Raw genomic sequence first — 72,089 nt, 5'->3', positions numbered from 1 at the left:
GGCATACTGCCAGAGGAAGTCAAGGGCCCTCCCTCCAAAGGGGATTTAAACTTGGCTCAGGAAATAGAAGACCTTAAAAAAACAAGTTAGCAGCTTACTAAAGGAGAACCAAAAAAATGCTAAGGAAAATAGCAGCTTTAAAAAAGAGGTTAACTCAGTTGGAAAAAGAGGTCCAAAAAGCCAACAAGGAGAAGGAGGTTTTAAAAAGAAGAAGTAGCCAAATGGAGGAGAAGGTTCAAAAGCTGACTGAAGAAAATAATTCGTTGAAAGAGAGAATTGAGTCCAGGGAAAATAATGACTATGAGTTAAACCAAGAAGTTAGTAAACAAAACCAAAAATTAAAAAAAAAAAAAAGATGATGTGAAAGAACTCATTGGAAAAAACAGCTGACCTGGAAAATAGATCCAGGAGAAATAATTTAAAAATTATTGGGCTACCTGAAAGCCATGATCAAAAAAAGAGCCTAGACACTATCTTCCATGAAATTATCAAGGAAAACTGCTCTGATTTTATAGAATCAGAGGGCAAAATGGATATTGAAAGAATTCATCGATCACGTCCTGAAAGAAAACCACATTAGAAAAACTCCTAGGAATATTGTGGCCAAATTTCAGAGTTCCCAGATCAAGGAGAAAATACTGCAAGCAGCTAGAAAGAAACAATTTGAGTACTGTGGAAATACAATCAGGATAACACAGGATCTGTCAGCTTCAACATTAAGGGATCGAAGGGCTTGGAATGGGATATTTCAGAAGTCAAAGAAACTAGGACTGAAGCCAAGAATCACCCACCCAGCAAATCTGAGTATAATACTTCAAGGGAAAAAATGGACATTCAGTGATAGAGACAAATTTGAAGATTTCATGGTGAGGAAAAGACCAGATCTGTATTTAAAATTTTGACTTCTCAAGACAAGTATCAAGAGAAGCATAAAAATGTAAACAGGGAAAAAAAAAAAGAAAAATCATAAAAGACTCTCTGAAGCTGAACTGTTTATATTACTACATAGAAAGAAAATATTTTTAACTCTTGAATCTTTTCTCAGTATTTGGGTAGTTGGAGAGATTGTACACGCACACTCACACACATACACATAGAGAGTACAGGGTGTGTTATATCAGAAGAGATGATATCCACATACACACACACACAAAATAAATAAAATAAAATAAAAATTAAGGGGTGAGAAAGGGAGTAAGGAAACAGGGCAGGCTATAACTCATAAAAAAGATAAGAAAAATCTTATTCAATAGAGGAGATAAGGGAGAAGGGGAGGGGGGATAAAGCTACTCTCCCCACATGTGGCTGAAGGAAAGAATAACATGCTCACTAAATTTGATATGAAAATTTACATCACACCACAGGAAAGTAGGAGAGGAGGCAAAGAGTGGAATCGAAGGGAATGTTAGAAGGGAGGGCAAATGGGAGAAGGGAGTCACTAGAAATAAACACTTTTGAGAAGAGACAAGGTCAACTGTAGGGGGGAAATAGAAGGCATAGGGTAGGTCAGAGGGCAATATAATTAGTATTATACAACATGATTACTATGGAAGTCTTTTGCAAAATGACACATGTTTAGCCTGCATTAGTGGGGCTGGGGAGGGAGAGGGGAGAGAGAGAAGTTGGAATTCAAAGTAGTAGAAATGAATGTTGAGAATTTTTACTGCATATAATCGGGAAATAAGAATTACAGGGATAGGGGTATGAAAATTTATCGTGCCCTGAAAGAAAAGAAGGAAGATGGGGATAGGACAGGGGTGGGGTGTGATGGAAGGGAGGGTACATTGAGGGAAGGAGCAACCAGGATGCAAGGTATTAGGAAGTGGGGGGAGGGGGGTGATGGGGAGAATAATTGGTCAGGTTACAAAGTGAGGTAAAAGCAATTAGTATTAAAACAATAGACAATTAATTACTGAGAATAAATCAATGACATCTTTAGTTTGGAGAAAAGAATTTCAGTCTAACTTTCCAAGAGGAAGGTAACCTCTGATAAAATTTGGCATTGATGGAAAAGTCAAGGTTTTAATGGTAAATTTGATTTTATGATTGCCATTTAATCAGGAACTAGAACAGGTATAGAAAGACATGTAAGCCACTTAAGACTTGCCTAAAAGATGTTCCTTAGCCAAAGTGAAACTATAATCATATTTTAAACCGGGTTATAGTAACTTGCCATTTTTAGATAATGTGGGACTACTAAGTGACTGTTCTTCTGAGTCTAACTCCAGGTATGGGAAGCAAGAAAGGTGATCCGAGCCTCCATTACATGATGCCAGTATGCTCATGAGATGATGGTATGAACTGCATAGGTGATCTCAAGGGAAGAGTGGGAGAGCTGCTGGTCATCATGGGCTGAGGTGGGATTCTCCCGACTCAATTTCCCCAATGACACCTGGCAGACTTTAAGCCTGACTGAATACAAGTGGACAATCTATTCCTGCCTGGAATAGATATGAAGTTGGGGAGATATTGTCTCCCTACAATGTCCCTACTGTTGGTGGCAATTCCTTATAGTCAAAAGGTTTGTAAGCTTAATACCAGATCTATTCAATTATAGATATGGGTGGAGGAACATCCGAGGCTGCCTAAAATTAAGCTATTAGGCATAGGACTTTAGACCAACAACATTAAGTGAGGGTCTCTTTATTCTTAGTAATACTGAGGTGACAATTAGATCAAGAGATTGTGAAGTTAGCAACATAAATATTATCTGTGTCTCAGTTGGCTTATGTTTAAAAAAAAATTCTTTTGTGGTCCATATTGTTAATGCTTTAAAAAGACGTATCACCTGACCAAAAGTCTGAATTGCTTTATCTGTTATAAACTGTGTTAAAAAATAAATTTAAAAAACAAACAAAAAAACAAAACAAAACAAAAATACCAAACTAGACCTGTACTCTTGGTATAAATTATACCTAGTGTGGTATTATCCTCATGACAAATTGTCATAATCTCTTTGCTAATATTTTATTTAAATTTTTGCATCAATATTCATTAGAGAAATTTGTCTGTAATTTTCTTTCTCTCTTTTTGGTTCTTCCTGGTTAGGTATCAACACCATATTTGTACCATAAAAGGAATTTGGTACAACCCCTTCTATTTTCCCAAATAGTTTATACAGTAGTGTAATTGTTTTGTAAGTGTGTGGTAGAATTCATTTGTAAATCTTTTTATCTATGGAGACTTTTTCTTAGGGAGTTCATTAATGGCTTGTTCAATTTTTTTTACTAAAATGGGGCTATTTAAATATCTTATTTCCTGTTCTGCTAATTAGGGCAATTTATATATTTGTAAATATTCATCCATTTAACTAATATTGTCAGATTTATTGGCATACAATTGGGCAAAAGAGCTCCTAATTTTTCCTCTTCACTGGTATTGAACTTATCCTTTTCATTTTTTGATACTGGTAATTTGGTTTCCTTCCTTTTTTTTTTAAATCAAATTAACCAATGCTTTATCCATTTTATTAATATTTTCATCATAAAACCAGTTTTTAGTTTTATTTACCATTTCAATAGTTTTTTATTTCAATTTTATTAATCTCTTCTTTGATTTTCAAAATTTCTAATTTAGTATTTCATTGGTGATTTTTAATTTGTTCTTTTCGTAGAGTTTTTAAATGCATACCCAATTCACTGATGTTCTCTCTTTCTGTTTTATTCATGTAAACATTTAGAGATAAAATTTCCCCTAAGAACTGCTTTGTCTGCATCCCATAAATTTGTGTATGATGTCCCATTATTGTCATTTTCTTTGATGTAATCATTGATTGTTTGTATAATTTGTTGTTTGACCCATTCATTCTTTAGGATTAGATTATTTAGTTTCCAATTAATTTTTAATCTATTTTTCTATGGTCCATTGTTACATGTAATTTTTATCACATCATTATCTGAAAAGGATGCATTTAACATTTCAGCCATTCTACATTTGATTTTGAGGGTTTTATGCCCTAACACATGGTCAGTTTTTGCATAGGTGCCATATACTGATGAGAAAAAGTATATTCTTTTCTATGCCCATTCAATTTTCTCCAGAGGTCTACCATATCTAACTTTTCTAAAATTCTATTCACCTCCTTAACTATTTTCTTTTTTATTTTCTGTTTAGATTTATCTAGTTTTGAGAGGGGGAGTTTGAGGTCTCCTCTTCCCCAGTATAGTTTTGTTCTTTATTTCTTCCTGAATCTCACTTAAATTCTCTAAGAATTTTGATGCTATAGCATCTGGTGCATATATGTTTAATACTGATAATACTTCTGCCTATGGTACCTTTTAGCATGATGTGGTTTCTGTCCTTGTCTCTTTTAATTAGGTCTATTTTTCTTTTGCTTTGTCTGAGAACAAGATTGCTACCTTTACCTTTTTTCTTCCACTGATGCAGGACACATTGTGCTCAAGCCATATACATTTTCTTTGTGTGTGTTTTTCTCTGCTTCAAATGTGTTTCCTGTAAATAATACATTGTAGGATTCTGGTTTTTAACCCCTCTGCCATTCTCTTTCATTTTATGGGAGACTGCATCCCATTCACATTCACAGCTATGATTATTAGCTGGGTATTACCCTCCATCTTGTTTCCCATCATTTTATATTTTCTCTCTCTTTTCATATCCATTCTCACCATTGTTTTGTTTCTGACTCCAGTCCCCTCCCCCCCAATCTTTCTGTCCCCTCCTATTTTCCTATAGGGTAAGATATATTACTCTATCCAACTGAGTGTATGTTATTCCCTCTTCGAGGTAAAACCAATGAGAATAATATTAAAACAATGCTCACCCCCCTTCTTTCCCTTTACTGTAATAGATCTTTCATGCTTCTTCATGTGACATAATTTTTCCCACTCTTCCTCCCTCTTTGCTTTTCTCCCAGTACAATTTTTTTCACCCATTAATTATTGTTTTTATCATCATATCAAAGTCGATTTATACTCACAACCTCTGTCTAAGTATACTCCTTCTAACTGCCCTAATAGAGACATAGTTCTTAAAAGTATCATCTTCCCATGTAGGGATATAAACATTTTAGCCTTAGTTAATACTATCTTGTTGTTTTTTTTTTCTTTCTTGTTTACTTTTTTTATGCTACCCTTTAGTTTTATATTTGAATATCAAATTTTCTGTTCAACTACTGGTCTTTTCATCAAGAAAGTTAGAAATTATCCTATTTCATGAATGTCCATCTTTTCCCCTGAAAGATTATGCTCAGTTTTGCTGTGTAGCTGATTTTTGATTGTAATCTAAGCTCCTTTACCTTCCAGAATATTATAGTCCAAGCCCTCTGATCCTTTAATGTAGAAGCTGTTAAATTCTGTGTAATCCTGACTGTGGCTCATTGAAATTTAAATTATTTCTGACTTCTTGGAATATTTTCTCCTTCATGTAATACTTCTTGGATTTGACTAAAACATTCATTGGAGATTTCATTTGGGGATCTCTTCAGGGAATGATCGGTAGGTTTTTTTACTCTGTGGTTCTAGGGATTTCCTTGATAGTTTCTTGAATGATGCTCTCAAGACCCCCCCCCCCCCATTAAGCTTTCATGTAGTTCAGTAATTCTTAAAGTATCTCACTTCCATCTATTTTCAGAGTCAGTTGTTTTTCCAATAATATATTGTACATTTTCTTGTATTTTTTTCATTCTTTTGATTTTGTTCACCTGATCCTTGAAGTGTCCTAGAGTCATTAGCTTCCATTCACAGAATTTGAATTTTTATGGAATTATTTTCTTCAGCTAGCTTTTGTACCTCCTTTTACATTTTGCTAATTCACTTTTAAAGGAGTTATTTTCTTCAGTCATTTTTTTCCTCCATTTGGCCAATTCTATTTTTAAGGAGTTGTTTTCTTCAGTTTATTTTTATGTTCCTTTTCTAAGCTCTTGATTTTTTCCCCATAATTCTCTTGCATAACTCTCATTTCTTTCCCCAATTTTCTTCTACAACTCTTACTTGATTTTTAAAATCCTTTTTGAGTTCTCCCAAGAGGACTTTTTGGCCTTGGAATCAATTCAAATTCCTCTTTGAGTCTTTGCACGTAGGCGTCTTGACATTGTCCTCTTCTGAGTTTCTTTCTTGATCTTTCCTGTCACCATTGTAATTTCCTCTGATCACGGCTCTTTTTTATTTTGTGCTCATTGTTTTTTAAAGTTGAGTTCTGATTATGGGGTAGAGGAGTGTGATGACAAGCAAAGTAGGATCTTTTGCTGTTTTTGTTGTGGTATAATCAAGTGCCTCTGACTGAATCTTGCCTTTATGAACCAAAAATCTTTACTAGGAGTAAAGTACCAAACCAAGAGTTTCTTTAACTAGAAACAATAAATGTATTTGTATTGATAATTATTTTAATGTGATTAAAGCACATCTTCCCCACCCATTAATGGGCCTGGGAAGATTTGTAGGAAGGCCCACACCTTTTGTTAATGAGGCACTGGCTCAAAAAAAATGTATATATACTCTGAGAATGAGGTTTTACTTTGGGGCTTACTGATTGGAAGTGTTTGTTTGGCCAAATGAGATTCTGGGAAGCTGCTAAGGAGCCCCCTGGCTTTGAAAGCCCAGATGGTAGTGCTTCCCTCTCTGGTAACTATGGTCAGACAGTTGGATCTGTGTGTTGATCTATGATGTATGTATTGCTTATGTCAGACATTTGGAAGTATGTTGGTTGATTTTAATTTCTCTGTATTTCCTCTGAAGTTGAGCATGCTGACTCTTCCCCCTGAACTAAGTTAATGATATATATGCTAGATTAATGTGATTAATGGGCTCAAAGGTTGCCTTTCCTTTTATAAATGCAGATCTAATAAGAGACTCACCCTGTGCATGTTGGGGTGCTTACTGTTACAAGGAGGCACTATCCCAAGCTTCTTGGGCTGGGGGCCAGGGTCCTGGTCACTGACGTTATGTGCCAAGGTCTCTGATGCTGGCAGCTTGCCCAGTGTGCTGGGGTGGCCCAGCTTAGTTGTGCCTCTTGTGCCTTGAGTTCTAGGGCTATTCTGTGCTGGAGCTGAAGGCCTTGCTCTTAGCCTGTTGTTTCACTAGTCTTCTGAGGCAGAGCCTGATATGTGCTGTGGCTAGTTTGGTTAGACATTGCTTGCCCTGGACTGTGTTCCTCTTTTATCCAAGTCAGACAGACCTTTCCTGAAGTTCTTCTAAGTTATCTTGGACTGGAAAATTGTTTCCTTCCATCTTTTTGTGGATTCTGTTATGCTAAAATTCTTCTAGAGGCTTGATTTAGCATCGTTTCTGAGAGAAACTGTGAGAGCTCAGGTAACTTCTTGACTTCTCTCCACCATCTTCATTCCATCTCCCCTTTTTATTATTTCTTATGACATAGTAATCTTATAATATATTCATGCATTGTGCCACAATTTGTTTAGCCATTTCTTATATATTTTGTTTCTAAGTTTTCTTGCTACTGAAAAAAAACCTGCTATAAATACTCCTGTGTGTATGGGATATTTCTGTCTTTGACCTCCTTGAAATCCCATTGCCTAGTAATTGGATCTCTGGATTAAATGATAGAGACATTTTGAAATACTATAACTTTAAGGGCTATGAAATTCATTGTATTTATATACTGTTTTGGATATTGTTAAAATAGTTTTTAGGAAGCAACTAGAAAGTGATTTTGGACTCAAACTAGGGGTTTATATTCTAAAGAAATAAAGTCCAGAACATGAAAGATTATAGAAAGAACTTTACAAAGAAGCAAATCATAATCAACCAACCATAGGCTTTATGGCATTCTTTGTATTAGGGATACAAAGAAAAAAATCAAACAGTCCTTATTATCAAGGAACCTACTCTAAGGTGTTGGCATAATTTGTATCTCCACTGTAGTTTTGATGCCCATGGCTCACAATGTACAAACTGTGTAGGTATAGACCTCAAAACCTGGGTGATTTTTTTCTACTGATGATGGCAATGCTTGAGGCCATGATGAGTCCACACTCATCAGCACAGATGAAGATATAAAAATGTGGTAAGAAGTGTATTCTGAGTGTGAGAATTGCATGAACAAAAGCAAGGAGTGAAGAGATGATACATGAAGAAAGATAGAAAAATCTCAGATAAATTTTACTTCGTCTTATAAATGAGTCAGAGACTCATATAACTAACCTATGAATATTAATTATGGTACACTACAGTGCCCAGAACCAATCATAGCACCTTGTTATTAGTAGATATTTAATAAACACTTTAAAGTAATAAATGGTGAAATAAATCAACTATAAAATGTAGGCAATACACTTTAACAAACATTTATTAAGTACCTACTTTGTGAAAGCCACTATGAACTAAAAAATAAGTTTTTTAGAACAAAATATACTCTGAGTTCACAATGGAATAGAATACAATGGGACTTCCAGGAGCCAAGATGGCAGAGTAAACAGTAAATTGCTGCAACTCTTCCATATTCGCCTCCCAATAACCATAAAATAGTGTCCCCAAACAATTCCTAGAACAGCAGAACCAGCAAAAAGATGGGGTGGAACAAACTTTTAACCCAAGAAACTTGGAAGATCAACAGGAAAGGTCCATATCACTTAAGCAAAAGGGGAGCATATTCCAAGACAGGAAGTGTTCCAGCAAACCAACAGCAAGCCCCACTTCAGCAAACCAGTGAGAGATCCTGAGCCCTAGAGTGGTGGAGCATGCAAATGTCAATATCATGACAACCATACTCCCTAATAACCCTTAGCATAGCCAGGGGAATTGGCAGAATCCATCTCTGAGAACCATCTATGCTGCAGAATAGCCCTGGGCAAACAGACATCCTCCTGCATGACGAAAAAGTAGGACAGACTTCCACATGCTTCAGAGTAGCCCTAGAGAACTGCAGAAATACCCTACCAGGCCTCAGCACATGCTAGACACCACTACTAGGACCCCAGCTCAGTGTCAATAAGCTGCCTGACCCCTACAACTTTCAGCAGTGCGAACCACCCCTCACACACACTCTCAGCACAACAGCAGACATGAGGATCTCTGGCATCCTGAGGGCAACATCAGCACAACAAGAGGTAGACAACCAGGGCCTGAATCCCTTGACACAAGAAGCATGAGATAGTGCCCCTTCCACCCTGTAAACAGAGCTCAAATTTAAATGAAAGAAAAAAAGGCAAAAAAGGAATAAGAAATAACAACAAAAGAATCTGACTATAGAAGATTCTCATGGTGACAGAGGAGATCAAAACACAAACTCAGAAGAGAATAACAGTGCCAATTCACCTATGGGCAAAACCCTGAATATAATTGGGAAGTGGTTTCAAGCCCTAAAAGAACTCATGGAAGAGCTCAAAAAGAAGCTTTAAAAATCATACAAGGGAGGTAAAAGAAAAAATTGGGAAAATTAATGAGAGTGAATTATGAAAAGAGTCAATATCTTGGGAAATTACTTAAAAAAGTAGAACTAACCAAATGCAAAAGGAGATACAAAAATCCCCAGAAGAAAATAATTCTTTCAAGAGTACAATTGGCCAAATGGAAAAGAATGTATAAAAGCTAATTGAGGGAAACACTTTAAGAGTCAAAACTGGGTAAGTGAAAACTAAAGATTCTATGAGACATTAAGAATAAATCAAATCAAATAAAAAGAGCAAAAAAGAAAGAAAATGTAAACTACCTCATGGGTAAAAAACAACAGACCTGGAAAATAGATCCAGGAGAAGTAATATCAGAACCATTGGACTACCTGAAATTTACAATCCAAAGGAGGACTTGAACAGCATCTTTCAAGAACTTCTCAAGGAAAAGTGCCCTGATATCCTGGAACCAGAGGGCAAAATAGACATTGAAAGAATCCACCAATCACTTTAGGAAAGAGATCCCAAAATAAAAACTCCAAGGAAAATTATAGCAGAACTATAGGTCAAGGAAAAAATAGTGCAAGTGGCCAAAAAGAAACAATTCAGATATTGGGGAGTCACAATCAGGATTACACAGAACTTGGAAGCCACAACATTAAAGAATCCGGAGTCATGGAACATAATATTCCCAGAAGGTAAAGGAGATAGGACTACAACCAAGAACCACTAACCTAGCAGCCATTCAGTGAAATTGAGGGATTATAAGCTTCTATAAGAAGAAGACCAGAATTAAACCAAAAATTTGACCTCCAATAACAAGACCCAAGAGAAACATGAATAGGTAAAAAGGAAAAAAAAACAAGGAATTCAATGGAACTAAGCTATATACATGTTGACATGGGAAGATGATACCTGTAATTCTTAAAAATTGTATCATGAATAGTACTACTAGAAGGAATATATATAAAGAGAGGGTATGAGTGTAAGGTGAATTTGAGGGAATGACATAAAGATTAAGGGATAAGAAAGAAGAGTACTATTGACACAGAAGGAAGGGAAAGGTAGAATGGGGTAAATTATTTTACATGAAGAGGAATGAAAGACCTGTTGTAGAGGAGGGGAAGATGCTAGAGTGGTAAAGAGCATAGCTTGAACCTTACTCTCATCAGTATTGGCTCAAAGAGGAAATCATATACACAATCAGTTGAACATAGAAATCTGTCTTACCCAATAGGGAAGTAGGAGGGGAGAAGATCAAAAACAGGGGTGGGGAGTAGGGCCTGACAGAAGGGAGGTGAGATAAGAGGAGGTGCTAGACAGAAGCAAAACACTGATGAGGAGGGACAGAATGAAAGGAGGAAGAGGACAAGCAGAAAGAAGAATAGGGTGGAGGTTAATAAACAGGTAGTAACCATAAGTATAATGTGAATAGGATGAACTCTTCCATAAAATTGAAGCAAATAACAGAATGGATCAAAAACCAGAATCCCACAATATATTGTTTACAAGATATACACTTGAAGAAGAGAGTCCCACAGAGTAAAGGTGCAGAATCTATTATGCTTCAGGGAAGGAAAAAAGCAGGGGCAGCAATCCTGATCTCAGTCAAAGTAAAAGCAAAATTAGACCTAATTAAAAGGGATAAGGAAGGAAACTACACCTTGCTAAAACCTACCATAGACAATATCAATAATAACATACATGCATCAAATCTTATAGGATCTAAATACTTAAAGGAAAAGTTGTGAGTTATAGGAAGAAACAAACAGAAAAACTATACTAGTTAGGGACTTCTACTTTTTCCTCTCACTGCTCAATAAATCCAACCAAAAAAAAAAAAAACCAAGAAAGAAATGAAAAAGGGAAATAGAATATCAAAAACTTAGAGAAGACAGACCTTAGGCATGATTTAGACATAAAAGGTGATACCATAAGCAAATTAGAAGATCAAGAAATGGCCTTTCTTTTAGATCTATGGGGAGGGGAAAAATACATGAACAAAAAAGAGATAGAGAGAATTACAAAATGTAAAAGAGATGATTTTGATTATATTTAATTAAAAAGCTTTTATACAAACAAAACCACTACAGCCAAGGTTAGAAGGAAAGTAGAAAGATGGGAAACAATTTTTAGAGCAAGTATCTCTGATAAAATTCTCATTTCTCAAATATATAGAGAACTGAGTCAATTTTATGAAAATATGTCATTCCCCAATTGATAAATGGTGAAAAGATATGAACAAGCAGTTTTCAGATGAAATCAAAGCTATCCATAGTCACATGAAGAAGTGCTTTATATCACTGCTGCTTAGAGAAATGTAAATTAAAACAATTCTGAGGTACCTTCTCAAACCTGTTAAATTAGCTAATATAACAGAAAAGGAAAATGATAAATACCAAAGAATATGTAGAAAAATTGGTACACTAACGAATTGTTGGTGGAATTATGAACTGATCCAACCAAGAGCAATTTGAAAGTATGCTCAAAGTGCAGCCAAATTGTACATACCCTTTGATCCAACAATACCGCTACTAGGCCTTGTTCCAAAAGAGATCATCCAAAAGGGAAAATATGAAAAATATTTATAGGAACCTTTTTTGTGGTGCCAAAGTATTGGAAATTGTTGAGATGCCCATCAATTGAGGATGGGTTGAACAAACTGTGATATATGAATGTAATGGAATACTATTGTACAATTAGAAATGATGAACAGAAAGATTTCAGAAAACCGGGAAAGAGTAGTACAAATTGATTCAAATGAAATGAGCAGAATCAGGAAAACATTCTACTCAGTATCAGCAACATTGTGTGGTGATCAATTATGAATGACTCAGTTCTTTTCAGTAACACAATGATTCAAGAATAATACAAAGGTGTCATGAAGGAAAATGCTATCCATATCCAGATAAACAATTATTGGACTCTGAATGCAGATTGAAGGATACTTTTTCACTTACTCCTTTTCATATTTCTCTCCCTTTTCATTTGTTTCTTCTTTTATAACTATGACTAATATGGAAATATTTTTACATGATAGCACATTTATAAATTATATCACACTAACATTTTCAGAAGAGAGGAAGGGAGGAAGGGAGAAAGAAAAAAATTGAACTCAAAGTCTTGTAAAAATGAATGCTATGAATTTTCTTGATATGTCACTGGGGAAAATACTAATTAAAAAAATAATAGAATACAGTCCCTGACTTCAAACAGTTTATGGTCTAAGATAATGAAGAAATCACAAATGGTACAAAGTATGACTAGGTAGAAGAGGACTAGGCAAAATTCTCTAAGAAGATGAAAAATCTGAGCAAAGAGTAATTGCGTTTTTCCAGGAGGTTACAAAAAACTTCATCAAAGAGGCGGCATCTGAGTTGTAGCAAGGAAGAAATACCAATGAACAGAGTTATTTGGAGCATCAGTATGTGAAGAAGTAGGATGAGAAAAGACTGAAAAGGTAGAATCATTCTGTTGAGGACTGTGAATATTATGTATAACAAATGAAGTAAGCTATGGTTTAATCATCTCGTTAACCTTGCTATATTAATAGTTTATTGGGCAATAATCTTACTTCATTTTGGCATGGAGGTAGCCATAGCTTCTGAAATACCATGATAGTGTAGCAAGAGCTCTGGTGAATTTTCCTACGCTGAAAATGTTTGAGTATGGTTCTGGTGACAAGTGATGTCTATGGATGGAGTCTAGGTGCCACATAAAGAAGAGACTCATCATCAACATGTTGGACACTATTTGTTTAATTCTTTGACCACAGTTATTTATGAAATGGATAAAGTTATTTATAAAATGGATTTAGGAAACAAAGAGTCTCAATTTCTATGCAATCTTTTTTTTTTTTCCTGCTTCTGAAAAGACAGCAGTAGCTCAAGAGTAGAGGAGGACAAAAGAGGAAAGAAGGAAATAAGCATTTATTAAATACCTATTATGTGCCAGAAAGTATGCTAAGCACTTTACAATGATTATCCATTTGATCTTCATAACAACTATGTGAGGTAGGTGCTATTATTATTTTCATTTTACATTCGAGGAAACTGAGGAAGACAGAGATTGAAGTGACTTGCCCAGGGTCACACAGCTAGTAAGTCTGAGATTGGATTTGAATTCAGGTCTTCCTGACTCTAGGATCAACATGCTATCCACTGCGTCACTTAACTGCTTCTAAGCAGGTTTTACGAATCACACGCTTTTTAGGCTCCCTGCAAATGTCAATTAAATTTTGACACTCTAAATGTCAAAATCTCAGAACTTTTCTCACTAGGAACAACTGAACCACATTCATATGTTTCTGGACTTAGAAGGAGGGAGACGAGTTCTAGTCCAGCCTCTGATATGCCCTATCTGAGGGACTCTAGGTAAACTACTTAACTACTCAGATGTTTTCCCATATGAAAGAGGAAATATTTATAGTTTTATTTCACAGGGTTGTTGTTAGGATCAAATGATGAAGTGCATGAGTGTGTGTGTGTGTGTGTGTGTGTGTGTGTGTTAGTGTTTTTTAATTCTTAAAGCACTATGTAGACTTTGGTTATTATTATTCAGACAGCCAGCCAACAATATTTTGTTAAGTATTTACAGCTGTCTAGGTTCTAAGCACTGGAGATACAAGGACAGGCAAAAACAAACCTCTGTGCTCAAGGAGTTCAAATTCTAATGGAGGAGAAAATGTACAAACATAAACGCAATTAAAATAAAAGAGAAAAAGAGATAACAGCTTTCCCCTCTACTCACTTATCAATTTCACATCAAAATGGTGAAGGTTTGGAGGAGGAGGCTATCATCTTTCTTGTTTTTTTGTTTCATATAAATCCTGCAAGAGTGGAAGACAGTCCATCTAGAGCAACAGATTCTTATCCTTGAATGCTATGAATTGGAACAAAGAAATGTCCTACATGGCCACTGGCTTAAGAGTATGGAGGAAAAGGCCAGATAGCAGAAGAAAACATAGAAGGCAAAGAAAGGACAGCAGAGGAAGATGGTGCTGCTTCATGACGTGGCACAGTGGGGACAAGCATTTCCTATAAATCTGTTTCACCAATGTCTTCTAGTCATGCACTGTACCCTGAGATGACCCCCCCTCCCACTGCCTCATCTGTGTTGATATGTAGGGGAAAATAGCATTTCCTGATGTGGACTTGATTTTTTCCATGTATGCAGGCTCCCTTCCTGACTGGAAGGTCATCCCCTCTCTCTGGGATTCTGGTTTTGTTCTACTTTCCTGAGTTTTCCTTACCCTTCTGACATTTCGATCTGTCTAATAGGAACTGGGGTTTAATTTGTTTTCTAGTGTTGGAGGTTGTGCTTTTTCCAGCTTTGCTTTTCATGTATGCAGTCTTATCCATTAACCTGGTGAATCACAATTTTGATATGGCTAGGCCAATGGCTTGGGATTTGGGATAATCAACTCCCTGATTCACTGGTGTTCCCTGACATAGCAGAAAGAATAGCCATCACTTATTGAGAAGACTCTGAATAAGCCAGTTATTTTTTCTGGACCTCAGTTTCCTCACCTATAAAATGAGGTGGGACTAGATGCCTAGATCACAATTATATAGGATTTTCATGGTTGTCAAATTTAATCTGAAGAAAACAATTTCACTCTAAAACACATCCAACAAGTGCCTATGTAGCCTTTGCTTGACAATCTCAGTTGAGGAGGAACTCATTCTACCTCCCAAAGTGGACTGTTCCACTGAGGACATATTACTTTAATTGTTAGGAAATGTTTTTCTTCATATCAAAACATAAATCCATTTCTTTGCTATTCTGGTCTCTGCGGCAAATCAGGATCAATTGCTTCTTTATGTGAAAATCTGTTCTGAAGAAAGTTACTGTTATACACCTAAGATGTTTTTATCTCTGGCTAAACACCACTAATTCCTTGAATTTAACTACACATGGCATGACTTCTGGAGGTCCTTCACCATCCTGGACTGCTTCTTATGGATGGTCTCTATTTTATTAATGTTCTTCCTAAAATAAAATACTTGGGATAGCACATAATACTCCAGATATTAGCTGACCTGGACAGAGGTCAGCAGAATTTTCATGTTCTCATTTCTGAACACAAATGTTTTTAACATGCGTTAAGTTTCCATTAGCTTTCTTAGCTATCATGTATCAGCTAGATGTCCAGCACAAAGTTCAAATGGATGAGGGATGCCCTGTAGATGATAAGGCCCTCCAAATGACCCTGTTTGCAGAAGACATTGTATTGATTCCTTCAAGTGCTTTCAAGGTACTACACTGTTTCCTAAATGAGATTCACAGCCACTCCAGTATGACTTAATAGTCCCCACAGGAAAGAAAAAGAAGTGGACAAATAGTTCACATTTATAGAGTGCTTAAAGGTTTGCCAAGTGCTTTATTATCAATGAAATCAGGAGACACACATAAGTTGAAGAAAAATGGAAAGCTAGCTTAGAGGTTCTCCTTGGAGAATGGAATAACAGTCATTGGAATTGGTTCCACCATGTGCCCAAGAGGGACAAGAAATATCAATTCAATGGTATTCTTTAGAAGCTCAAGAGGAGTATTTGTAACAGGAACATTACGAAGAAAGTTGTAGTTTATGTGCCGACGTGTGTAGCTGTGGATGAAACAGAAAATCTGTATGAACAGCACAAGATTGCCCAAACCAATGTCAACATATTCCTCAACACTCAATGACTTCGGTGCACAGGAATATGTGAAGGAGGACAGTAAACACACACACACAATGTAAATGCCCATACTATTATATATATATATGTATATATTTTGTATGTGTGTATATGCATACATTATATACATACATATACACATATTTATGTGTGTGTGCATGTGTGTATGTGTGTGCACTTTAGAAAATACAATTTGGGATTAGGAATTAGGAGAAGCTAAAAACCTATAAATTACTTAAAAGACTTATAACATGGATACTGAAATTTTTTTTAAGAAGAGAGTTGAAAATCTTTTGAGATAAGCAAAGAATCCTTCACTAAAAAATAAAATGTCTTAATAGATGAAAACTGATTAGAGGAAGAGTAAAATAGTGGTTGAAACTGGACTTGAAGAAAGTTTTAGATTAGATCTGAGTGATTTGAGCAGGTCTCATCCTCTTTGAACTTCAGGTTCCTCATAAACAAAAATAAGAATAACAGTATTTACCTCAATCAATCAAGGATGTATCACGTGTCCACTAGGTGCTAGCATGATGTTAGGTGCTGGGAGTACAAAGAGAAAGAAAAACAGTCCTTGTTTTGAACTTTATAGGATAGTTGTAAAGATCCAGTGAGACTATGCTTTGTTAAGGCGTCATACTCATAGTTTTTTTCTTGATCTGTGATTTTATTAGTATACTGAACTGCTTGGTAAGAAAACTCCCTCTACCAATGTGGTTAGACAATAATGATTCAATTTATCATTTCAGAAAGTTACCTGGAGTATCAAGATATTAAGTGACAGGTAGCATTTTTGTGTCAGATATAAGATTTGTACCTAAGTAGTTTTGCTTCTGGATAGATGTCAGCTCTTTCCACTGTGCTACCTTTAATTATTTAACTATGTATTAACTACTACTATTTTTATATTTAATGTTCCTTAGTCTATTGCACAGAGGCAAGTAGATGGCTCAGTAAATAGAGCACTTGACCTAGAGCCAGGAAGACCTGAGTTCAAATCAGGCCTCAGGCATTTAGCTGATTGACCCTGGGCAAGCACTGGAGAAGGAAGTGGAAAACCACTCCAGTATTTTTTCCATGAGGACACAAAGAGTCAGACATGAATGAAAAACAGCAAAGCTTATGTAAATACCTACATGTCTTTGTAGATAAAATAATTATTTTTACCTGAATAAAAATATTGTGCTTTAAAGTCATCTTCTGTAAGTTCTCTAAAAGTGATCTTCAGAACAACTCTAGTAGCAGGTGGGACAATGGGGATGAGATTTTCCTTATGCTGTCCTCATGGGATTTTGATTTCTTTTTCTAGGTTTCTATTTTTTGAAAGTTTTTCAATCTAAGTAGCCTAAAGAATTTTTTTTTAGGATTGGGTATGGTGATAGCTATCAAGATGGTTGTTCCTGAATTTTTATCAATCAATATTTTATCTGGGTAATTGAGGGAAACAAATGTATGTAGTGGTTTCAATGTATTTTATCTTTGAGCTCTCAAAGAATATTCTAAGGTCTGTACTTGTAGCACAGGGATTTGGTGTCTGTTGATTTCTGAAAGAGTGAATTGCTTATGTGTCATTGTAGCCACTACATTGTGTTTCGTTAGGTTTTGGTAGGTGTTAAATTGTCAGTAATATATTTCACAATTTCTGTGAAATTTCTGTTGTTTCTCTGAATACTCCACCCTCATCAATAAGATTGTATTCCTTAAAGATATCTTGCATATAATTGTGAGTATGGAGGACTTTGTTCTGAATTACCATCATGAACCCCTTTGTTTCTATAAACAAATCTATATAACTCTGAGTTTTGATAATGTTAATATAGATATACTCTTATGACACGTAGCTAACCTGCTATTATTATTTTATTTTTAATGTTCTACAGACTTATTCACAGGTAAATAAAATTATTACTTTTGTGGTTGAATAAGGGTATTAGGACAGGTTTGTAGGCTTAATGAAATCATTGTATCATGACCACCACGATAAACATCATAATTATTAATTGACATGAGAGTCATTTGAGAATTATCTCTATATACACTCAGGTGCCTATCATCTCTATATTTCTACATCAAGCATCTACTATGTTCAAGGAATCGTGTTAGGCATTGGGAAGACAAAGACAAAGTTGGCACAGTACTTCCCTTTGTGAGGTTCAAATTAGCAGAAAACATAAAAATAAGAATCATATTTGTAATTGCAAGTATAATGACAACAGTTACAAAAGTATTAATTTAAAAGCTGTTGGCTCTTAAAAATAGAAAATATATTTTCCTAGAAAAATGTAACTGATATAAAACAACAATCAAAACAAAGAGATCAAATGAACCGAGATACTACCTCAGTCAGAAAACATTTATTCTCTTTGCCAAAGAGACAGAAACAACAGACAAGGGCAGTATTTGTTAAAATACAAGCTAGTTTTTTTTAACAGTACTAAAGAAAGGAATAATAAAATGGTAATTTCAGGAAAAAAAAACAAACAAACCTGGGAAGACTTATACTAGCTGATGAAAAGTGCAGTAAGCAGAACCAGGAGAACAATGTATACAGTAATAGCAATAATGTAAATACGATCAATTTTGAAAGAACTAGGAACCCTGATTAATGCAAAGGGTAGTTATAATTCCAAAGGACTCATGATGAAATAAATTCTAGATGTAGGGCTAATGAACTCAGAATGTATATTGAGGTATATTCTTCTCCCCTCCCTTTCCCTTCCTCCTCTCTCCTCCTCTCCCCTCCCCTCTCCTCTCCTCCCTTCCCTTCCCTCTCATCTCTCACTCTCTCCCCCTTCCTCCCTCCCTTCCCTTCCTCTCCCTTCTTCTATCTTTTTTTCTTTCTTTTGAACATGACTACTATGAGAATTTGTTTTGCCTGATTAGACATGTTTTTAATAGTGTTTTTATTGCCTTTTCAAGGGGTGCAAAACTTCAGGGGAAAGTGAAAGAATTTAGTAGTGGAAATTAAAATGAAATTAATTTTTAAATAAAAAGTAGTATAGAGGAGAATCATAGGAGTTCATCCATTTTCATCATTATTCATATAAAAAAAGAGAAAAATGACTACCCAAGAAAGATTGGAATGAATCTTTCTTGGGTAGTCATTTTTATCTTTTTTCTTTGATATCAAACTAAATCAGGTAATATGAAAAGTATTCATATTTGTTACTACAAAGAGAACAAAAAGAAGTAAAATAAAATATCTGCCAAAATTTCTGATCTATAAAATGGCAATGGAATCACCACATTTGGATTATTACTCCACCAAGACTCAATGTGGACTATGCAGAAGTGAAAATGGTACTTAAACTGAGATCAGGAAAAGTAACTAAATCAAATATTTAGAAGGGACATCAGATCTAGCAGTAAAACATTTTTAAGGTACTCAAGGATTAAATTTTCAAGATATCTCAAGGAAAATAGGTAAAAAAAATGGAAAATCTTATAGATGACATCATTATCTCAAAAGGGCATCTTAGAAGGTATCAGTACCTATTTACCAATATCTACTTTCTCATTTCCAGAATTCTTTTTTTTAACGCATGTGGTCAGTGCTTGTGTCAAGGCCACTACAGTTGACAAACCTGGGAGGCAAGTGCTATTATTATCCCTATTTTAAACATGAGGAAACTTAAGCAAACAGGTTAAATGATTTACCTAGGGCCATGTACCTACTAAGTGTCTCAGGTGAGATTTGAATTCAGGTCCTCCTGACTCTTAGGCATAATGCTCTGTGATGATTTGGGGTTTTGAGCTTGACCTTGAAGGTATGATTTAGGTAGATAGGAGATTATTTATGATTCTCTTTTTTTTTTAGATTTGCTCTACTTTTTACTCTGAGTTAAGGCATGCCCTAAAAAATCCAGCATTTAAGAATGAGGGAAAATAATTTTTTTTTCATCTAGAGCAGCCTTGTACTCTTTTGAAGACGCTAATCAGAAATCTAACTTCATTAAATGCACAACCCTTACAAATTGTGGGTCAGTCTACCACTTCCTAGGACATAAGGACTCATCATATAGAATACGAATTACACTAGAATTTCAGGATAAATCTCATATCACCAAAATATTACATGTACTAAAAAAAGTTTGAGAATCAAAGGAGATATAGACTGCTTTGAAAATATCAAGTATTTTTTTTCTTTCCTCTAAAGAAGTAGATAACTCATTATGTTTAAATGGAAAGGTATAACAGACTCTAAAACTACTTGCAGTTTTAGGTAGGGCTTTCCAAGGTTAATGAACTTAGAAAGTCTCCTTGTGGCATCATGAAACCACCTTAATATCACAGTGTTGAAAATTTCATCATTAAATTTTTATTCTTTTTCTTTCTGTATCACAATTCCCTTCTGAATGCAAGTTCCTTTGGGAGTACCACATGCAATCATTCATACCTTAGCATGAATGACTGTATCTGATCACTTTCCTGCTGACGTGATCCCTCAAACTTTGGCATTCACATGCCCAGTGAAATAGAAAAGGGTTCATCCTGAAGATGTTATTAAAGCAGTAACAATAACCGATTGTATGATAGACTCATCACTGAAACTCTTTAGTGTCTCTTTGTCTAATAGATCTTAACTTGGGAGCAAAATAAAACAAAATAAAACTCAACTTCCCCAGAGAAACATGATAAAAAAGAACCAAAAAAAAAAGTGTTCCTATGTAGACACATGCCACACTGACCTGCTCTACCAGGAAGATGTTGTCTCTGACTCATTTCTCCATCCTTCCAAAACAAACTATACTGAAATGATAATAGACTGGGCCACCTCCAAAACAACAACAAACAACAAAAACCCAAACCAATCAACAAACAAATCAGAACAGCCAAATGTCCTGGCTCTGCTTGCAGGCATTGCCAGAATGAAAGAGGTAGAATTTGCTGTAACTGCTGATTTCCTCCTCACAGCTAAGCTGCTTTTGTTTCCTTAGTGTAATGATACTTGGTGACTGAACCTGAGTAAAGAATACTAAGAGACAGAGAAAGAGAAAGGATAGTTGAATATCAGTGCTTCATGGATGAGTTTTGCCTATTTAACAGATTTTCCTTGTTCTGGCTCTGCTCTGACCAATTTTCTGAGGAAATCTCTAATCCATAAAAGGTAGACAGTGAAAGGCAACTGGGGATTCCCTTTTCTTCTTCCTCCTCACCTCTTCACTTAGAATGAAGATATAGAATTAAAGACATAGATGGGACTTTAGAGGTCATCTAGTCCAACCCTTTTCTTTAACAAATGAGGAAACAGCTCAGGGAGTTTCACTGACTTACCAAGGTCACATAGCTAGTTAATGGCAAAGCTGGGACCAGAACTCAGGCTTCTTAATTTCCAGATCTGTCCTTTTCTCTGTTACAACTTACTGTTCTTCAACCTGATCACAGTCAAAGTTTCTTACATTTGATAAAAAAATTTATTGTTGCCGCTAGACTTTAATTTTATACCTATGATAATTAGAAAATTATATTAGTTACCTCTAGCTACTGCATGTCAGGATTATTTTTATTTTTTGGTGTTCATATCATCATCCCTACCATGATATATTTTATTTAATCAGAGAGAAATGGACAGATGTGGCCTTTATTTGATTTAGGCAATTGTTTGTCATTTGATTTTTATTAAAGAAACCCAAGTACTCAGGGTTTCAATTTCTATCCTCTCTACTTTAAACCTTTGAAATATTTTTTTCCCTCCTTTGAAGTCATACATGACTCTGCCTCAAAGATATCAACTTAATTGATTAGTTATGTCATGAAAAAATCAAAAGATTTTCTCACAATATTAACTGGAGTTTTTCTTAATGAATGTAATCAAACACTTGTGTTGGCATCCTAGACAAAGACAATGCCTTGAGAAAACTTTAAGGAGAGTTCACACAAGAAGTCCCCTAAGTAAATCTGTGGATCCATCTCTATACTTAAACCATTACTAATTCCTGGTAAAAATTCTGACTGGCTATTACTCCCATTTCTGGCAAAATATACTTTCTCCATGACATTTCTGATTTTAATCAGGACACATTTGAAAGGGGAGAATAGGGATTGTAGCAGCAGCATTCCTCTTCTTCTCATTCCTCTTTGTTCCACTTTTTGAAGCAAGAATCCTAACTGGGTTTTTATCTTGCAAGTTTTCCCTCCAATCCAGGTGCCAATGGAATAGCCTGTCTACTTTATGTCCATGAAGTGATGGAAAGAGAAAAATGAGAAGAAAGGAATATCCCATTGAGCACAGTTCTGGACATTCAAAGGTATTCACATCCATGTGTCTTTCAACCACACCTGGTGCGAACCCCATGTGAAGCAACATCTTCAAATATGAACAACAATACATACCAGATGACTTAAGGAAATTCAAAGCAATCAGCTTAAAACAAACAAAAAAAAAATCAACGATTTATTCTGGGCTTCGTAGGTACTAGCAAAACTCTTATCACTGAAAATTCATTTTTTCAAGGAATTAAAGTATTTAATATATTTTTAAATTTATATTTCATTAAAAATCAGGGGTTTTTTTACATATGAGCAATTGATTTGTGCTTTGTGCTATCAAAATTCAGAGTAGAAATCAAATGAAACAGTGTAGAGATATGTAAGTAGTCTAAAAAGTCAAAGTGCCTCCTCATGGTCCAATGAGCACTAATCAATGTAGACTCTGCATGCGCATAGTTTCAAATGATTCTATCACTGAGAATACAAATTGAAATTTCTGGGGCAATTTAAGATTTATAAAGTGGTATTTGCATGGAGTATTTCATCTGATGTTCATAGGAGTCTAACATTTTTATGCCCATTTTATAGATAAGCAAACAGGTCCATAGAACTTACGTGACATGACTAATGTCACGTAGGTTGGACTTGAACTCATATCCCTCTTAAATCCTATGTCAGCATCCATTCTCCTATACCACATTGTTGTTAAACATTATTTGTCCAAATTACAATTTATTTAGAGTGGGAATGGGGAACCTCTGGCCTCAAGGCCATATGTGGCCTTCTAGGTCTTTGGGTGCAGATTTTTGACTGAGTCCAAGTTTTTACAGAACAAATCTTTTATTAAGGGCATTTGTTCTATGAAGTTTGCATTCAGTCAAAGCATCACACCCAAGGACTTAGAGGGCCAAATGTGGTCTCATGGCTGCAGGTTTCCCATCCCTGATTTAGAGAATTAGAACTAGATGAGGTAGTAAAATCCCAAACAGCCTTGCTCCCAGTCATCATCCAGCCACCACATATTGCATTCCAGCTGATGCTGAAGGTCTTCAGGGAAGAGCACACCTTGGCTTCATTTGCAGAAACTAAGAAGTCAGATCACATGATGTCCCAGCTGTGGGCATTCCAGCAGCAGCAATTTCATGAACACTGGCCTAGGGAAATAATGTGAGTTTTCTTTCCACAGATGATCCCATAAACTTACTAATTTCTTTGCATTATTCACTCTAGTTGCTTTTCTTAGCTAAATACTATGCAATCTATGTCTTCCCTAGGCTTACACAAGAGACCTTGAGTATGAACTACCAGGCTCATCTATAAAACCTCTCTTCAAATACCCCCTCTATTAAAACCCCATTCTAGCAGCTTAGGGGTGGTCATGTATTTTGGATGAGCTCTGGGCAGCACACTATGCAGCCAACATTCTAATCTGGTATTGTTAAAGAGCCATGGTCAGGAAGGGAAAAAAATAAAAGGAATGTGCACTTTTTCTTAAAAAGAAATGTGACTAATTATCTATATTTAGACAAGGGAATATCCAATTTTGTGATTTTGTTGACTAATCAAGTGCATCAGAGACATTCCTGCACTGATTTCCCAAAGGTGTTTGGGACTCGGAGGGGGGGGTGGCGGTGGGTGGCATAAGAATGCATAGAACATTCATGAAAATAATTATTACTCAAATTTCTTAAAGGGAAAGAATGACCAGTGGCATTCAGAGTTCTTTGCCAGCATCCTCTGCATTGGGGATCCATCCGAGTGAAATAGGAACATCCCTTTGGGCAGCCATGGGTTTCTGATGCATGAATGATGCAATAATGAATGAACACTGGAGTCATTCTTAATTCTCTTTCATTGTTTCTGATGAATAATTTGATGCTCTTTGACCTTCAACATGGTTGAAATACCTGATTTACTAATAATTTATTGCTTGAAGCCTCTTTGGGGGTGAGTAACATTCAATATTGTTATAGATAAGGTAGCTAATATGTAATATACAGTAGCTGTAGATAAGCTTTAAACTTTCAACCCTTTGTTCTGGCTGTAAAATGTCAGTTGGACCCATTTTGGTGCTTTTTATTACTGCATCAAAACCATGCTGTGAATTTGTGGCTGCCATAAATGCTTAATGTAAGAGCTCATTGTGCAATAAAGTGTCAGAACACTGTTTTTAAACACGTTTTTAAAGCAACATTTTACAGCTTACATTTTTTCCCACTGCGTCCTATAAAAAGTACAGATTTTCAATGTCACATTCATAATAAGTGCATAATCATTCCTGGGAAAGCAGAGCCTATTGCGACTTAAATGGCTTCTTCTCTAGTCCGTCTAGCTCTTCGATTTTTTCCTTAGCAGAGTATGTTTGCATAGCTACCTTTCTGGAACAGAAGTGAGGTTGGGAGAGGCAATGCCTACCTCAGGTAAAGACAACTGATTTGGAGTTGAATTTGAAATTTTTCACTCTTTAATTTAATCTTTAAAAATGAGGAAATGTACAAAGGCAAATAAAAGATGCCGCTCCTCTATATTTCTTCCTTTACGTTGCTCAGGACATTATAAAATAGCTATATCACAGAGTTTTCTTCTGAAAACACCTATCCGCTTTCAAATTCAGGCAATATCTTTTTTCTAGCCTTGTTTGAACTTGGCTTTTATTTTGCTGAAATTTTTTTTCTTCTTTTCAAGCTTGGTTCCATCTATTTCTCTCAGCTCTCAGCTATCAATTTTTGTTGTTTAGTCATTTCAGTTGTGCCCAACTTCTTGTGACCCCATTTGGGGTTTTCTTGGCAGAGATACAGGAGTAGTTTGCCATTTCCTTCTCCTGCTCATTTTACAGATGATGAAACTGAGGCCAATAGGGTTAAGTGATTTGCCCAGGATCACATAGCTAGTGACTATCTGAGACCAGATTTGAACTCAGGAAGATGAGTATTCCCGACACCAGGCCAGACACTCTATCTATGATGCCACCTAGCTCCCCGGTGCTACCAATGCTTCCACAAAAACTGGGGCAGAATGAGATTTTATTTATATCTCCCCCTCTAGGTCTGCCTCCTCCTACACACATACAGACACACATATTTTCCCTTTAACTGGCAGTCATACTGCAAGGACTTCCGGATTGTAATGAGCAAATTTCTTATTGAATACATTACATACACATGTATTGATGAAAAATTTACAATCTCTCAATTTGTAAACTACTATAACATTTCTCTCAATGTTCTATTTTACTAGGAAAATCATGATATTGCACATCCCTGGAAACAATTGTCCTTTCTAGTTCCTCTTCCTACTTAGTCTACAACTAGATATAGTCAGGCAATTTGCTTGTTGTTACTTACTCATACCCGAATTTTCATGGACTGGCCCATAACCTTCTTCTGTCCTTAACGTCAGAAAGGATATTTCTTTGAGAAGATTCAATAAGTACACCTCCATTTGTTCAACCGCTACTAACATATGTCACAACTTGTTCCTGACCTACCTTTTAAACTATATACATCATTTCTCTTTACATGCCAGCTAAATTCTAGCTAAATCAATTTTCATATGGTTCCTCATGTACAATACCATTTCCCATCTCCATGCCTTTCTACTGGCTGACTGTCTTTCCAGGAATATATTACCTTTCCAAATCTAAAGCCCCTTTTTCCTTCAAAAATACCACCTTCTACGTAAAGTCTTGCCCAGCTGCAATTGCCTTCTCCCCAAAGAACACCTCATTTTCATTTTTTACTTATTTATTTATAAAATTATCTCATCGTTTTCCCTTTGTGCCCCTGAGGCTCCCTGAGGTAGTCTTCATTGTTTTGTTTTGTTTTTTTATCCCCAAATTTAGTAACAAGTTAATTGAGCTTTTCAAAGTCAACAAGTGGCCTTGTGGAATGGAATGAGTCACCAGATTACCTCCTTAGAACCACAATTTTGCCCAGCTGAGTATGTTTTCCCATATATAATTACTTTCATTTAAAGATCATTCTTTTGCAGCAAGTGCCATCAAGGAATCCATCTCTACCTTCCCAAGCCTCTTAAAACATGGAAATGAGCTGGTGATTTATTCTTCCTCAGAGGAATGCATTTATAAGACTGTTTTTAAGGTCCAAGAATACAGCCAATTCCAAAATGCCAAGGAGATGTAAAGAAAACACAGACAAGATAATAAGACTTAACCAAAAAAGAGTCACTTTAACACTACACCCAAGGTTTTTTTCTTTTTCTTTTTTTATGAGCAAATGGCAGGATCAGTTTAATATGTATGAAGCTGGCAAAATACTTGAGAGCTGCTGAGGTAGCATTTGAATTTTTTAAGTGTTTCCTTGTCAGCTAAGGCAGGGCCATCATAATCAAACTGTTTTCTAAAAAGTTCTCTTGCTGCAAAAGCATAAAAGGTTTTCGTTTTGTTACTACCCACCTACTGACTCCTTGTCACCTGAAGCCCTATCTGTTGTGAGACAGTCAGAATATTCTGAAAAACACAGATGTGTATGAAACCTCAACCAAAATAAGGACTAGAAAGGAGAAGCAGAAAATTGAACTCCCGTCTATAACCTGGTTTTTCAAAATACCACCCTGATTTCTGTTAAGGCAACAAGTAACAATGCTGGGCTGTTATTTAGAATCAGAGAACCCGGGCTTAAATCCTAGTTGTGCCACTTAGTATTTAGGCAATCTTGGGAAAGTTAAACTTACTTTGCGGATCTCCTTTCTTCAGCTGGAAAATTAAGGGGATTGGATTAGATTACCTTAAAGATTGTTTCTGTCTCTCAACCAGTGATCCTTCATAAATTGATGCTAATTTTCCTCACAGAATGGAGGTGCTAAATTTTTTCTATTTTAACAATTATATTATATACTAGATTGACTGTGCAAAGTAATAAACTATTACCTCGGTAATCAAGAATGAATACTGGATTCACCCTGAATTCTCTCACACTAGTTTTGCTGTATAATTGGATATCATTTGACCCTGACATGGTTGAAGTGTTAGAATTACTAACAATTTATTTTCTGAAACATCCTTGGGGTGGGTATAATATTCAATATACTTACGTATAGTGTAGAAAAAATAAAATGAACTTCCCTTAGTAACATAAGCACAAAAGTCTTCTGAGATTAAGAGCTAATTAAAGAGATCATATTAATGAGAAAGAAAGAGCCAGGTCTAAAATCTCCAACTTTTTACTTTGATATAGTTGTGCATAGGACAATATGTTTAACTATCTTACCTAAATTCTCGAAGGTGCAAAAAAGTACATCTAAAATACTAAGGGAAAATTTGAACTCCCTCCCCCACCCCAATGAGAAAAAATGGCAACATATAGATAGCACTGAATGGGAGAAACAATTTCTCTGGGAAGCGTCCTTGGAGAACTTGGAAGTCTCAGTACGATAAATGCTAATATCACAACACTAATGATATTCTAGACACTTTCAGGTATAAGTAGATGAGGACTCTTTCTACCATCCCCTTGAGTGTTGAACAAAGATTCAATCTAGAGTGTTCAAGAATTTTTTTCCTATAATGATTACAATGGTTTAATTATATTCCATGATCTCCTATGAAAGTACTTTTTAGTCACTTTGTAAAGTCCCAACTTTTAGGCACTTTGGGAATATAAAAGACATTATGAATTATATGATCACATACTGATCTAAGGAAGGAATTAGGACAGAGAAGTAACTTTTGCTTTAATTTGGACTCATATCCATATATATATATCACCTTTGTCCCTACCATTTTCTCATCTGCAAAAGAAAATATTAGTACCTATTACTTTCCCAAGATGATATCAGGAAAAATGAAATATTCCTGAAGAAGACACTTTGACTTCTCCAAGGAAAATGTTAATTATTAATGTTTCAAATGAGCTTTTTTTTTTTTCAAAATCACTAAGTGCCATAAAAATGTAAGGTATTATTTTTATATCTAGATCTAAGTCCTGTATGAAGTAGCTGCTTCATAATTGCTCATTGCATGAATGAATACATTTCAAAGTCATAGATTATTATATGTGCTGTCTATTGACTCCATAATTGTAAGGAGAGATACTAGGATGTATATCTGGTACGTGTAGAACAATGTCTCTGCTACATTTATTTTTTTCAGGCTGGAAACAGTACTGATGGCATCCTGAAACCCTAGATACTAAATGATTCATCCAGTGTCCACCATGATGTATTTCATACTTTGGCAAGGCAGAACAATTGTGGATTTTTTAGTCCCACATATTGATTTTATAAAAATAATTTTACCACTAGATGGATAATAAAAATAGCAATAATATCCTGAATTGATATAATACCTTTAATTCAAAAAGCTTGAAGCTTTCAAAGGCAATGAACAATTGTGGGAATTAGTTTTAGCCCTCAAAGGGTTGGAATTTTCCATACTTTATGAAAAAATAAATATTTTAGCTATTTCATAACTGAAACAAGTTATGCCTTTCCATACCATGTGCCACTAAGCACTGGCATTGCTATATTCTACCAAAATAGAAAAGAAGATTACAGAAGGAAAACACACACACACACACACAAACACACACACACACACACATGCATGTATGCACACACATAGTATTTTAATGTAGTAAATGGAATGTAGGTTTGCCTTCAGTCTATCGACTTCTGCTGTTTTATTTAAGGAGATAGGCAGTCCTAATTAGTGCTTAAATAAATTTTGAATTCTGCTCAAATGTCATGAATTAGAACACTTATTGTGTTCTCAAAACAAATTATATTCACCTGCAGCACTGCAAGATCTGAATCCTTGAATTCCAGTCTTTGGATTCCAGTGCTTGGATTCCCTGGATTATGACACTTGGTCAAAAGTTGATCATATTTTGTGGCTTTATACTTTGGGATGCTTAAATAAACATCTTTTGATGTAAAGACTTTTCCCGTTGGTATTAATATGCAGGGGCTATGGTACTTTACAATGCTCTTTTGCTTTCTTAAAAAGTGTATTTGGCACTTGGTACAAGTGTTGGAGCACCACTGCAATGTAAATGGAACAGCTAGAGTTGTGTTTTGATTAAACATCTTCGAGGTGATAGTTGCTGGATACCATAAACTAAATGAATTATCAGGACCTTTGTGAAGCAAGGTATAAATAATTTCTCTCAAGCACTCTGTCTTATTCCATTAGTACAGCGTGGTTTCTCTTGGATTTGATTTGCTCTCAACCAATCAGGAACTCCTGAGCTCAGTATTCCAATCAGCTGTAATTCAGCCAACATTATGACAGTTTAAGAATCATCTTTACAGCTTAATATGCCAATGGCTCACTACCACACATCAATTAAAACCTGAGTCCTAATCTGCTGATGGACCCATTCAAGTCAATTGCTAGACACCAGTATAGGAAGCAGAGCAGGTGGCTATATTCTTAATTAAATGAAGAGCATCTTCCCTGAGGGGCTGGGATCAATTAGGTCAGCTTATCTTTTAGAACTTTAGCCACATAGTTTTTTCCTTCCTTCTTTTTTTCCTTCCTTTCTTTCCTTCCTTCTTTTCCTTCCTTCCTTCCTTCCTTCCTTCCTTCCTTCCTTCCTTCCTTCCTTCCTTCCTTCCTTCCTTCCTTCCTTCCTTCCTTCTTTCTTTTTTCCTTCTCTCTTTCCTTTCTTACTCCTTCTCTCCATTCCTCCTTTCCTTCCTTTCTCCCTTGCTCCTTCCCTCTCTCCCTCTCTCATTCTTTCTTTCTCTCTTTAGTGGAGGCCGGATTAGTCTCTGATTGTAGGGGCAGTTTCAGCTACAGTTTGTCGAGTGCTTTGGAAGAGCCCAGTATTCCAGGGATCCTATGTATTTTTCTTTTTACTTTTCTTAGGAAAGAAAAAAATGGGGTAAAAGGAGGTGGAGCTATCCAGCGTGTCCTGTTTGTCCCTTCCACTGTGCTTGATAGTCTTAAAACAGATAATTCTGCATTGTGAAAATACAGAGCCCCAGAGCTTCCCAGTTCTGGTGGAAGATACGTTATTAGATGGCAGTACATCAGAAGAGCTAGAGAAGCAACATTCAAAACTCAAGCTGTAACAACTCATGGATCCTCAACCTAATAAATCTACTGTTGGAATTTGAATGACAGACTTGAACATTTTGCCATGGGCATAACCTTTCTAATAGAAGTAAATGGCTCCAAAAGGAAAAGAAAGGAAAAGCCTTGAGTTAATGCTTAAGACCTCTCAGTTGGTTCAGCTTTTGGAACAGTCATTCTTCTGGCTCTTTCCCCTCCTGGGTTACATAGCAAGGATTCATAGGATGGAGGGCAAATCACCTTTGAAAGCAAGGCAGAGGTTTTCTTATTGATCAGAGTAGCAGATGGGATTAGTTGAGGTTGTTTGCTTGGCAAGACTTCTCTGGGTCAATTTCATCTCGGTATTCTCAATTAGAAACTGAAATAGAGTAGCAAAAATGGATAGAAAGAGAACTTGGGTATGTGGGTAGACTAACCACCTTATCATTTTTCTCCCTTAAAAAGCTATTTTGGAGAGATCCTGTCAAGCCTCATAGGCTTAGAGAGTACATGCTTTAAAAATAAAAAATAACATTAGGGGAGAAGGAAAATCACACAGATGCTTGATTAAAAGCTTTATATTACTAATGGAGCCAAACTAAAGTTTAACTGACCCTCTTCATTTAAACTAGTCAAGCTTTGCCAAGGAGAACAAGAAGAATCCATACATGAAGATTTACCTCAATGATCAAATCTTTCATGCCATATGCCACTATTTTTTTTTTTTTGGTAGAATATGGCTGATTTAGGGCCAATCCCCTGGTAGGTTAGATTTGATATTGAAATGAAATGAGACACTCATAGCCCATCTGACCATTAATAGTAGATTTCTTTAGCTATACATACACACACATATTCAGTCAGGACACTAGGTTGATTTAGCAGAGAGCAGCTTTTTGGTGTTGATCACGCTGTCGGTCTAAAAGTATCAGAGAGGGAACTGCAACTTTTGGTAGGCTTTGGTATTCATGTGTCTGGAAATCCAGACACATGCTTGAGTCTTAGTCCCAGGAACCAGTCAACTCTTATTGACAATTTCAATATCTCTTAAGGAAAAATTAAAAAAAAAACAAAAAACAAAAAACTAGTCGAACCTATATTGGGTAAGACCTTAAAAAAACGCCAGTCTACACTACATGGAAAGGCCCTAAGAAATATTGTTCCTGTCACTCTCCTGAAAAGACATTTCACCTCCACTCTAGAACCTTGTTTCCCCTTAACTGAAGACACATTTAGACCAATTGGGAGAATCAGTCTTCTTTGCTTGCTGTCCTCGTGAAGAGTAAACCCTAAACAATCAACTGCCACAGGAGGTAAAATATAAACTGAATTTTACATTCATGTGTATATACACATATATAGATATATGTATACACACATATACATATATATGCATAAAAAATCACAGTGTGCAATCCAAAAGAGAATACTTCCTTCTTCAAAAAAGTACTTTCTCTACTTTTGTCATTGGCCCCTTAAATATTAGCTTAGGAAATATATATCTCTCCCCGCCCTTTGAATGATAAAGGCTTCAATAAATGTGCTATCTGGAAAGAAACTCATTGTCTATTCAACATAGTCAGATGCAATGATTTGGCACCTCTCTGGAAAGATAGACTGATTGGCCAAGATAGATTTGATTCAAACCAAGACTAGAGCCTCAATATTGAAAGAAAGTTATTTGATAAATGTGTGTTTTGCCATTTTACTTAAAAGGAAGTTATTATGTGTGCAGCTGCTTTCTGAACGAAATTAATGCTGAAGGAAAGCTTTGTATTACAAAGTAAAATGGGGCCTGCTCTCTGGTATTAGACTGAAAGGCATTGTGATGCAGTAGGAAGACTGAACTTTGACTACTTCAAGAACAGTGATTCATATAATAATGATAATAATAGTAATAATTATTAATAATAAGCAAGAGAAAAGCTTTAAAAACGCTAAACTCTATTTGAAGTGAGGTGATCTGTTTTCCAGAAAACAGAATATTAATATAATAAAATACAGTAAAATGAATTGCCCCCACATGAAATGAACATACATAGCATCATGATAGATCTTTAAACTTTTTTTTAAGAGGAAGTTCAGTGGCACAGTGACTAGAGTGTTAGGACAGGAGTCATAATGATCTGAGTTCAAATACAGCTATAGACACTGACTAGCTGTGTAATCCTGGGCAAGTCATTTAAACTTAGTTTCCTCATCTGTAAAATGGGGATATTATCCACACCAAAGTTTGTTGTAAAGATCAAAAGAGATAATATTTGTAAAGCACTTAGAACACAGTAGGCACTATGTAAATGCTTATTCCTTCCCTTCCTTTACCACCTCCCCTTCATTTTTTAAAGTCACACAAAATATTAAATCCACAGGTACAATGAGCTCCTGTGCACCAGAGAGCTCAGGTCATGAACCACCTCAGTCATTTAAGTCCTGAATTCTGGGGGAACTTCCCTAAATCATTCAAATTCAATTGGGCTCAGTCTAGTCTGCAACTGTGTTGCTCTGCTCCAAACAAATGCTCTTCTAGCTTAACAGGGATGAGAGCACTCAGGGCACAGAGCTGATGTCCAAAGAGAATTTTAATGTGCAGAGAGGAAAAGAAAAAGAGAGAGGAGGAAAAAGGCTCGCTCTTCAATGTCAGGAATTGCTCTTTAATGGATCTACCTTTGAATCAGAATTTGATGGCTGACTGGCACATGGTGAGTGCTGCTCCTAACTCATGAAGGGCTGACACCAAAGCAAACCCCTTGCTGATCAGATGTACTGTATCAGTTTCTTTGACAAAATCTAGAAAAAAAAAAGAGGTTTTGGGGAATTGTTTTTAATGTGTAGAGACACTTTCTTTCCCATGTGGTCAAATTAACATTTTTAAATGGCCAGTAACTAGAGAAAAAAATGTTGTTAAGAAGAATTCCCTTCAAGCAAAAAAAAAAAAAAAAAAAGAATCGTTTTCATCATTCTGAAGTTCAACATTTAAGGGATAGGCACATAGTTTTTCTTTGTTTCACAAGCACTTTACTGAGAACCAAGAAATATGAAAAGCCCTAGAGGAAGACCCACAGGACATCGAGTGGAATCTCTCTGGAGAAGCTAATGAAGAACATGGACAAGATTTACTCATGAAATGAAGCCCTGGATGCTTTGTGCAACATATAACAGGAAAGGAAATAATCACATGGAGAAAGTCATAGATCCTATAGAATACATACCAAATACCTCCCAAATATAATAATTTCTCTAGGAAAATGGGAATTTTCACATTCATCTACCTCTCAAGTATCCTTATAATGTAGATACATGGTTAGACTAAAAGAAAATGAATAGAATGAAAGCCACTTAACTTGGCTTATCTGATAAGTGATACCATATAGGCACCATTACTTTCAAAGGTTATTGTAACACAGCCTTTGACTCCTACTTCTGAAAGACTTACTTTAACCATGTCTAGTGAATTCCAGGGCTCAAGTCCTCTTAAGATATGCCCTTGGTACCACTGTCCTTACACTGGACATTTATTTAATCTTTAGAATAAGGATATAATAATCAGAGATCCAGATGTTAAATGATCCGAGTTTCAAGAAATGTTTGTAGGGAACAATGTGGAGGAATGTGTATCTCCAACATGGAAGGGATGCTGGCATCTTTGATCGATAGATTTGTCATCACTAGTCTCTACCAGGTCTATAGCCTCCAGACACTACTGCTAGAGGTTATCTTTTTGATTTTGTGGTGCTATATACATAGTCTCCTGTGAACGTTGCTCCTCCTGGGTTCTGCCAGACATGGACCTACAGGGTACATGGCTGTGAAGTATCTCTTGGTCTAAGTCAAAGTCCTTAGCTACGTTGCCATCTTCCTTTTATGAGAAGAATGGGCTTTGTCAAACTCTTTAATTTCAAAGACAAAGATACCTCCCCCCCCCCCCAAATAGTTCTTTAAAAAGAACAGTTAAGCAGCCAGGGATTTACTTAAGCATTTTTAGGATGAGACAAGGTGTGGGGGGAAATTCTTTTTTTTTCCTATTATGAAACTTGTATTATTCTATGCAGAATCTTATTATAAAACTTATTTCCAACAAAAGATTCCTTTTCCCAGATGCAATGTTCTTTGGGAGAAAGGGAAGAGAAATGTCGCTAAGTAGTGAGTCTCTCCAAGTTCAAGTCTGTCCTTTTGACTTGACCTTACTCTAGTTTATAGTGAGCTTTCCATACCCCTCTCAGTTTTAATATCTGAAGGTCATAAATACATTTTGATTGTCATTCATATAAAAGTTATGCACCCAAGAGCTATCAAATACCCTATGGTCCTTCAGTCATCCTGTCTCTAATATACAAGTGCTCTGGTACTCTTCCCAAAAGATGAGTTGGCAGGAGAAAGACACAAACATAAAGGAAAGTCCACGGGGCTAGATCATTTCCTCTTTTATCTGTCTATACATATTTCTGGCCTTTCCTATCCAGAGAAGCATAGAAAGGCTAATGGGGTTTGATTTCACTTCTGCCCTTAATAGTTTAAAAGCCCTTTAAACTATTTACCCACAAAACATACATGAGTGAAACTCCAGGAGAACGAGCATTAACACTGTGCTTTATACAACCATAACCTTTATTCACAATCAAGTAGTTGGTCTTTATGCTTTGATCCTCCCAGAAAACTTATCACTTTTTGATGATAACAGTTATTATGATGGGATTTCTGGAAGTTACTCCCTCATAGAGCTCCTAAAATGTATTTCTTAACAGTTCACCAGAACTGTTTCCCTGTAGAGAACTCAAACCTCTAATGCACTGAATTCTGATGTACAAGTTAGGCAAGATCAATCAATCCTTCAATAAACATTTAGTAAATGCTTACTAAGTGCTAATCACTATTCTAAGTACTGAGGATGCAAAAGGAGGCAGTAATCAGTACCTACCCTCAGGGAGCTTACAATATAATGGAGGTGACAAACAAATATATACAAAGCGAGATATGTGTATGTATATAATATATTTATAGATCATATGTAGATACTAAATAGGAAATAATTAAGAGGAGATAGTCACTGGATTCAAGAGGGGCTGGGAAAGGGAAGGCACTAGAATTAAGAGGGGTTGGGGGAGGCTTTCTATGGAACGTAGGATTTTAGTTGGAATTTAAAGTAAGCCAGGGAGGTTAATAGATAAAGTGAAGGAGGGAGAGCATTCCAGGCATGGTGGACAGTCAGAGAGAATGCCTGAAGCTGAGAAATGGGATCTCTTCTTCAGAGAAAAACCAGGCCAGTGTTACTGTGTGGAACAACTGGTGGAGAGTAAGGTTTAAGAATGCTAGAAAAGTAGGAGTTCACTATGTTATGAAAGGCTTTGAATGCCAAACACAGCATGGATCCTAGAGGCAACAGGAAGTCACTGGAGTTTATTGAGGGGTATAGGTGACATGACAGGACTATATTTTAGTTGATGTTATTTTCAACTGAGAATGGCTTGAAGTGAGGAGAGACTTGAGGCAAGCAGACCTACCAACAGCCTACTGAAATAGTTCAGGCATGAGGTGATAAGCGCCTGGACTAGAATTGGGACATCATCAGAGGAGAGAAGAGGGTATATTCAATAGATGTGAAAAAGTGAAATCAAAAGGCTTAGCCTATAGCTTGGATATAGAAGATGAGAGAGAGTGAGGAGTACAGGAAGATTCCTAAGTTATGACCCTGAGGATCTAGGAAGATGGTGTTGTCCTTAACAGTAATAGAGAAAATAGAAGGGGGGATGCAGAAAAATGCCTTTCTCCCCCTACCCCAACCCTTGGCCAATAGCTGTTAACTTTTACAGAAAGAGAGGTGTTTTTGAGAGGGAGAGGGAAAAGGAAAAAGAAAAGTGAGAGGGAGCATAAAATAATGCATTCAAGAAGCTGTTTATGAAAGATAGTCATTACTTTATAATTGGTACTCATGAATGCTAGTAGAAAGAATGCTGAGTGGAACTTTAGGAGAAATGAATGTGAATTCCAGGTCTGACACTGATGAGTAGCATGAAACATAGGGGAGTTATTTCACCTCTCTTGTGTCTCAGTTTTTCCATATGCAAAATGATGCTGAAATGCCTGTACCACATACCTCAATGGATTGTCATAAGTGCTTTGCAAAATATGAAATACTGTACTGTAAATCCTGACTATTATTGTACCTGGGCCTTGATTCTTCTTATATTATAGGTCACTCTGCCCTCCTTTGATTTGACTGAAACAAGTTAAATGAAGTAATGGTTTGCAGAATTCAAAATAAGAAGGAAACTGAATGAGTTTTAGTCCAGAAATCCAGCTTTTCCTTAAGGTATGTAAGACCAGCTATTGGTAAAATTATATAATAGGTGAATTTTGTTTTTGATTAGGTTACAGAAACTGTTTTCTGTACTTTTTTTTTCCTTTTAACTACTCAATGTTTCCCCTTTGACCTATTCATAATTGTGTTGGAGGAAAATACCGGACAAATAATTAATTCAAGCTATCAGTAACTGTGACTTTCCCACATGTGTTCTCTACACTTATGCCTCCTTATTCCTGAACTCTGCATTAACTTTGGGATCACTGTGTCACATAATTGGTGGAATGTTTTATATAAACTATTCTTACTGTACTATTTTCAAAAATATTATTTTCTAAAAGCTGATTAAATAAATTTTTCTCAGTAATCATGAGGGCATGTATACTGGAGGGGTCGTAAGTCAATATATACAAACATTTGATTGGATCAGTGATCTTATAGATTTGTGGTTTTCCCTAAAAATGTAATGTAGGTCACCGCCCATTAAGTTCAGCTGACCCTGTGAAACTGGTCCATATTCCACCATAGGGTGACCACTGGGGATTTAGTTAACCTACTAACATTCTTCTAACATTTTAAGGGTTCGGTGGTGTACTTTGGCTCTCTATGTGTCATTCCTTGCTTTTGACATGAGATCGCCCCATTTTCTTTTTTTTTTTTTTCATTTTTTTTTCTTTTATTTAGCTTTTAACATTCATTTTCACAAAATTTTGGGTTACAAATTTTCTCCCCTTTTCTCCCCTCCCCCCCCAAACGCCAAGCATTCTAATTGCCCCTATGACCAATCTGCTCTCTCTTCTATCATCCCTCTCTGCCCTTGTCTCTGTCTTCTCTTTTGTCCTGTAGGGCCAGATAGCTTTCTATACCCCTTTACCTGTATTTCTTATTTCCTAGTGGTAAGAACATTACAGTTGATCCTAACACTTTGAGTTCCAACTTCTTTAGCTCCCTCCCTCTCCATCCCTTCCCTTTGGAAGGCAAGCAATTCAATATAGGCCAAATCTGTGTAGTTTTGCAAATGACTTCCATAATAGTTGTGTTGTATAGGACTAACTATATTTCCCTCCATCCTATCCTGCCCCCCATTACTTCTATTCTCTTTTGATCCTATCCCTCCCCATGAGTGTTGACCTCAAATTGCACTCTCCTCCCCATGCCCTCCCTTCTATCATCCCCCCCCACTCTGCTTATCCCCTTATCCTCCACTTTCCTGTATTGTAAGATAGGTTTTCATACCAAAATGAGTAGGCATTTTATTCTTTCCTTTAGTGGAATGTGGTGAGAGTAGACTTCATGTTTTTCTCTCACCTCCCCTCTTTATCCCTCCACTAATGAGTCTTTTGCTTGCCTCTTTTATGAGAGATAATTTGCCCCATTCAATTCTCCCTTTCTCCTCCCAATATCTTTCTCTCTCACTGCTTGATTTCATTTTTTTTTAAGATATGATCCCATCCTCTTCAATTCACTCTGTGCACTCTGTCTCTATGTGTGTGTGCGTGTGTGCATGTGTGTGTGTGTAATCCCACCCAGTACCCAGATACTGAAATGTTTCAAGAGTTACAAATATTGTCTTTCCATGTAGGAATGTAAACAGTTCAACTTTATTAAGTCCCTTATGACTTCTCTTTGCTGTTCACCTTTTCATGGTTCTCTTCATTCTTGTGTTTGGAAGTCAAATTTTCTTTTCAGCTCTGGTCTTTTCATCAAGAATGCTTGAAAATCCTCTATTTCATTGAAAGACCAATTTTCCCCCTGAAGTATTATACTCAGTTTTGCTGGGTAGGTGATTTTTGGTTTTAGTCCTAGTTCCTTTGACTTCTGGAATATCCCATTCCATGCCCTTTGATCCCTTAATGTAGAAGCTGCTAGATCTTGTGTTATCCTGATTGTATTTCCACAATACTTGAATTGTTTCTTTCTAGCTGCTTGCAATATTTTCTCTTTCACCTGGGAGTTCTGGAATTTGGCCACAATGTTCCTAGGAGTTTCTCTTTTTGGATCTCTTTCAGGCAGTGTTCTGTGGATTCCTTGAATATTTATTTTGCCCTCTGGTTCTAGAATCTCAGGGCAGTTTTCCTTGATAATTTCATGAAAGATGATGTCTAGGCTCTTCTTTTGATCATGGCTTTCAGGTAGTCCCATAATTTTTAAATTGTCTCTCCTGGATCTATTTTCCAGGTCAGTTGTTTTTCCAATGAGATATTTCACATTATCTTCCATTTTTCCATTCCTCTGGCTTTGTTCTGTGATTTCTTGCTTTCTCATAAAGTCCTTAGCCTCCATCTCTTCCATTCTAATTTTGAAAGAACTATTTTCTTCAGTGAGCTTTTGAATCTCCTTTTCCATTTGGCTAATTCTGCTTTTGAAAGCATTCTTCTCCTCATTGGCTTTTTGAACCTCTTTTGCCAATTGAGTTAGGCTAGTTTTCAAGGTGTTATTTTCTTCAACATTTTTTTGGGTCTCCTTTAGCAGGGAGCTGATTTGCTGTTCATGCTTTGACTTCATGTCTCTCATTTCTCGTCCCAGCTTTTCCTCCACCTCTCTAACTTGATTTTCAAAATTCTTTTTGAGCTCTTCCATGGCCTGAGCCCATTGGGTGGGCTGGGACACAGAAGCCTTGATTTCTGTGTCTTTGCCTGATGGTAAGCATTGTTCTTCCTCATCAGAAAGGAAGGGAGGAAATGCCTGTTCACCAAGAAAGTAACCTTCTATAGTCTTATTTCTTTTCCCTTTTCTGGGCATTTTCCCAGCCAGTGACTTGACCTCTGAATATTTTCCTCACACCCACCTCACCTCCTGATCCTCCCAGCCAGTGTTTGGGGTCTGAGATTCAAATGCTGCTTCCAGCCTCAGGGCTTTGGGCGGGGGCAGGGCTGCTATTCAGTGTGAGATTAAATTCAGATGCTCAGGTGAGGGCAGGGCTGCCTCTCAGGCTCAGTTCCCTCAGGGAGTTTATGCACAGACCTTCAACAATGGATCCAGGCTCCTGCCTGCTTGGGGAGCCCTGGTCTGCCCCTGCCCCTCAGCTTCTGTCTCCTGAGGGGGCCCGAGCCATGGGGGCACCCCACTCTCCCCTCGACCCACCAAGGGGACTCTCTCACCGACCCCCGTCACCTGTGGGTGGAGGTACTTGTGCGGCCGCTGGAGATCCCGTCCCTGAAGCCCGCTCGGATCTGTTCCTCTCGGTGCCGCGGCCACGGCAGGGCTGTACTCAGCTCCCAGTCCCGGCGCCCAGTCCGCAGCACGAAGGACCTTTTACGAGAGGTTTGCAGGTCTCTCCAGAGCAGAAATCTCCCTCGCTCCAATGTTCTGTGGCCTCTGGGTGCAGAATTCGCCGTGAGTTACTTCTTTGTAGTTGTTCTATGGGTTGTGGGTTCGGAGCTATGTGTATGTGCGTCTTTCTACTCCGCCATCTTGGCTCCGCCCCCCCCATTTTCTTTTTATATCAAATACTTTCTTGATGATATCTTTCACTGCTCTTCTTCAGAGATTTTTTTATATATCTATCATACCTTGAGCACACCAGGGATGCGATAGCAAATGTTTAACAGCTAGCTCTCCAAAAAAAAATTATGACACAATTTTAAGTTTAATAACTGCATTTTAAATATTTTCAGTATCACCTTCTTGAGTCAAGAAAACCAACAAAGGAATAAATCAATCCTGATTTGTAGTGTTTTCTGATTTCTGAGATGTGAATGCTAACACTAGAAATTTAAGAATTGACTCCTGTGAGTCAATAAAAGCTGATTCTAGCACACTCCTGGTGCACACTCACTATATATTTCTCCATTTTCCCTCTATGCAATACTTATTTGTAATTCTTCAAAGATAGCTATCTCTCATGTTTCACTATCATAGAGCAATGGGAGTAGAATATTGGTGTTAAAATGCCAGGTCTTTGCTTTTATGAAATGCTTATAGTCAATAATAAAAATGACCAACATTCATATGTTGCTTTAATATTTGCAAAGTACATTACAAATTTTTATCCTCACAACAGCTCTGAGATATGGGTGTAATTATGACCATTACAACTTTACAGATGAAGAAAGATAGGTTAAGTGACTTGCCCAGGGTCATAGTTAGTGAGTATCTGAGTCTAGGACTGAACTTGTCTTCTTGACTCTAGGTTCAGCACTTCATCCACTGAGACATGTAGCTACCTTAGTAAGGTGATGAACTTTAAATTTTTCTGATGATAAACCTTCTACAAAGTGGTCTACTCTTCTGTATCTGTACCACCTGAGTCAATTTTTCATATATATATATATACAAAGAGAGAGAAAGAGAGACAGAGAGAGAGAGAGAGATAGTGATAGACAACCTTTATAAGGTGCTCATCCAAATATATGTTGAAATCTGAGTAAGAGACACTCTCCAATTTAGTTGTGTTTTTTTTTTTAATGTAGATATATAGGCCTCCTCCTTTGAGTGAGTATTGATTTATTTCAGGCAGCTCTGCATTGTTTTGGGGCTTGTTGAAATCAACACAATATCATTTTGAGGACCTCACTACCCACAGGGAATCCAGCTTCAACCTGCATTCTGCACTGAATCTCCTGCAGATATATACATAAAGGGAAAAAAAGGATCACAAGGAAAGATCTTTGTTTAAGTCAAGTCAAGTTCACAAGTATTTATTTAGCTCCTAATACATGCTAGGTACTGTGCTGAATGTTGGGACTATAAAGAAAAGCTAAACAAAATCCCTGATCTTAAGGAACTCACAGTCTAATGCGAGAAAATTATGAACAAATAAAAAATATTCAAGTTAAATTAGACAATACCAAAGAGAAGGCTTAATATGAAGGAATGTCTCGTGGTGGAACTTCAAGCAATATAGTAATGAAATATTAGGAGGCAGAAAGACTTTCATGTTTATTCTTTGCATCTAAAGTAACTAATATTGTGATATGAACTGCAAATGTGATATTCTTGCAGAGAGGCAGGGTTGCAATAAAAAGTTGGAGAGTAATTCCTCTCCCTCCAGAAAAAGATTCCAAACACTTCTATATTTTATGGTAATCAGCATCCTATCAAAATCAAGCATGGTACAGTTTTCCTTAAAGCACAAATAAAATTCTTTCGTGGAAGAATATAAATGACAAATATTCTACATGCTCTCATATTTGGCATATTATACCACCACTTCCTGGAGATAATGCAAATGAAGAAATGAGTGTTTCCGGAATTATTTATGAATTGGAGTTGCCTGGAATTTAGAATAAACTTTGTGACCTTTGGAAGTTCACCAAAGTCCAAAAATATGTTATTTTTAAATGGTATCGAAAGGTAGCTCCATCTAGATGGGTTCCCCCAACCCCCCAAAAAATCAGCAAATAAAATCAGATATGAAAAGCTCAACAGATCCCTTTTGTGATCTGGGTCTGAAGCTTTTAGAGAGGAGAAATGAAGGGGGGAGCTTATTACTATCTAATTTTTGTATGTGCATGTGAGAGAACAATGTCCTTTTTTTTTTCCTCCTCAGAGACTGATGATGAGATGTCAAGCCTTGTAATACATCCCTGAGTGGAAGGCTCCAACTTCAGTTCTAGGAGTCAAAATCACTGTCTCTTTCTCTTATAGTCTAATCACAAATGCTCATCACTGCATTGCTTGAAAAATCCATTACTGCACCTTTGCATTCAAATGCACTGCTATGTTTGTTGAACAGCCTGTCTTACTTGAAAGATTAGAATCTGACACAAGTCCTCTATCTTCTTAAATCCTGGAATGTTGTGTGTCTTTTAAAAAAACAAACAAACAAAAAAAAACCTCTTTGCCCCATAATAGCCAGCTTTGGCCTCATAGGTATGTATTGCTGGGAAATCCTAACTACTAACCCATGTCATCCCTGTTCTATTTTTGGCCTGCATTTAGGGTAAAGTCATCATGTGTGTTCAAGCACATTTCATGAAATCTTTTAGTAAAAGAGAGAAACTCCCTAAGGTTCCTATATATATAGTTTATTAAGACAGAAGGGACAGAGAACCTAGGGTTTAATCTTAGATATGTCACTATACCTTTACTTATTTTCAATTTTAGTTTTAATTTATGGAATAAAAGAAGCATCTCCATAATATAATATAATAAAGGTGATTGTACATGTCACTCAAATCTCCTATGCACAATTTGCTGTTCCTTTCAAATATGTAACAAAATTATCATGTAAATTTCTTTTTTTCTCCCTTCTCCACTGCAGAGATGGATACCATTAGACATATACACACATATGTATATATGTAAGATTATTCTTTGCATACTTCTATTTATCAGATTTTCCTCTGGATACAGAGAGCGTCTTTCTTCATCAGTCCTCTGTAGTTAATTTTGGTATTTATAATAGACAAAAATAACCTATTCCCTCAAAGTCCTTCTAAAAAATGTTGCTGTTACTTTATATAATATTCTCATGGTTCTGCTCATTTCACTTCACTATTTCTTGCAAGTTTTTCCATGTTTTTTTTTTCTAAAATCATTGAGTTCATCATTTCTATAGCATAGTAGTATTCCACCACAATCCTGTGCCACAACTTGTACAGCCTTTCCCCAATTGAAAGGAATCAATTGATAGGTAATTTCCAGTTCTTCCGCAACACAAAGAGAACTCTATAAACATTTTAGAACATATGGGTTCTTTTCCTTTTTCCCTAATCTTCTTTGGAAATAGAAAATTAGCAGTATTGCCGAGTCAAAGCGCATAGGTAGTTTAATAACTCTTTGGCATAATTTGGGTGTAATTCCAGATTGCTCTGCAAAATGGTTGGAACATTTCATAATTCCACCAAACATTTATATAATTATACCTTTACAATGTTGATTAGGCCACTTAGACTCTCTGGACATCAGTTACTTCAACTGTTAAATGAGGCATTTGTACTAGAAGGCTTCTGAGTTTCCTTCAAGCTTTAAGTATGAGCTTATGACTCCCAAAGGGTTATCCTCTTCTGAGATAATATACAGTAGTTTTGTGACATTTACCAACACCTGGTAAATCTAGGTAGGCAGCATGATGGACTGGATAAGAAAGGTATCTTAGTAAGTGCAAGAAAAGAACAGGACTCAAATCCTGTTACTGACACTGGTTGTGTTTTCCTGGGCAAAGCACTAAACCTCTAGGTGTTCTATGCAACTCTCTAGGGCAGTAAATTACAGAGAAATTGATAGAGAGGTAGAGAGGAATCTCCCTCACCAGTTAGTTTCCTGTATCAATGAAATTAGAGGTCCAACCTAAATTAATTTAGTTATTCAGTGCCATACCAATCAAATTATCAAAAAATTATTTTATACAGCTAGGAAAAATAGTAACAAAATTCATCTGAAAGAACAAAAGGTCAAGACTATTAAGGGAATTAATGAAAAAATGCAAAGGAAGATGACCCAGCTGTACTGGCTCTCAAACTATATTACAAAGTGGTAGTCATCAAACCTATTTGATACTGGCTAAGAAATCTCATGGTGGATCAGTGGAATAGGTTAGGTATACAAGACACAGTAATAAATGATTATAGTAATCTACTGTTTGATACACAAAAAAGACTCCAGTTTCTGGGGTAAGAACTCACTATCAAAAAGTGCTGAGAGAACTGGAATGTGCTATGACAGAAACTAGGCATAGACCAATATCTCATACTGTACATACTAAAATAAGGTCAAAATGGGTACATGATTCAAACATAAAGGGTGATACCATAAGTAAATTCTAAGAGCAAGGAATAGTTTACCTGTCAGGTCTATGGAGAAGGGAAGAATTTATGACCAAACAAAAGATAAAGAACATTGTAAAATGCAAAACAGGTAATTGTGATCTCATTAAATTGAAAAGTTTTTGCACAAAGCCAATGCAACCAAGATCAGAGGGAAATCTGAAAGATGGGAAACAATTTTTATAGCCATTGTTTCTGACAAAGGCCTTATTTCTCAAACCTATAGAGAATTGAACCAAATCTATAAGAATGCAAATATTTCACCAGTTGATAAATAGTTAAAGGAAATGAACAGGGAGTTTTCAGATGAAGAAATTAAAGCTATCTGTAGTCATATAAAAATGCTCTAAATCACTAATGATTAGAGAAATGAAAATTAAAACAACTCTGAGGTACCACCACAGACCTATCAGATTGACTAATATGACAGAAAAGGAAAATGAAAATGTTGGAGAAGATGTGGGACACTAATACATTGTTGGTGGAGTTGTGAAGTGATCCAGTCATTCTGGAGAGTAATTTGGAAATATGCTGCCAAAAATTATAAATCTGTGCATACCATTTGATCCAGCAATATCACTATTAGGTCTATATCCCAAGGAGATCATAGAAAATACAAAAGTACCCACACGTACAAAGCTATTTATAGCCATTCTTTTAGTGGTTGCAAAGAACTGGAAATCAAGGGGATGTCCATCAATTTTGAAATGGCTAAACAAGTTATGGCATATGAATGTAATGAATACTTTTGTGCTATAAGAAATAATGAGGAGGATGCTTTCAGAAAAATCTAGAAAAACTTACACAAACTTATACTGGGTGAAGTGAGCAAAACAAGGAGAGCATTTGTACATACTAATGCCCGCAATGTGTGATGATCAATTATGAGTGACTCACCTCTTCTCAGAAACACAATGATCCGAAATGATTCCAAAAAACTCATGATAGAAAATGCTATCCATATCCAGAGAAAGAACTATGGAGTCTAAATGCAAATTAAAGCATACTCTTTTTACTTTTTTGGCTTTTTTTTCTTTCTTGTGTTTTTTTTTCCCTTTTGTTCTGATTCTTCTTTGACAATATGATTAATGTGGAAATATGATTGTACGTATATAACCTACACCATATTGCTTGCTGTCTTTGGGAAGGGAAGATGGGAGGGAAGAACAAAAATTTAGAACTCAAAATCTAATAAAAGCAAATGTTGAAAATTATCTTTACATGCAATTGGGAAAAAAATACTATTACGTGAAAAAAAGAAATTATGGTCTTGTCCTTGTCTTTATCTCTAAGAAATCTTAATAATACCATATAACATGAATGATTATGATTATTTTTATTATTTATTTAATAAACAAATTAGAGGGTAGAAAGAAAGGAAAAAAAGAAGGGAAACACATCTGAAAGGGAACTGTGGTTGGCATGATGCAATTTTAATATATCAAAGGCAGTAAACTCTGGTTAGGGGAACTTCTCTTTACTGAAAGTGACAGTGGGGCAGCAGAATTTGGCCCCCAAAACCCTTATGGGCTTCAAGAATGAGTCAATGTTATTAGCATGAAACTGACTTCGGCACCTCTAACAATCCATGATTTTGCTGGCATGGAGATTATCCAAATAACTAATTAATTTTACCCCATATAAGGTTTGATAATTTTTATCCAAATCCCACTTTTCATAAATAGATCTCAGGTGCAGGAGGGAGGATACATTTAACCCTCAAGGTTCTAGAAGTAACTCTAAGAAGTTGGGAGTGATTCTCTAATATCACAGACATAAGCTCCCCAATAACAAAAGTACTAACGTACTTTTGTTCCCCCTGAAAGATTATCATTTGAGAACCGTTTTAGTCAGTCAGGCTTAAGTAGCTTTTAGAAAAGGTTATTTACTAAGGTGTAACAATAAGAACAATCTGTATAAAATCCTACCAAATTCTGTGACACGTTGCCCCCAATTACATACAGAATCCAGGTGGAAGTGGTCTTAAGTTTAGGAACTATATGTGGCAAAATCACAACTTCTGTATGCTCTAAATCTTATTTTTTCCTCATTCATGGGATCCTTAAGCTATCTCTCTTAAACAAGGTATAGTTTTTTTGCTGGGCTCCTAGTAAAAACATGAATCTATGAACAGTTTGTCCTTGGTTCCTAAAGCAGACACTGTCATCAGCTAATCCAGAAACTTTTCTAGCATGCTAATTGGAAGTCCAACAACTGCTAGAGCCGGAAGCTCCCAAGGTTCTCTTTCACCCAAAGGGGAGGGGAATGAGGAGAAGATATAGGCCAAAGCTGAAGCTAAAGCCTCTCCCCCTACCCCAAGGAAGTTTCTCCTTAAGAGTTTTACAAGAAAATCAAGCATTCTCAAGTCTCTCAAATGACTTCCTTCTCAACTAGATTGATAATTTATAGATGAATCTCACATTACCAAGGTTTCTCAACCTTTCTTCTGGTGCAAAGTCACTCCACTTCCAAATTCTTTTATCACTTACTCCAAAACCTGTGACTGATTGATTGAAACTCAAGTTTATAATTGAAATTGATTGATTGAGCATTAAGTATTCTAAGAGGATGTGATTGAGTGAATCAATCAATCCCACTTTTACAAAATCAAAACACATTTACAAAGTATCACATACCAAACACTATGCTAAGCACAGAAACTACAAAGAAAAGGCCCTGTCCTCAAGTTCACATTCACATGGGGGAGACAATATGCAAATAATCAGGTACATCCAAAATCTGTTCAGAGTAGCTAGAACGTAATCTTAGAGATGAAAGTATTAGTAGCAAGGGATACTGGGAAACATCTCCTGTCTAAGGTAGGATTTGAGGTGAGACTTGAAGGAGCTCAGAGAACCCAACAAATGGAGGTGAGAAAGCAAACAATTCATGCATAAGGGTCAACCATTGTAAAGGCACAGAGACAGAGATGGAAACCCGTATGTCAGAAATATTAAGTCAGCCAGTCTAGCTGCAATGGAGAGTATGTAGAGGGAATAAAATGTCATAAGGCTGAAAAGATAAGAAGGGTCTATGTTAGAAAAATATTTAATGCCAAATCAATGATTTTAAATTTGATCCTGGAGGTAAATAGTAATCAATGAAGCTTATTGAGCATGAATGTTTAGACCACATATTAAGAAAAATTTGCTTTAGCAGCTGAGTTGAAGATGGATTGGAGGGGGAGAAAGACAGGTAGCTTGCTGTCTTATTTTGCCTTAGCAGGTGATCTTCAAGAGCTGCTACAGATTAAAATTTTAATATCCTGTGTCATTCATGATGATGGCTCTCTCCAAACTGAGCAAGTGTGGTTCTCAGATAAGAGATATACAGTCCATCATCACATCCTTATTTAAAGAATTGCTGGGGGGTTAGGTACTTCCAGAATTTGTGCTTTTCTGACATCACCTTCCAAACGTCCATAGTAAACCTGGGAAGACAGAGAAACTGATGCAAAGTAAAGTGAGCAGAACCAGAACATTGTACATAGTAATAGCAGTACTGTACAATGATCAACTGTGAACGATTCAGTTATTTAAAGCAAGACAAAGATCCAAGGCAATTCCTAAAGACCAATGATGAGAAATGCAATCTACCTTCAGAGAAAGAATTGAGGGAATATGAAGCATATCTTTTTTTAACTTTTTAAAAAAGTTTCTTGTTTTTGTTTACAACATGACTAGTACAGAAATATGTTTTTTTCATGACTGTCCTTGTATAACATTTATCAAATTGCTTGCCTTCTCAATAATAGGAGAGAAGAGGGGGGATAGAACTTAGAACTCAAAATTATAAGAAAAGAAATGAAGGTTAAAATTTTTACATGTATGATTGTAAAAATTTATATCAAGATTAAAAATGTTTCTGTTTTAATTAGATATTGGTGCAGAAATATGGTGATGAAATTAATCAGGAAAAACTCAATGTTATACTTTTGGAGTAAAACAATAAGCTTTGTATGGGGAGCATATATATGAAGACAATAGTCCATATGAAAAGATATAAAGGTTTTAGTGCACTAGAAACTTATTAGGAATCAATAGTTTGATATGGCCATAAATACACACACACACACACACACACACACACACACACACACGGTAGCTAACAGCCTTAGTCTATAGACTATAAATAGAGCACTGTGTTCAGTTCTTGGCACCACATTTTAAATCAGACACTGCCACTTATTCTATGATATCCAAAAAAGTGGCAAAATCCTGCAAATTCTACCTTCATAACTTCTTTACCATTTGTTCCTTTTTTAACACTTGCATGACATGGCCACTACCCTAGTTCAGGTACTAATCACCTTTTACCTAAATTTCTTCAGTATCCCCCTTATTTATTTCCCTGAATCCATTCTCTTCTCTTTCAAATTCATTCTCCACTGCCAAAATGATCTTTCTAAAGCATAGGTCTGATCATGTCACTCCCATGCTCCAGAATCTTCAATGGTTTGTTACTCTCTCAGAATAAAATGCTAATTTTATTTTTTTCCTGTTTTTCCTTCTTTAAAAATTTTATTTATTTGTTTTTAGTTTTAAATATTTAATTCTATAAGATTTTGAGTTCTAAAATTTCTCCCCCTCCTCCTGTTCCCCCTTTTCCAAGATGGTGTGCAATCTGATACAGGTTATACGTGTACAATCATATTAAACATACTTGTACGTTAGTCATGTTGTAAAGAAGAATTAGAACCAAAGAGAAAACCATGAGTTAAAGAAACAAAAAAGAAAAGAAAAATAGAACATACTATGCTTTGATTTGCATTCAGACTCCATCATTCTTTCTCTGAATGTGAATAGCATTTTCCATAATGAGTCTTTTGAAATTATTTTAGACTTTGTATTGCTGAGAAGAGTTAAGTCTATCAAAGTTGGTCACACAATGTTACAATTATTGTGTACAATGTTGTCCTGATTTCTTCACTCAACATCAGTTCATGTAAGTCCAGGTTTTTCTTAAGTCCAGCTACTCATCATTTCTTATTAAACAATAGTATTCCATTACACTCATATGCCACAACTTGCTCAGTCATTCCCCAATTGATAGGCAGCCTCTCAATTTCCAATTCTTGGCCACTACAAAAAGAACTGCTATAAATACTTTTGTAAATGTGAATAATCATTTTCCCATTTTTAGGATCTTTTTAGGATATAGACCTAGAAGTGGTATTTCTGAGTTAAAGGTTATGCACAGTTTTATAGCCCTTTGGGTATTAAAATGCTAATTTTAAATGTGGTATTTAAACCCTCCATAGTGACTCTAGTCTGCCTTTCTGGACTTATTTCATGATACTTCTCTTCAATTAATCTCTATTTCAGGCAAATTGATCTCTTTTTTATGCACCCTAAAATTAATATTCCTTTTCCAAATTTCTATACTTTGTTAAGGACTGTTCCACAGGTCTAAAAAGCATTTCCACATCTTTTTCCTAGAATAATTAGCTTCCTTCAAGGCTCAACCCAGATACTACTTCTTGAAATAAAAGATCTTACCCTTTTTTTTTTTTTTTTTGCATATGTCATGGATCCTTTTGGCAGTCTGATGAAACCTGTACAACCCTTTTCAGAATAATACTTTTGAGTGAATAAAATAAAATACATAGGATTGCAAAAAGAGACCAATAATACTGAAAGATAATGGTCTATTTCTATTTGTTTTACTCATAAATTCATAGACCCTAGGTTACAAACTCCTGTCTTGGGAGGAGGATGTTCTCCCTCACCCTAGCTATTAGTTTCCTTTCCAGCCTCAAATAACCTTGTTCTTATTCTTCTAAGCATTACATATTATCAATAGAATTTAAGCCCATTGAGGGTAAACTTTTTCCCTTTGTTTTTGTTTTCCCTAGCAAAGTACCTTGCATAAAAGAGGTACCTAACAAAGAACTATCAAATCAATTAAAGAGTTGGAGTGCAGCTAGAGAAGGGCAACAGGATGATGACTTCATTAGCTGAAGACACTGGGTACCTTCAGCTGAAAATAAAACCAAGACTTAAAGAAATGATAGCTATGTTTGTATGTGTGTTTACACACACTCATACATACATACATACATGTATACATGCCTCCTACTATATAGAACTGATTCAAAATTAAATTCCATGTGAAGTAGTGAATTCCTCATTAGTAAAGAAATTTGTTAATCGGAAGTTAGAATTCCTATTGTTAAGGATATTATAGAGGTTTATGCTTAGGCATGAGGAGGAGGATGCAATGTTCTTCCCACTCTGAGATTCTGTGGTGCATTCTACTTCACTGTGATGAGTGCTCACAAGATTCCTATGTTTGTTGTAATAACCATATTTTCCTTTTGACCCACAGGGTCTGATTAATCCAATGCAGCCTAAGCATCATGGTGGGCTTCTATGGCCATCTAGAGCACATTTTGGGAGCCATCTCATGTCAGCAAGTATTTATTAAGCACTTAAGAAGTGCCAGGCTTACTAAGTGCTGGGGAAGAAAAGCAGTTCTGCCTTCAAGAATAATCCATTCTAATGTGAGGAGACTACACATAAAAGGAAGCAGAAAGAGGGTAGGAGTGATAAGTATCATAGAGAAAGTCCTAGACAATTCAGAGTATATACCCTTGAGAGGCAGGAAAACACAGCTGTCTTGAGGTCCTCCTTAAAATGGAGTCTTGCTGTTATTACTTGTTTTTCATGCTTGAAGAGTACCCTGACATCATGGAGGTAATGCCAGGACATGCAAATGAATTGGATTTAAGTGAGGGAAGGTTGTGCAAAGTCACTGGCCTCACTTTCTCCTCTGGAGCTATCTGGTGCAGTGGCAAGATACAGATCAGGGTGACTGGAGATGGCTCTGGATGCAATGGAAGACCTTGACTTTTTAAGATAAAATCTTTAATTAGTCTCAGTTTGGGGAGGAATAAACCAAAGGGAAGGAAAGGCTACAGGGACTGAGGGTAATACCAATATGTAAAATCTAGAGGTAAAGTGAGTTTCTATGGAGAAGTGAGCTTTCAAGGTGGAGAGGTTTGTAGAGAAGTCAAGAAAAGTCAGGAGTGTAAATTTTGGTGAATTTTTAATTTCATCCTTTATTTTATCTCCTTCTATGAATGCCTATAAAGTGACCCCTGTATCTTTTTATTGCATGCAATTCCTGCCTATGTCTTTCTATAAAATATTTGTAAAGCACCCAGTAATTGTGCTAGATCTCTCTCTCCCCTTTCCTCCTTCCCTCCCTCCTTCCCTCCCTCCCTCTCTGTCTCTCTCTGTCTCTGTCTCTGTCTCTCTGTCTCTCTCTGTCTCTCTCTCTGTCTCTCTGTCTCTCTCTCTCTCTCTCATTCTTTTTCTATCTTACTGTCACCAATGCATCACTTAGACTGCTTGTTATTTGTCATTATTACTACATAACCAACCTGCCTCATTTTTCAATTGTACATGGACTCATGCCACTTTTCAAGTGTCATTCACCATTAGAAACATACTACAGCTTACTCATGCTCTCCATATATTTTTCTAGTAGCTTATGGATTATTTGTCTTGGATTTTTACAAAGTCATCATATTAAACATGCATAACCATATGGCACTTCTGAATGAAGTAACAAACTTAACACTGATATAAAATTATAAAGTTTAAATGCTCAATTACCCCAAACCCGACAATAGCAATTTCTCAGTCCTGAAGAGTAAAGTTATACAATAATTCACATATCTATGGTGTTTTAAAGTTTAAAAGATGTTCCCTCACAACCATCTGGTGAGATATGTTATCAATTATTAGCCCATAATGACAGATAAGGAAACTGAGATTAAGAGAGATTACATAGCTAGTGTATATCAGAGCAAGGATTCAGTCTGAGGTTTTCTGACTACAAATCCTATTCTTATGAGAAGAAGCAGGATCCATGATGTTGGATTTGGTGATGGATGACTAGGGTTCAAACTCCAGCTCTGCTACTTATTGTCTGAATGACATTGGGCAAGATACTCACCCTCTCTTGGCCTTAATTCCTCAATTGTAAAATAAAGAGATTGAATTAGATGGATTCTAAAATTCTTTCTAACTATAGATCAGTGATCCTATAGCTAAATAGCCTTTGTAGTCCCTTTCAGATCTAAATCTGTAACCCTATCATCCTTTCCCACACTACTATGCTATCTGAAAACACTGAATAGGAGAGAGATCACTATACAAGGATTTGAACAATATTCACTGCCCAATTCATTCTGGTTGTAACATAACCTGTGTGATTTTAGACAAGTCACTTAACCTCTGCATCCTTCAATTTACTCATTTTTAAATGAAGGAGTTAGACTAGAAAAGGTCACTTTCATCTGTGACATCCTGTGATTTAATGGCAATATTTCACATTATCTAAAATGTTCAGTTGTCTAAGGTCCTGATCATTAACAAAAATTTATTTAGGAACATATGCTCCATCCTCAAGTGAAACAAAGAAGAAATTTAAGTTTGAATATACCATGTCCCAAACTATTTCTTCTTATCTCTACATTATTTGAAGATACACAAACCAGATCTAGATTTCAGATAATGATGGTGTTGCTGTGATCCATAGTGTTTATACACTTGGGGTTCTCATACTCCATGCTATTTCACAGGTAGGTATCGTACATTGTCCTGTATCTACCTGAGCAAACTTAAATGGAAAACCAAGGTCCTCTAGCTAATTCTGTTCATCTCATTCATTCTTTTTCACCTAGTTTTGTTTCATTTTCACAAGTACTTGGGTAAATAACATCCAGTAGTTAACCTTGGCTTTCTCCATACTATTTTCCAAATAAGGGGTGCCCTAGGCATTTTGGGAACATTATTTTGTATTTCAAGTAGATAATGACATCTTGGTTAGGGGCAGCTAAGTGGCTCAGTGGATGGAGTACTCTTATTAGAGTCAGGAAGCCTCCTCTTCCTGAGTTCAAATCTGGCCACAGACACTTATTGACAAGTCACTTAACCTTGTTGGCCTTGGTTTCATCATTTGTAAAATGACCTGGAGACATTCCAGTATCTTAACCTAGAACACCCCAAATGGGATCATAAAAAGCTGAGCATGATTGAAATGATTCAACCACAACAATAAAATGAAAATAACAACAAACACTCTATTTCAGTTCAAGAGTAGCTCATTACATAATACCTATGCTTCTACGTGTAGAGAAAGGTAAAAAGAATTTTGTTTTCTTATTGGATCACTAATTATACTCTTAGAGATGCTTTATCTTAATTTCTGTTTGATCATCTATTGGCAGTGGCTCTTGCCACTTTAGCTTTAAGTTTCTTTGCCGATATCCCACTGCCAACCCCACTGCCAAGTAGTTAAGGATCTGTAATAAACACTCAAATACATCAGGGGAGCTAGATATTTTTAAAGTGGGATAGAGGGGATAATGGAGAGGAATGGAGTACACCTGTATTTTCAGAGCCTCATTCCAAAAATCAGAAAGTTAAGACTGTCTATTTAAATGCCTATTTAAAAGGCCAAAAGATCAAGATTGACGCTTTCCTTATTTTCTACATTTTTTGGGGGAAGAAATAGAAGATTCAGAAGTAATGGTATTGAACTGTACCTTTAGATATTATTGAATCAAGAAACACTATGATGCAGTAGAAAGAGTCCTGTGCTCAGTGTCAGGTAAGATCTGGAACTGAATCCATCCTCTCTTGAAATCCTCATTTCCTCATACATAAAATAGGCAAATTGATCCTTCTGAGTACCTGCCTTCACAGGGATCACTTTGACGATAAAATGATACAATGAATGTCAAAAGCCTTGCAAACCTTCACAGTCCTATGCCAAAGTCCACTATTTTTATAATTAATATATTTTAGTGCTTACTCAAAGGTTGATTTTATTTTATTTTTCTTCTTTATCCATACTGTTTTCAAAGGTTTGCCTTCCTCTGAGGAGCCAAGAGTACAGACTATGACAGACCATGTTCTAACTGGCTTGCTCAAAGACACACTCCAAGGATGACTATGAATTTTTTATTTTGACGGCAGAACTGGAGCTTGCATGCACTTCAAATATAACAAGATTCTTTTGCAACTAAAGTCCTAGCTCTTTTCTAAGTCTTATTGAAAATGATAGAAATAATCATCATAGTAACTGCTGTATTAACAGAAAATGTCTATCTATGCTTCATCTTCCCTATCTTTCTCAACCCTATTGCCCTACTCAACTCAATATGCATTGTCTGTAAAAAGAGAAGTAATATAGTCCATGGAAAAGACAGGTGTGCTCGAATCAAAGTAAATAAATAAAGCATTTATATGGTGCTTTCACTGTGGTCAGGGATGGGGATACAAATAGAAAAGTAAGACCATCATGGTATCAAGAAGCTCACGTTCTAATGGCCTGCATTGAAATGCCACCTCTGATATTACTTGTGTGACTTTGAGAAACTTAAACTTAAACTTTAAACTTTTTGGGCTACAGTTTTCTTATTTTTATAATGAGCAGATTGGACTAGATGGTCTCTGAGGTCCTTTTTAATTCTTGATCTATTATTCTACATCATCTTCCCATTCCTCTTCATATGCCCCTTCCTATCCCCCCCAAAAAAATTCCTGAGCTTTTGAGCTTATCCAAACATTATCTCACTAACTAGTGGGCCTATGGATTTGTTTCCCTTTGTTCATGTTTCATTATTCTGCGCATGTACAAAATACTAAAAAAAAATTCATTTATTTTATTATTCTGTGTCATGTGTACATATGCAGAATAATAAAATTAAAGGAATCAAATCTATACTACTGTGTGCAAATACACATAGATATAATACATATGCAATGTATATGCAAAATAACATAAAGTGAGTTAAAGAAAGAAAATGAATTTACATAAATACACATATATGCATATGCATATACATATCTCACTAGCTTATATATCTCTCCCATTAGATTAAAATCTCCTTGAGTGCAAGGACTGTTTCATTTTCATTCTGTATCCCTAGGACCAAGCCTAGTCCTTGGCATGTAGCATAGTAGATACTTAATGGATGCTAACTGATTGATTAATAGTAATGCTGTCACTAAAGAAAAGGAATTAAAGCTAAGTGACATGTCTTGTACTCCCTCAGTCAATACCCTTTTTACTGGTGATATTTGACTGATTATTTAGCAACTTCATCTCTTTTGCCTCATGAGATGAAAAACACCTAGAATTTTCTGATATGGACAGTAGATGAAGGGACTGAGACACATAGAGTTTGAAGGTAAGAAAGAGACAGAGACAGTGGTACGCAGGATAACAACACAACTCTCTTTTCCCCTTGCCACTAGGCTCTGGAAAAGTATTAGGCCTAGGCATTGTAAGGGAATACCCCATTTGCAGTGAAAGGGAAGCTTCAAGGAGAGTCAAGTTCAGGAGTCCAACTGATGCCAAGCAGAATCCAAGAATTTGGATTAGAGTTCTGGGACCCGGGGACAAAGTTCCTGTTGTCCTATCTGTCCATGTTTCTGTATTCATGAGGATCTATGAAATACCATATAGCACTCTGCCATACTGGTTTATCCATCCTGTTGTGAGTTAGTTTCTTATATCTTGTTCATGTATTAATGTTATGTAGGAGTGCTAATATAAGAAAATGAACTTCTAAATTGGCTTTCTGATTCCATACTGTAGCTGGAATGCAGAAGAGGAAAGGCCTGTAGTCCAATCTGAGAGGGTTTCTCTCTCTATCTCTCTGTTTCTGTGTTTCTCTCTCTCTCTGTGTCTCTGTCTCTCTGTCAAGTGCTGAGAGGGTCTTGAGAAGAAGGTATAGTTAGGAAACAGTAGAATATAGTTTGGAATATATGTCTAGAGTTTTAATGTTTATTCTGATTTTAACTAAACTAGTTTACACCACTGTCTCACCTTGAGTGGACATATAGAGCTGAAAAAGCATGCTACGTCTAGAGAAGGAACACTAGCTATCTGAGCCCCAATTTAGGATTGACATGTATTTCTCAGAGCCAAGGATGTAGAATTGAAGAGCAGAGTTCTAGGTGATTGAAGTTCACCTGCTACAGAATCTTGTCTGTTAAGAGGACAAAATGATGTAAGTTCATATGTATTTGGAATTTTAATCTTCTCAACTCAAACTTTATTCCTTTCCCATTTTAAAAATAAATTCCGGGGGGTTGAGGGGGGAAGCTGAACCAAGATGGCAGAGTAGAAAGACACACATATGCTAGCTCTCCCCGCACAGCCCATAAAATGCCTGTAAAGAAAGACTCTCAACAAATTCTAGAGCAGTAGAAGCCACAGAACAACAGAGTGGAGATTTTCTGGCCAGGGTGACCTGAAAGGCCTACAAGAAATGTCTGTCACACCAGATGCAGAGTGGAGCCCAGCCCAGCCTTGGCTGCACAACGTGGCTTGGCTCTGGGAGGAGTATACGAACAGGGCTCAGGGGTGGAATATCCAGTCTCAGTAGCAGCAGTTCACAGATCCCTCAACCCACAGGTGCCAAAGATAAGTTAGAGGGCTTTTTTCAGCTGCCTGAGAAGGTAGAAGGGCGAAGGGCCTTCCCATAGCTCCAGACTCAGGCAGCAGCCCCAGATGCCACATTTGGCAGGCAGCAGAAGTTCCCACAGCAGCCTGTACAGCAGCTCGCAACCATTGTTGGATGGTAAAACCCCTGGGGCGCTGAGCAGCTGATTCTTACCTCAGCCCTGTGTAGAGGTCCTGGGGCAGCTGATCTTTACCTCACACTGAATGATAGCCCTGCCCCTGCAGCTTATCTGAATCTTAGTCCCCAGTGCTGGCTTGGTGGAACTAGAGGCCAGGTGGTTGTGAAGAAGAAACTCTGCTAAGATTCTGGGCACAAAATTCTCTTCCTGCTCCCAGACCAGTGTACACGTTTGATTGTGCCATTTGGGAGGAACGGAGATCTTATAGATCCCCAGAGTATACCCTACTCTTGACAAAGGACCTAAAAGTCAAGTAGCTGGTTGGGAAAATGCCCAAGAAAGGGAAAAAAAATAAGACTTTAGACTTTCTTGGTGAACAGATATCTTCTCCAATCCTTTTGGATGAGGAAGAACAATGCTTACAATCCCAAATATCCAAAATAAATATTCAATGGTCTCAGGCCATGGAAGAGCTCAAAAAGGATTTTGAAAATCAAGTAAGAGAGGTGGAGGAAAAATTGGGAAGAAAAATGAGAGAGATGCAAGAAAATCATGAAAAGTGGGTCAACACCTTGCTAAACGAGATCCAAAAAAATGCTGAAGAAAATAATATCTTGAAAAATAGACTAACTCAACTGGCAAAAGAGGTTCAAAAAGCCAATGAGGAGAAGAATGCTTTCAAAAGCAGAATTAGCCAAATGGAAAAGGAGGTTCAAAAGTTCACTGAAGAAAATAGTTCTTTAAAAATTAGAATGGAAGAGATGGAGGCTAATGACTTTATGAGAAATCATGAAATCACAAAACAAAAGCAAAAGAATGAAAAAATGTAAGATAATGTGAAATATCTCACTGGAAAAACAACTGACCTGGAAAATAGATCCAGGAGAGACAATTTAAAAATCATGGGACTACCTGAAAGCCATGATGAAAAAAAAGAGCCTAGACATCACCTTTCATGAAATTATCAAGGAAAACTGCCCTGAGATTCTAGAATCAGGGGCAAAATATTTATTGAAAGAATCCACCAATCACCTCTTGAAAGAGATCCAAAAAAAGAAACTCCTAGGAGCACTGTGACCAAATTCCAGAGTTCCCAGGTCAAGGGGAAACTATTGTAAGCAGCTAGAAAGAAACAATTCAAGTATTGCGGAAATACAATCAGGATAACACAAGATCTGGCAGCTTCTGCATTAAGGGATTGAAGGGCGTGGAATATGATATTCCAGAAGTCAAAGGAACTAGAACTTAAACCAAGAATCACCTACCCAGCAAAATTTGGTATAATACTTGAGGGGAAAAATGGTCTTTCAATGAAGTAGAGGACTTTCAAGCATTCTTGATGAAAAGACCAGAACTGAAAAGAAAATTTGACTTTCAAACACAAGAATGAAGAGAAGCATGAAAAGGTAAACAGAAAAGAGAAATCATAAGGGACTTACTAAAGTTGAACTGTTTACATTCCTACGTAGAAAGACAATATTTGTAACTTGAAACTTTTTTCAGTATCTGGGTGGTTGGTGGGATTACACACACTCACACACACACACACACACACACATGCACATACACACACATAGAGAGAGAGAGAGAGCACAGGATGAGTCGAATAGGATGGGATCATATCTTTAAAAAATGAAATTAAGGGATGAGAGAGAAATATATTGGGAGGAGAAAAGGAGAAGTAGAATGGGGCAAATTATCTCTCATGAAAGAGGCAAGTAAAAGACTTTTCAGTGGACAGAAAAAGTGAGGAGGTGAGAGAAAAAACATAAAGCTTACTCTCATCACTTTCGACTAAAGGAAGGAATAAAATGCACACTCATTTTGGTATGAAAACCTATCTTACAATACAGGAAAGTGGGGGAGAAGGGGATAAGTAGGGTAGGGGGGATGATGGAAGGGAGGGTAATGGGAGGAGGGAACAATTAGAAGTCAACCTTCTTGGGGAGGGACAGGGTCAAAAGAGAGAGTAGAAGAAATGGGGGCTAGGATAGGATGGAGGGAAATGTAATTAGTCTTACACAACATGACTATGATGAAAGTTATTTGCAAAACTACACAGATATGGCATATATTGAATTGCTTGCCTTCCCACAGTGGGGATGGAGGAAGGGAGGGAGGAAGAGAAGTTGGAACTCAAAGTTTTAGGAACAACTGTTGAGTATTCTCATATACAACTAGAAAATGAGAAATACAGGTAATGGGGTATAGAAGTTTATCTTGCCCTACAGAACAAAAGAGAAGATGGGGATAAGGGAAGAGAGGGATGTTAGAAGGGAGGGCAGATTGGTGATAGGGGTAATTAGAATGTTTGGCATTTTGGGGTGGGGGGAAGGGAGAGATGGGAAGAAAATTTAGAACTCAAAATTTTGTGAAAATGAATGTTGAAAATTTAAATTAAAAAATTCCACTTTTTTTATTCATATATTACTGAGATATGGGAGTGCTAATACAAGAGAATGAATTTCTAAGTTTTCTCTCCCATTCCATACTGTAGCTGGAATGCAGAAGAGGATGACTCATTTTCATTTTTCTTCAAATTTCTAGTCTATATTTATTTTTGATTAAAAGACCCTAATATAAAGGAACCACCTCATATCCAATATGTGGGCAATACACATTTTGTTTCATTAAAGTCCTTTCACACTCAGAACCTTATTTGATCTTCATCAAAATAATTTGAAATACTTGGGATGCACATTTTACAGATTACAGAAGCTGAGATGCTCTCATACCTTGATGGATAGTACGGTGAATAGTTAGCATTTAATAAATGCTTATTTATTTATGGGGGAAGCTAGGTGGTGCAGTGGATAGAGCACCAGTACAGGAGTCAGGAAGACCTGAGTTCAAATCTCACCTCAGAGACTTGACACTCACTAGCTGTGCGACCTTGGGCAAGTCACTTAACCCCAATTGCCTCATCCTGGGTCATCTCCAGTCATCCTGATGAATATCATCTGGTCACTGGATTCAGATGGCTCTGGAGGAGAAGTGAGGCTGATGACCTGCACAGCCCTTCCTCACTCAAAACAAAGTCAAGTGCCAAGTCATGTCATCATTTCTCTGATGGCATGGTCTTCTTTGGCAATGAAGGACGAACACACACATGTGCACACACACACACACATTTATTGATGAATGAGATCCATGATCTCATCAGGGAAAATCACACACTAGCAATTCCCTGTGATCCTAGGTAATTGTTGTCTGTATATTTCTATCATTCTTCCAAAGAAGATCTTCCTGATGCAAGGGAAGATTTCCCAAGGTCCTTTCAGAACTTGGTGGATATCTGTGCAACATTCAAGATGTCTACTGGTACAGTTCACCCTCTTTATATGACCTTTTGCTTCTGGTCACATGTGCTATTGTTGAAATCTGAAGATTACCCAGGAAACTCACAGTTGGCTTTTGGGACGAAGGTCCTTTAAATACAACATCTCACCTAAATCACCCACACTACTACTTGTGCTCTGAATGGTTCAGTGTCTCTTTTATATGCTGCCTCTGTCAACACAAAGTGCTTTCGAATCAATGCTTTGCAACTGATTCAAACAGGCTTTATACGTCCTCTTCCCAAAAAGCTGGCTTTCCCCTCCTTCTGTTTCTAGACTTTCCTGCTCTTCCCACTCTCTGTATATGCTTGCATTTTTTCCTCATACACATTATGTAGCTTTTGTCTAAAATGAATCTTATTTTTCTGTCCTCTCATTCCACTTCTAGCATTATTCAGGAGATTTCAATCATTTCTCAATGCTCCACTGTGTAAGCAAGATCTTTAATGTGTATTCAGCTGAAGATTTTGTCAATATGCTCAAACTTTTGCAAAGTACCAATTAGACTGATTTAGTTGCCGTTTAGAGTGGGAGGAATGAATATATATATATTTTTAAAGCTGATACACATGCATGGGCCCTTTAAAGCTTTCTTTTTGATGGAAAATTATTTAAGGAGCATGATAGCAAGATTGCAGTCAGCACCTTCTCCCCAATTCTAAAAACTATGAGAGACAGACATACAGACAGACTGACAGAGAGAGAGAGACAGACAGACAGAGACAGAGACAGAGACAGACAGAGAGGGAGAGAGACAGACAGAGAGGGAGAGAGAGAGAGAGAGAGAGAGAGAGAGAGAGAGAGAGAGAGAGAGAGAGAGAGAGAGAGAGAGAGAGAGAGAGAGAGAGAATGGAGGACATTCAAGAATCACTTGAATTCCCAGGACAGTACACAGAGGGAATGCTTATTGCAAAGATACTATTTAGAGAAGGTAAAGGGTCCTGTAGACCTACACAGAGCATGGGTTAGAAGTGTTGTGAGATGCTAGGGGACCATTTCCCTAAAGGAAATAGGTAATGGGAATGCTTCCTTAGGTATAGTCAGAACCCCTAGCTCATGATATTTAGTTCATTCCTTGTCATTTTGTGCCCAGTCACAAGAGCTATTCCTGAAAGTGAAAAGAACTCACAAAAGCATTTCTAGGAAATTTCCACTAGTAGCTGTATATACCTTTTCTAAAACAGAAATTGGATTTGTATATGTTCAAAAATAAATGAAGATTCCCATTTAAGAAAGGTGTGAAAATCTTCATAGATATGACAATGAGTTTGCTTTTCTCAATCTTGCCTTCCCGGAAGCATCTAGGTGGTAGGTTATATATAGAAATACTCAATGGAAATCCAGCCTTGAACACTCACTAGTTGTGTAACTTTAGACCAGTCACTTAACTTCTGTTTCTTTCAGTTCCCTCAACTATAATTGGAAATGGTAATATCATTTCTTGTCCAGGATTCTTATCATAATGAAATGAAACAATATTTGTAAAGCACATAGCATGCTACGTGGCACACAGTAGGCATTATATAAATTCCAGCTAATCATCATCATCATGATGGAATGATGTTAGGGCAGGGCTGAGACAGGGAAATTCATTAACCTTTCTAGAAACTGAGTTTTTATTTCTTGGTTGGCAGTCTTTTAAATTATGGTGAGGATTATGTTGAGAGATAGTTGAGATACAGTGAAAAAAAATCTTGGACTTGGAATCAGAATAGCAGGGTTCAAGAATTTGGGTACTGTAATTTGTTAGCTAAGTTACTTTGGGTCAATCTCTTCATCTCTCTGAAACCTCAATGTCTCCATATGTAAAATGTTGATAATAATATTTGTTTTATATATTGCAAATAACTACTAAATGAGCTATCATTCCTATATTCTTTCTGTGATAAATACAGCGAGGCATTTTATTTGGTTTAACTTCTGGAAAATAAAGAACTTCTCACGTGGAGAAAATATGTTCTATCAGCTCTCTATTATCCATGACCATGGACCAGATTCGGACACTATTCCCAGAGACAACTCAAATGAATGAATTTCTAAATAAAATTACTTTTGTTTAGAATACATTTAGTGACTTTTGGAGAAGGTTCAGTGACCTTTCTTATATGTATTTTGCTTTAGGTTAGTTAGCATTCCTATTTTTTCTCCTGATTCTGTGTCTGATGAAGGAGGGGGAGTGGGGTTGGGAGGCTAAGAATCATACTAAATGGCAGGAGAGTCAGGCCAGGACTGAACATTGGTTATAGGTAATCACAATAATAATAACTGGCAATTCAAGGTTTGCAAACAATTTTCAATACATTGCCTTACCCAGTGCTCATGACAACACTGTAAGCTGCCATGTTACAGGTTTTATCGTGTCTATCTTATGAATGAAACAACAAAAGCTCAGAGAAAAGTGACTTCCTGAAGATTATATAACTAGTAACCATCTGAGGTGGTGACGCAAAGACTACAGTGCCCAGCTTGGAGTCAGAAAGACTCATCTTCCTGAATTCGCAATAGGCCTCAGACACTTCTAGCTGTGTGAGTCTAAACAAATCACCCAACCCTGTTTGTCCCATTTCCTCATCTGTAAAAATGAAGGAAATGGAAGACTACTTTAGTGTCTTTGTCAAGAAAACCCCAAATGGTGTCATGAAGGGTCAAGCACAAGTGAAAACAACTAAACAGCAACAAACTGAGGTGATTCAATGGCACTTTTTTTCTGACACAAGTCCAGCACTCTATTATGTCATGATGACTCTCTCCATCTCTGCCTCTGTCATCGCTATGCCCCTGCCTGTATCTGTTTCTCTCTTTCTCCTTTGGTTCCCTTATCTCACCCAGATTGGAACCTTAGCTCTTCATGAACCCAATTCCACTGCTAAACCAGGCACAGAAGCTTTGACTGGCTCTGTTTCTAACCTGAATTGGTGTGCCCCTCTTTAGTTATTTTATTGATCACTGATTCCTAAGGGTTCATCATATTGGTGCTAGAATTGTGTGGGGCATATAATCACTTTAGCCATATTGTACCTTAGAACTTGTGAGCTAAAGTGATCCATCAGCCTCAGCCTGCTGGAGGGCTATAACCTGCACAGTAATGGTGGCTCTCAAACAAGTGTTGATTGTCTACAAAAACCATTGGAAGGTAATTTTCTTTTTCTTGGTTTCATTTCTGCAGATTTTCACCTATAATATGACCTTGTTAAGATATGTCTACATGAGTTCAAACATGATGAATTTATTAGGGAAATTTTAAGAGAAAAAGGAAATATTTTCACATAGTGATACAAATATACCAAAAGAGAATATCTGAACATAGAAATCTCAATTCTTTCCTATTGTGAAGGATGCATGACTTCAATTACAAGAGGAATGGCACATCATAGAAAGGATCTTTTCCTATATGGCATATGACAACTCTTTGCACATTGGAGATTTCAGGATTATGCCTTTAATTTGGCTATGCTGCAATCAGTTGGAGAACTATGTCTAGGTTATAGTCGCATGGTCCAAAAAGACTGGTTACTCATAGGCATGATTAATTTAATCACAGATAAATGTCATGTCCTATTCAATTCTCTTCCCTTCATGACCAAAAGTAGAAAGAGAATGATAACAGACATGTAAGTCTTCCATTTGCCAGCTTATCTGTCCCTGTAAATATCCTTTTCCATCAGATTTTCTTCCACCTGACTGCCTCTCTTCTTTAGCTTCCTGCCCTTTGAAACAACAGCTGGTGTGATTCATTAAAAACAAACTTAAGTTTATACATTAAAGCTTTTTCTGCTGTTTTCTTTATCAGGCTTCCAGTTCACTAACCAAACTCCTGATTTTTTTTTAACGGAACCACATTCCTTTTATTCCTTTCCCCAGAATATTTTAATTGCAAAATTATTTTTAAAATTAAAAAGAAACACTATGGTGTAGTGGTTATGGAGCTGGCCTAGGCATCAGAATGACCTTGCCTCTGAAACATATGGGCTATGTGCCTGTGGAAAAGTCACTTAATCTGTCTGCCCCAGGGAACTTGCTAAATCTGTAAATTGTACTAGAGGTCTTCATCTGCAATTGGAGAATAAATTTCTAATGGGGAATACTTAAAATATTTAAAAATTTTTAATCATAAAATAAGACTTTAAAGTAGGTAAACAAAGCAATTTCTCCATGATGTATTTATAACTTTTTGAATTTAAGTAAGTCCTCAGCTAAAATTGCATGCCCTAGTAAAGGGGGTAGGTGCTCATGTTCTCCCATGTGAGAACACTGAACAAGAACTTGTTAGGAAGATGATTTTGTAATGTTTATCATGTGGCAAGATATATAGGTTAAAATAGGTAAATATTTCTCTTTCTTTAAAAATATTTTCTTCCTTCACTTATCCAAGGGAAGGAGAATCTTCTTCCCAGAAGGCATAATTTTTATGCACTCATTTCAATCAATGAAGGAGGACTTCAGGTATGTCCTCATTATCAACACTTTAGAAAGTGAAGAGGCAAGCAAGGAATCATCAGCCTTTTCTACCAAACTGTTCCTCCTTCCATGAGTAGGAGAACAGGGTAATTTTCTGGGATCCTATCTCCTAGAAGGACTAAATAATAACGTGATGTAGAGAATCACAGGCAGTAGAAATTTAAGAGAGAAAAAACCCTTTAAAGCAAAAGAAACTAAAAACCTGAAATAATAACTATCTAGCAATACTTCATTTATTGTAATAATCATGATAATACTAATATATTTCTATGGTACTTTGAGGTTTAAAAACCCTGGGCAGGGGGAAGGTAGTATGAGAATTATTATTGGTATTTTACAGATGAGAAAAGTACACTGAGAATAAGCAAATGACTTGTCCATAGTCACAAAATTAAAAGTTGTCAGTGCAAGGATTCAAATCGAACCTCCTTGATTCTAAAGGCAATACTCTTACCATTAAGAGGCTGCCTGATACAAGGAAAAAGCACTGGATTTGGAGTTGGAGAAACTGAGTTCAATAATGACTTTGTCTTTGACTGCCAGGGTAACCTTCCACAAATCAATTAACCTTTTAAGTATCAGCTTTCCCATCTATAAAATAAGAGGACTAGATTAAATGACCTTTATCATCTCTCCAGCTATGATCTAATCATTCTAAACTCTGCCTAATATCTGGCACTATTGATAAAAGGTATATTTTTGAGACTTAAATTAGCCAAATCACTGAAACAGCTATCTAAACATTGGAACTCCCCTCCACCTTTATTATTTTAGATGGATTTTAGATAGAATAATCTTAAATTTAGATAATTTTAGATGTATTTCCCAAAATGTGTACAGTACTCTGGTTTCTTAAATAGAATTTTAAAAACGACTATTTCTTTTTCAGCTGAGGCCAACCCCATGGATGCTCTGGAGCATGTATAGATATTATGTAACTGGTTCTGGTTTACCAACCTGGTAAAGAGGAGTATCTTTGCCTATGGAACTGGGATGGGGAATCATTCAAAAGGTCTGTGCCTTATTCTGCCCCACTTGAGGGTTAACTTGGTGGGACCAATGCCGTGCAGAAACTGCATTAGGTTGGAGGTAATTCTCCCTGGTAACTAAGGTGGTATAGACATAAGAGTGACTCAGGTAGTGAGGGTAAATGTTTATGCTTCCAATCTTGCTATTATCAGAGTGAACATCCTTTGTAGAAGATAATTAATTTTAATTGGTTAAATGAAAGTGGGGAAATAATCACTGCCAGCTAACAATGGGAGGAAGACCATACCATAAGTGGGTCCCAAGTCAATAGTATTGGAGAAGAGACATCCCCAACTCCTCAGGTTACTTCTAAAACTTTTGTAGAATGTAACTAGCCCCACTCTAGAAGAGTGAAGCTGGCGTCAGTATGATCCTGTTAGGAAAGCTTCTTGATGTTTAGAGTCCTACATGATGAAATGGACATTATAGGATGGCATTTGAAGAGAATTTTAAAAATTGGCTCTTTGAAATGGTATTTCTTCCATCTGATGGGAGAATAATCATTGACTTCTCTCAGAGTGTAAGATTATATTAGTCATTTTGTAGCTCTTCCTACATCTTTTCACCCCACATGACTTTCTTGTTCACTACTAAAGTACACGTTACTAATCCTCATTCACTCACTCATCTTTTCATTGAACAGATATTCATTATTTACCTGCTATTTGCCAGCCACTGTGCTAGAGGCAAAAGATACAAAGACAGCACATGGAATAGACCCTGTTTTTAAGAAGCTTACAAAACTGAAGGCTTTTAAGAGAAGCCAGATCAATTAATCAATTAGCTCTTGTTAATGGGGATACAACAACAACTGTATTGTTTCTCATGGAAAGGGATTAAGACACGACTGTTCATGAGTTGGAGTTTACAATCTTCAGTTACATAAGCTGAGGAGTCTCAGACTTGGGGGACAGGGAGGGAAATAAAAGTTTGTGTGTGTGTGTGTGTGTGTGTGTGTGTGTGCGTGCGTGCGTGCGTGCGTGTGTGTGTGTGTGTGTGTGTAAGTATTGGATTTGTCAAACCAAGTCAGAAACTACAGTTTATTGTTTAAAGTGATGGCGGAACAGAGGTAGGAGATGGTCTGCAGAGTAGTAGAAAAGTTGGCATCAGGATCTAAACAGATTTCTGTTTTTAAAAAATTGAGGAGAGACAGTTTTTAGTTCTGAGGGATCAGATATTGGGATGACAGAAAAATATGATATCTACAAAGAGTTAATTTATCTATTCAGTTGGCTACAAACATTGGCATATTTTCACGTCCAGGCTCTTGAGGTTAGTCCTTTCTTGCAGACTATTCTAAATAGATCCTCTTGATTCTAAGGAAATGGCAATCTCCAAGTAGTGTCAGATAATATCCTAGGTTAGTGAATCTCTCATTTCAATTTTAAAAGCAATACTCAATCAGTTAGCTCTAAACTCAAAATGGCTGCATTCCTCTCCTATGGGACACTGTGTGTGTGTGTGTGTGTGTGTGTGTGTGTGTGCATAATATATATATATATATATATATAATCTGTCTTCTCTCATACTTAGATTTGTTTTTTTTTTCCTCTAAGCTTTAAAGCTTGTGACTATCTTCTGGAGATGTTACAATGTCTGACCATCTAGAATAATAACAGATGGATATCTTTTCTTGCTTTTCTTGAAAGAAACTAATAAGAAGGTAAGGAGCTGATGGAGTTGAGACACACCAACCACTACAGACCCTAATTCCAACAACTCAAAGAGAAAATACACACATGCATGTGTCTTTAATTTCTATCTACAACCAAATAATAGTAGCCACATAATTGGTCTTTTTACATTCTTTCTCCCTTCTATACAGTGTTTTCCCCCAAAGATGCAAAAGCATCAGCTGAAAGGAGGGTAAAAAGACACATGGAAACATCTGCTCTAAGAAGCCACTTGAAAAATAATTATGCCAGAGAATGGGAAAAACATCTGTGCAATGTTCAGGAAGCTATTAGCAGTGCCTCAGGAAAGTGATGGGGGAAGATAACCAAACAAAGAGAATTTTAAAATGGGTTTTAAGAGAAGGAACTAAGACACTTAACTGGGGACAGAAAGCCTACTTTATTTCCTCTGAACAACTTTATGCACTGGCTGAAGCAGAAGGGATAAGAGAAAGATGGTATAATTGATTGAGACATATCGTTTACTACATATACCAGGACGGATTCATCAAACATGCTCATAATTGTTCATAGTGAATATACAATTATTAATTAACTACTATGTTCCAGGCACTGTGGTATGCACTGTGGATACAAGTATGATAAAGAAAGACAGTCCCTCCCCGCAGGGAGTTTACAATCCAGTAGGGCTAGATAATGCATGCGCGCGCGCGCGCACACACACACACACACACACACACACACACACAAACACACACACAGATGAAAAGCTAAGGTGGGAAGAATTTTACCTGGGGCATGAAAATGAACAGAGTATCTCTACTCAAAGGATGACAGAATTAGAGATGGATAGGTCATAAGAAGCCATCTTTAATCTAGCACTTTCATTTTAAATTGAGAACACTGAGGGAGAGAAAATGTCCTAGGTCATGCAGGTAAGGAAATGCCAGACTGTAGAACTTCCAATCCCAAATGAGCACCTTTTCCAATGAAGTATTCTGCTTCTACTCCTTCAGTAGGACTGAAAACAACCAAACAATACCAAGGTAGCAACAATAATTAATTAAAAGATGAAGCAATCAAGATGGCATGCTTCTTTTCCCCATTCTTACCAGAAGCTGCACACCAAGGGAACTCTTTCCTGGCCTGGTCTAGCCTCTTTCTGATTTCCCAGAGAGGTAGCAACCTCACCCAGCAAGAACTACAAGGTGTTTCTGGACTATGTGACAGTGAATATTTAACAAATAGTGCCACTACCATCACCACCACTACCCTGGGGGGGATGTACAGAGACTATATTTCCAAGTTTAATTTGCATTATTAAAATCTTCACCACTAAGTATAGATAAATAAAATAAATCTTTGATTTGCAGCATTTGCTGATTTTAGAGTTGTAAACGTTCACCCTAACGACTTAAAAATTGGCTCTGGTGAGTTGGTTTTTAAATTGACTCTCCCATAACCACACTCTGCTTTCTTACAACCAAAGAGGCTCTGAGACCTCTAATCTTTTCACAACAATGGATTCACTTTAAAAAAGTTGATTTGAGGGTATGTTTCATGTTGCTCACTGTAGGTACTTTTTGTGAGATGTTCCAGAAGTACTATTAAAACTCCTATAAATGCAAAAAGGATCTTTGTTTTAGATGTCTGAGGTTGCTGTAAAACTATTACTTAAATCTCAATTTCCCCATCTACAAAATAGAGGCATTCATAGCAGATGTTCCACAATGCGCCTTGCTAGAAGAGCTTAGGAGTATGAAATCTTGAAATTTTTGATCAGAAGGTAAATGAATTTCCTCTGGAATAGAAGGAAGAACATTCCATCCCCTTCTGTCACTACTTCATCTCCTGACCAGCCTTGTGGAACAGTTTACATGCATACATAAGTATACATATCTATACATACATATATGTGTATATATAAATGTATGCATATATACATATATATATTAATGTATATAGACACAAAATATTAGTTCTGAGGAATTCAGGTCTTGGTAAGTCTAGAAAGATGAGACATTATTATAGATAAACTACTGCATTCTCTAGTTCTGTATCTCTTCACTGTCCCCATACCTTTGACATTAAGATTAGGATCCTAGAATTGCAAGAGCAGAATAGCTGTGAGTCATGTGGGGTAAATATTCTTTCTCCTTAGAAAGCCAAAGAAAGATAATGATAACACTTATTTTTCAGTCATAAGCCAGCATCCATGGACACCCTTGTCCACAGTGAGAAGAATCAAGGTCTATATATTTTAAGTCCTTAGAGCTCATCAGAAGGAAAATTTAACATCAATATCAAATATTTTTATTGCTTACTTGCAGAACAGAATCTGACATATTCTTTTTGAGTTTATGGTAGCACCATTACTAATGCAGAATCATAAAAACTTGATATGTAATGAAAGATCTTCTATGCCAAGGAATTCAGTGCCTCACTGCATGGACAAACTATCCTCTGGTCATTAAAATTTTTACTCTTTTGAGATGAATGAATTTCCATCAATAATAATATTTCATGAAAAAAAGCAAATCTATCATTTGGAGGAAAAACAGCTTCATGGAAAGGGAATGCAATTGCACTGAAAAGTTTCAGTTTGTAAATCAATCTTGGATTTTCAAGAATTGTTGAAAGAGACAAGTGGCTGTGGAACTACAGGGAGATAACTGGATACCACTGGTAACAGGATATAAGGTAGGTAGATAAAATTAGATGATTTGATTTGGACTTGTCTAGTGTTTTCTATTTGCTTCTGTCAGTTTTAGGCAAAGCATAGAATGTGCTAAATTCCAGTTAAAGACAGCTTAGCAGATTGTGTGATTTAATTACTAAAAAGAGTAGGAAGCCTACACTAAAAGAAACCTTCCTCAAGAGCCCGAGGAGACAGCCCTCAACTCATCTAGGCAGACAGGAAGCTTGTCCAAGAGATGAGCCCCCAGAGTCAGTGAAAAATGTATAATAGTAGTGACAATTTTATTTGAAATGAATATAAAGGGACAGTGGAATTTTACAGGGACCTACAGAAAGTATTCTATGCTTCTATTTCAGTTAGTATCAGGTAGCATATCTACATATTAAGATGGAGGAGGTTTTTCCTCTAGGAATAACTACGTAATAATATCAAGAAGTAACATCTATTGTTCACTAAGGAGAGATGATGTTGAGCCATAGGTACCATTTGGTGACACATCATGTGTACAAATGGGGGAAACAACCATAACAACAAAGGAGTGGTAGTTGGTGGTTCCCTTCAGAAGTCTACTGATTTAACATAAATAATAGAGAAAAATCTAATGTCTTTCCAGGACATGGAAAGATCATAGATTTAGAACTGGAAGAGAGAACCCAGAGGCCATGTAGTCCAAACCCCTCATTTTACAGGGGAGGAAAGAGAATCAAGGAAGTTAAGCATCTTGTCTAAGGACACACAGAAAATAAACATCAGAGATGAAATTTGAGGCCAAGTCATCATACTCCAAAGTCAGTTTTTGTTTTTTTGTTTTTTTATGTTTTGATCCACTGATCCAAGTCATGACTGAAATCTTGTTGAAGAGAACTGACTCAACAGCTAGAACCAACTCCTAATGCATTTCTACTTGGAGAATATCACCAAAATTATATCGCAGTTCAACAACCATCTCTCTCTTGCCTCTTATGACCTTATATATATGTGTGTATATATATATATATATATATATATATATATATATATATATATATATATATATATATATATATATATATATATATATATATGCAACACAAGATACACAAAAAGAGTTAAAATCTCTTGCTCTAAAACCTCTTAAAGATGAAAAATTAGTTCCTCTCATTTTCAGTTCTATTAATCTGTTAGATTTTACGTCCCAGTTCTGTTTCAGCTTTTGTTACCACCTAATTGTGCATAGTAGGTTTTCCTCTGGTCTTGTGATTTACCTTGCTTGCTACTTTGTTGTTTGATGTTTTTATCCTCCTTTAAAATATCACAATGGCAAAGGGTTTATCAGTTTTATTACACTCTATAAAAAATCAACTTTTAGTTTTTATTCCTTTATTTTTCTTATTTCTGGTTTATATCTCCTTTAATTTTAATGTTTCTTTATTAGGTATAAAGATTGTTTGCTTTTTTTTTTATTTGGTGGCCTTCTATTTTTAAAAAATGAATATACAGTTAATCGATCTTGTCTTTTTCTATTTTTATTAATACATGACTGTAAGGATATATCTGAGAACTCTTTTAGCCATGATCCAGATATTTTGGTACATTCTTTTGCCAATGTCATGTTTCTATGATTTTTTCTTTGCTCCACTTCATTATTTAGAATGTTAAGACTTCATGTAAATCTGTCATTTTGTCCACGAAGTGATTACTATTCTTATTGTATTATGGTTTATAAAGGGTGTGTTCACTATTTCTGCATTTTTTACATTTTTTGTAATATGTCTATATCTTGTTCCTTCTCAGTTTATATAAAAGTTCCATGTGATACTGAGAATATGTATATTCTTTACCAGTCCCATTTATAGGAAGCCATATTTATTTCGGTTTTGAGTTCTCCAGCAATTTGTTCAGTCCTATATTTCCTTTTCTGTTTATCTTCTTGTTAGACTTATCTAACTTATTGAATGAACTAAGGGAGGGTCATTAAAAATCTCCTTCAACTACCATGTTAATGTCTCAACCTTTTTGGAGTTCTGTTATCTTTCTTCCTCTTTTGAATTTAGATGTGAAGGGATTTCGAGTACCTAAGTTTAGGATCAATATCAAATTGCTGCTTTAATCTAAAATATTTTCCTTGTTTAT

The 72,089-nt window shown here is 36.5% G+C and overlaps 1 long non-coding RNA gene across 1 annotated transcript; it reads left to right on the top strand.

Annotated features, from left to right (window-relative positions):
- Window positions 1–24,053: 24,053 nt before the first annotated feature.
- On the top strand, window positions 24,054–54,474 carry LOC140526136 (uncharacterized). Its single transcript, XR_011974255.1, has 3 exons — window positions 24,054–24,141; window positions 36,398–36,515; window positions 54,093–54,474. It is a non-coding gene; the product is annotated as an uncharacterized lncRNA (long non-coding RNA).
- The last annotated feature ends 17,615 nt before the right edge of the window (window positions 54,475–72,089 follow it).

This window comes from Notamacropus eugenii, chromosome 1 (genome assembly GCF_028372415.1).
Source record: "Notamacropus eugenii isolate mMacEug1 chromosome 1, mMacEug1.pri_v2, whole genome shotgun sequence".
NCBI lineage: Eukaryota > Metazoa > Chordata > Mammalia > Diprotodontia > Macropodidae > Notamacropus > Notamacropus eugenii.
Note: the sequence above shows the minus strand (reverse complement) of the source record. Positions and strands in the feature narration are given on the sequence as shown.